Source organism: Pistacia vera, unplaced genomic scaffold, assembly GCF_008641045.1.
Source record: "Pistacia vera cultivar Batoury unplaced genomic scaffold, PisVer_v2 Contig223, whole genome shotgun sequence".
NCBI classification, from domain to species: Eukaryota; Viridiplantae; Streptophyta; class Magnoliopsida; order Sapindales; family Anacardiaceae; genus Pistacia; species Pistacia vera.
Genome location: NW_022196028.1, coordinates 760,137 through 821,084, shown reverse-complemented (window position 1 = coordinate 821,084; position 60,948 = coordinate 760,137). Strand labels below are relative to the sequence as shown.

General features: G+C 34.6%; 1 protein-coding gene and 2 pseudogenes across 1 annotated transcript; 2 read left to right on the top strand and 1 right to left on the bottom strand.

Moving 5' to 3' along the window:
* The first annotated feature begins 4,095 nt into the window (after nucleotides 1–4,095).
* Nucleotides 4,096–5,537, top strand: LOC116130653 (annotated as a pseudogene).
* Nucleotides 5,538–19,843: 14,306 nt separating this feature from the next.
* On the top strand, nucleotides 19,844–22,281 carry LOC116130652 (SUN domain-containing protein 4-like). The gene is given in 3 exon segments (XM_031416383.1): nucleotides 19,844–20,009; nucleotides 20,861–22,143; nucleotides 22,209–22,281. Coding segments are annotated over 3 exon segments (1,506 nt in total). The 3' UTR covers nucleotides 22,266–22,281.
* A 9,462-nt stretch (nucleotides 22,282–31,743) lies between these two features.
* LOC116130651 lies at nucleotides 31,744–33,161 on the bottom strand (annotated as a pseudogene).
* Between the last annotated feature and the right edge of the window lie 27,787 nt (nucleotides 33,162–60,948).

Below are 60,948 nucleotides of genomic sequence, written 5' to 3'. Positions count from 1 at the left end.
ATCATAAATGATGAAAATACCCTTTCATCACAAATGACGAAAATACCCTTTCTCACAATTCATCCTTAATCTGTCTTCTATGTGTGTGACCTGAAGGCTCCTCATCATATCGACAATGAGTAGTCTCGCGATTGACACCAATCAATCATCTCACTAAACATAGACCAAGATTGGCCTCTAGTAAGGCATCATGGTCACCCGATAGATTTAGATTCAACGAAACAACTTGCCTATCAACAATATGGTTACTGTGCAATCCGATCCTTTTATCATCTGTTATCTCATCGCGGCTGAGGTATAGAAATAGTGTCAACCTTAGTTATCTTCGATATTTTTGCATTCAGTTACTAGACCAATGATCGGAATAATAAATTGGATTGAACAACAACTCAATCTCACTATGGCCACAACTTTAGTATCATTGTCATTCACTGAATTATGTCATGAGATAACTTCACCCGTACCCGGGAGTGATGAATCATTTGTTGATACACTTCTCAATGCAGCCAATCATTACCGTATTGATAGCTCTGAATATAACTATATTAGGCTGGTGTCAAACTACACCAATCGGTGCATAATGCACTCCGGTGATCCCAAGTCCAAGGATCACATGCACAACCATTTGTTAGAGGATTTATTCCATAGACACTATGGTTACCATCTATATGGAATCCTCCTGTGGGTCTATCCAGTGAACTTACCTACAGCAAGCACCTATGTGTTGCACCAGGTTGTCGACACACAACCTTGACAAGTGAGATCAGTCACTGTCTTTCGATAGGGTCGCTCAACACTATGATAGTCTTATTGTATTATATGTGTCCTTGGTCAGAATAATACTAGGGCTACAAACATTTCTAGAATGGCCACCATATGTGATTATAGGGTTCTCACTATCAAGATTTAAAACACTTGATACCCTCGTCATGGTTCTACCATCCTAAAGACATATGTCAATACACACAATTATGATTTACATGATATAGAAGAAAATTGCCTTTTATTAATTAATAAACATTATTTTAGAGAGTCAATTCTATAATAATTGATTGGCTCTAGGGCACTTACTCTAACAATAAGATTGCCTTGGGAACCATAAGGTCTCGTCTCCCGCTCAAAACATAGGTAACCCTACAGTTGACATGCCTCGCTCTCCTAATAACACCCAATCGCACTTAGACGAAGCTCGACTCGACCAAGCAAACTGACTCGTCTCCCAATCTGAGAAACAGATAAGACCTCTTTAGAGCAAAGAATGCGTAGCCACTCGGCTTGACACGCTGAATAAACTAATTCCCTATCATTCAGATCGGTTTAGCCGACTGAACGAACTTAGCTTTAAGAGATGTTTCTTGTAGTCAATCGCTCAGCTCAGTCGACCAAGTGGACGTAACTGCTAGTAAAATGCCACACACTCTAGTACTTGGCTCGACCAGCTAAGTAGACTCAATTACACAAATTTGCAAGAATATAGTCAACAATCTCCTCACAATTTCTCCAAGACAAGATGTCTCGCTCAGCCAATAGGGGTACTCGACCGACCCCACCTCTTTGTCCGGGTAACTTCCATCCGACCATCTACTCTGCAAGCTAAAGATGTTTTAACTTAGAGAGTGGGAGGCTAACATGGCGGTCTAAAATCATAAGAGGCCCAAACAAGAATGTTCCATTACATCGGCCCAAGCATTGTGATCCAATTTCAGTTGGATCAACACCAAAGCTTGTGACTTGGGCCAAACCACGACCTCCAGATCAGCTTTCTTCTAAAATGGGTGATTCCAGCGGCCCACATAAGGCCAAGCTTTCTAGACCAAGGTAAGTAACATTCTTCTTGTTTTACTTTATCCTAATTCACCCAATATTCTGTATTTTAGGCAGATTGGACTCCTTACTATTGAGTCAAGTGAATCAGTCTTTCCTATTTACGAGACCTTTATCCTTAAGGATTCAGAGTCCTATCAAGATACAAAGACCCACAAAACTATATATAAACAGAGGTCGCACCCTTGTTTAGGCATTTAGCCCAATATCACCTACCAAGACCCAAGCTCTTACTCCTAAGAGCTATCCTACCACGCTGTGCTGGTTCTAGTCTGACTCAACCGTCAATACTCTTCCTTCCCTTACCTTCACAAATTGGCTCATCAACCTTAGTGACTTGAGGTCGGGGTGCCTACGGCAGACACCACATTGGTGTCCAAGTAAGCTCCATGCTTGTTGCTCTTTGTGCAGGTACAGCGAATTGCAGTGACTTACCCTCACGGGATTCGACCCTACTTCCGAACTGTAGATTTTAGCATCTACATGTCTATTCTATTTCTTTTTAAATTTAATGTGGAGATATAATTAGTATTCATACCACCTTCCACAGGAGGGAGCCTTATAATACAAAAGAAGAAGAAAAGTAAAGTAACATTAAGTGGTTCATCTTTCTTTGTCATGGAAAATAGACCTATCAAGTCAGATAAAGAGAAAAGAAATTAGAGGTCAAAGTTATTCATTGGTGGAGAGAAAGTGAGGAAGATTCATTGAACATTATTCAATGCGACGTTTGAAAAAATTGAACATATACGCAATAAAGTAGAAAAGAATGGGAAATGAGACAATTATAAAAAGGGGAACGAAACTTCATTTCATTCTGAACCGCCCTTCTCTCTCTTTCTGTTGTGTTTTGTTATTTTCAATCTCCTACATTAAGAGACATGGAGTAATGAGGATAAACGTCACAGGATCCGAGAAACCTACAACCATCATGAGTGTGCTCAGTCCAGGGATAATGTTGGGTTTCAGAAGTACTACAGGACAACCCTCTTCTCAATGAAAGAAATGCAATTGTAAGATAATTTTTAGTATTCTTTTTATTTTTTATGAAAATTGTATCCACTTTTAGAGCATATTTTAATGAATGGTCATATAGATGATCCTCTATTAATCTAATTTCATCTAATCTTGGAAGTAGCCGTTAGATAATGAAACCATTACGTGTCATTAGATCCTTAAAAAATTACATAAAATTAATAAACATGAACTTAATAAAAGTAAAAGGATTGGAAAGAATTAAGGGGAAAAAAACAAGTTTCTTAGCAAATAAGTTAATTATATTTAAAAAAAGAGTGAGCAGCAAGTGTTTTGTTTCTAATATGTATTCTTTTTCATTTTGGTTTAAGTGCAGATATCAGAGACATCCCCTTCATGTTTCTGCTGGTAACAACATGACAGAAATAGTTAATGTCTGCTTGAATGGAAGGGGAACGATAAAGTTGACTTAGAAGCAAAGAATATGGTATGTGAAATTATGAGAATATATTTATAATTTTCGGAGAGAAACTAATCTGTGTACTGTATGAGCACTGTGAGAAGGGTCCTATTTGATTGTTTGGTCTAAGAATAGGACTTAGTGACGGATCCATAAATTTATGTGATAAATTAATATATAAAACAACATTGCATATAATATAATTCTATATTTATTACGCTATCCAATTATTATTTAAATAATTATACTATTAAAACACGAATTCTTCAATTCTTCTTTTTATTAATAATTTTAATTCAAACTTAGGGCAAGTTCAATTTAAACTAGGCATTTAAGTTGGGTGCTTGACCTCCTTCAAGAATTAGGTTTAAGCTCAACTTAACTTATCTGTTCTCAAATTTGGAGTAGGAGAAACTCCAATGCACTTGGCAGCCAAGAATGGGTGCAATGAAGCTGCACGATTACTTCTTGCTCACGGTGCTCTTGTTGAAGCCAAAACTAAGGTGTTTTCTTATTGTACCTTATGATTTCCCATTCAGTAGGATTATATTGATATATTTTGTTCAATTTTTCTCATTTTTACTTGCAGTAAGGAGCAACACCACTAAAGCTTTCTATTTGGCATCAATTCGAGCTGACGACGCTCAATTGTCGAGCATTGCTCAAGATAATGTTGTTGTAATAGTACAGATGATGTACGTATTTCAATATTATTCTGAATGATAAATTTAGTTCTTGATAATAGATGTACTAGTGATAATCGGGTCTACGAAAGTTGTGCAGTCTCATGATCCCATAACACAAAAATTAAATAAATTACTTTTAATGCAGGAGGCATGACGCCTCTAGATCTCTTTCAAAAATCCAGAAAGTGGGAAGTTGCGTGAGCTATTAAACTCTTATCAAGAAGAGCAACGGAAGAAAAAGGCACTGGAAGCATGCAGCAAGGAAAAAGAAAAGATGGATGCTCTCGAAAAAGGAGTTATCATATATTGTGGGTTTGGATGAACTGAAGATGCAACTTCGGAAATGGGCAATTGGCATGCTTTTGGATAAGAGACGCAAAGCCCTCGGACTGCAAGTTGGCACTGGAAGACTTCCTCATATGACTTTTCTTGGAAATCCTGGAACAGGTGAAATTGCTTCTTATAGTTTTATGAAATTTAAATTCCACTTGATATATTTTGTTTACTTAAATAAAATTTAAATTAATTGATTTTTTCATATCGGATAGGTAAGACTATGGTGGCTCGAATCCTTGGAAGACTACTCCATAGTGTGGGAATTTTGCCTGGTGATAAAGTGAAAGAAGTTCAACGGACAGATTTAGTGGCTAAATATATTTGGTCAAACTGGACCACAGACAAGGAAGAAGGTAAAGCACTTAGCCATTAAGAAAATAAATCATATTTTCGATTTTGTATGAGTTAATTTTCTAAAATAGCTCTTCTTCTTCTTCTTTTATACAGACAAATTTCTTTCCTTCTTCCAAGATTGTTCTTTTATAAGTTGTTTTGCTGGTTTATAGCTTTTGGCACAAGCATCTGCCTCAACTTTAATTGATAGGGACTTGCTATCTTAAGGCTCTAAGCTCTAAGTTGTTTTGCTGTTTTTTTATTAATTGACATTTATTAATAATATTTGCTTCTATTAAAGTCGTTATATAGCAAAGATACTTTCATTTGATTAATTTTGTTGGGTTAAAGAAAAGATTTACTAATAAAATGATTTGCATCACCTTCTATATATATATCAGAGGATTTAACAGCCACTTGTGCCCAATGGATATATATGGTTTATTTAAACAAAGTAATGTACATCTTAAATTTCGTGCACAGATCAAAGAAGCAGAAGGAGGAATTATTTTTGTGGATGAAGCTTATCGACTAATTCTATGGACAATGGGAAAATATCAGTCATATTTGCTGGCTACTGTGAACCAATGCAACGCGTAATATCTTCTAATGAAGGTTTCTGCAGAAGGGTCACTAACATTTTTAAGGGTCTCTATGTCAAGATGAATAATCAAGCAGAGGATAGCTGGTTACATGGGTTTAAATTACATTCTTCCTGTAGTGTAGATGTCATTGCAAAGCTAATAAAGAGACAGACAACATAATTGCAGCGTATGAAAATAAATGGAGGTTTAGTGGATATAATGCTGAATAACGCTAGAGGGAATTTAGATCTTAGGATTAGTGCTAATTGTGTGGAGACTGGTGAATTGCTTACTATCAAATTAGACGATTTTGAAGCAGCCATAAGATTTTTACCCTAATAGATGTTTGATCTTTTGATGAATAAGTGTTTTTGGGCTTCAGTATCATTTAACTTGTGTATTAGTTGAAGTTTTAATTTGTATTTGTAATAACTATTTTGAAGTATTTGGGATGTTAGAAATCTCAACTATTTCTTTGTCATTCCTATCTTTAATATGATGCCAAAAACTTGTTGAGAAAACAAAGAAGTCTAATCCTCGCAAGTGCACGAATCGCAACTGTAGTTTAGTGTGCAAAGCAAGGGTCGATCCCACAGGAAGTTGGGAGCTATTAATTAATTTAATATTGTGCAAAAATCAACTAAGATAATGAAATCAAAAGAAATAATAAAAAGGACCAGCAACCTAAATTAATCTAAAATCACAATAAAAACAGTAAAAACGCTAAAATTACCAAATATAACAAAAATGAAAGCTAAATTAAAAATCATCAAATGGGCAACGGTCTAGTGTATCCAATTTCACCGTAATCATCATATTCTATGTTATTAACCTAACCAACATTTTTTCAATCCAAATCTTAGAGTCGATACTCACCAAAATAAGGTATTATCGTGGGCATTTAGATTTAACCTAATATTTTCATCAATCAAACTAGCTAGTGACGTATAGCCTAGTCCAATTACGAAAACCCATTAAGCACAAGAGTACCCAAACGTTCACAAACCAATTTACATCTGTCGAAGGTGTCACACAAACATAAATCAATCATCCATAAGATCAATTTTGAGATTAGCTAGTGGCATATAGCCTAATCCCAAATGCATACAATTAATTAACCGAAAATTAAAGTTGATCAAACAATAATAACGATCAATCAATTCAACAAGCATAAATGAATGAAACTAAGACATATTGGATCAATTAAACAATCAATTAGAATAAAAACATAAAGTAATCAAATTGGGTTACATGGGATACACTAGAAAATGAATTAGTTACACATAATCACAAAGAAAGGAACCTTGATCTTACCCATGACCATTTGGATGACAAATCCACAACAAATGATCAAGACTTGATCCCTTCTAGCCCAAAACCCCTTCTCAAAGTTTCCCAAAATGTTTACAAATGTGTTTAGCTAAAAGCTGCCAAAAATTATGAACTAAAGTTGCCTTTTTATAGAAATTACACGTGATGGCATTTTTGTAAATATTGGCAAACAAAATTAGGATTGGAAATGCGAATATTTTGCCAAATTAGCTATTTGCGCTACGATATGGTTGAATGGCGCCGCGGCACGCTTCTAGGTGATTTATTCTTCGTCAAAAACCCAATCCATGCCACGGCACAATTGAATAGCATTGCGGTGCCATTTGGATTTTGCCAATTTGTGTTGCGGTGCTGAATGTCTTCGCTATGGCACAACCTGGATTTCATTTTCACACTGCAGCGCGACTTGAAATTTCACTCTTTTTCTTCTCGCCTTGATTTATCCATACTCGAACTGGTCCAGGATGTTCGGACACCAACACAAGCAGGAATAATCTATCTTTTTGCACCTAAATACCTGAAAATACAACAAAACTAGTGATTTTGGAAGATAACGAAACATGCAAGGAATCTCATAAAAAAATCATGCACTAAACCTCAAATTCTTTACATTTTCACCTTCAAATCACTAAATAAATCTACATTTCTAACACTTATTGAGGCTCATAGAAGCCGAAGTGAAGATTCAACCGAAATGCTAGAATTGTGAGGGTCGCAAAAGTAATTTAAATAAGTGTTTTTTTTTTCTTTCATAGTTTTAGAGTCCTACACCGATTAAGCACAATCAAGCTTACTGGTTTATAAGTAGGCATGTTCAAGCCTACTAGTTTATAATAGAGGGTAATCCTCACATTCAACAAGGTCTTATTGGGTGAGGAGTCAAGCCCACCTTAAATTCTATCATTATATCAGAGCTAGACCTAGTTGAGCTGAGTGTATGACTAGCGAATGAGGAGTTAGAGCCAGCAACTACCTCCATCAATAGGAATGACCCAACATATGGGCTTGACCGTGAGGGGGAGTGTTGGAGTCCCACACTGACTAGGCACGCTCAAGCCTACTAATTTATAAGAAGGGGTAATCATCTCATTCAACAAGGTCTTATTGGGTGAGGAGTCAAGCCCATCTTAAATTCTATCATTATATCAGAGTTAGGCCCAATTGAGCTGAGTGCATGACTAGCGAATGAGGAGTTAGAGCCAGCAACTACCTCTATCAATAGGAATGACCCAACATATGGGCTTGATCGTGAGGGGGAGTGTTGGAGTCTCACACCTATTAGGCACACTCAAGCCTACTGATTTATAAGAAGGGGTAATCATTCCATTCAACAAGGCCTTATTGGGTGTGGAGTCAGGCCCACCTCAAATTCTATCACATAGATTTATTGGCACCCATTAATGGACTAAAGAAGCTCCACTCTTTATTAAGTTTTATAATAAAATTTTTATTTCTATTAAGTTATTGAAATTAATTTTAATTTCCTATTCTTTACAACTACTTTTGACACTTCAGTATTATCTCATAGACTCTAATATATATATATATATTTTTTTTTTTAGATTGAATAATAAAAATGGGATTTGAAATATGAGATTGTTTGTAGTTACATATAAATTCATTGTTATTTTTTTCTTTAAAGTATTAGTAGCTATTTTTGTTAGAGTTGTTGACTACTTCAGCATTAATAGGTTACGCAGATACATTCGAAGGAATCCTTGTAAAAGTAGGTTTACTCTTTTAAACCTAGTATATAAACATATTTTTCTCTTGTTATGAGTGTGATAGCAATCATAGAAATTCATTCATTGTAAACGAGAAAGGTGACACAGTATTGCAATAATATTGACTTAGCTAGACGTAGCCTATATTGGGTGAACTAAGGTAAATCGCGCATATTATTTTCTCTGTTTATTGTCTGTGATTTGTTTTACTATTATATTGGTTTCGTTGTTGTCTCTATTTTGTTCAATTTTAATATATATTTTTGGTATTACTTAACTCTATTATGTTAATGGGATTATTTGTAAGGATTTTTTTTAGCTCTAATTTTTTCTTAACTTTTAATTTGATTATCTAAAAATTTGTTTTAGAAATAATTATGGTGGGATGTATAGAGCATAAGTGACGAGATTGAAATGTTTACTCCTTTGCAATATTTTAAAAAAAAAAAAAATTGAACGAAATTTATGAAATTTACGGGGTGTCATAAGAAAAAAAAAATAATTTTAAAAATTAGAAATGAACTATCTCAAGAAACAAGACTTCTTGTGTCCGTTAGTGCCAAAAATACCACTATTTTTTTTTTTTTATAATATATGAAAAGCTTATTAGGCCCAAGAAACTGAGGTAGTGGGCTTGAGTGATTATCTCGTGGATTGGGCCCAAATGCACAATCATACGATAGATGGGCTATACATACAACTCATGCTAGTGAACAAGTCCATACCAATATTTATTCAAAATTCAAGATTCTTTATAAAAAGATACAAGATTCAATAATTAAACCAATCAACAAATCAGGAGTAAGCCAGTTATCAAATACCCAAAAACTTGAGTTAAATAAAAGAGTAAATCTGGAAAAAAAAAAAAAAATTATTGATGGTTTTTTCACGTACTTGTTTCTTAAAACAGAGACCAGCTCAGCTTATATAGTTTGTAAAACAAGCTTAACTAACAATTACTCTAGTAAGTAATAGCAAACAATTTCGTTAATTACTTGCTCACATGCACAATGCACTAAAGACATATTTTAATTGCACCTAATAGAAACTTAAACTAAACTTTAAGTTTGATGGTGCTCTGTTACTATCATCATGCCCCCTTAAGTAATACTTGTCTTCAAAAAAAGTGAAACTTGTCTCTAAGCTGCATGAATCTGGACAAAGGTAGTTAGCTACTTGAAATTTAGTGGACACATCACTTTCAATTCCTTAAGCAGCCACTTTTTCTCTTATATATTGTATGTTTATCTTAATATGTTTTGTCACTGTGCCTTTCAAATGCCTTAGGATCCTTTTACAAGTTTGTCAGTGAGCTGTTTTAGAAGCATTTTGCTACTGACTAAGCATATTTATAGCAAATGAGATATACGGCCTTGTCATGGTCAGATACTGTAAGGCTTCTATAGTAATTCAATAAAAGATGGTTGATCAAAGAAGACATTATCATGTGAGGACAATCTGGGAGTGTCACAAGGTTTGGCTTGAACCATATTAGTCTTGAGCAATAAATCTTTTGTTGTGTAAGAGTTAATCCAATAGGAGATCATTTTGCGTCAAAACCAAGGAAATAACTCAGAGATCCTAAGGTTTTGAGAGCAAATTGCTGATTTAAATCTACAACAACAGCTACAATCCCAATAATAGTCAAGAAGATATACCTGCACTTCTACTCAAACTAGGAATGCTAATACTAATCAGTTAACTTATGACACTTAAGATTTCTAATAAACATGATATGCTTCATTTTGTTTCCAACAATGCCTCCTTTAAATCAAGCTCTAAGACTTAAGCTCGTGGACAAACATATTATCCATGTGTGGTTTCTTCGCCCACCCAACTTTTGTGTCAATTCTGCTTGATCCATTGGCACCACGCATCCTAATTTTCTTATCAATTGATCCATTGCCACCAAACATCCACAATCTCGGAATCCGTTTATCATCTAAGAACCTCCTAGAATCTACCACCTACGTAGATCTTAGATCTGTCATATTTGACTTAATCTAAAGTGGCTCCCATTTTTTTTTAAAGACTTACCATCTAAACTGCTCATATCGTCAAATGAACCTTTTTCCTTTTGGCCCAGACCGCCGCCTCACCAACTTTAATCGTCAACTTCCTACCGTTAGATTTTTGCCTAACTAATTGATTGTATGTGTCGAAAATCTACTTATTATTAATTCATAAGGAATAGGAATTTAGCAATCCATAAGGAATATGAATTTTGCAATCCCACTCTTAGTAGAAATAAGAATGAGATCACTTGCAATCCCACTCTTAGTAGATCAGGTAAGAATATAAATGGGTTTTGGGTTTTGGGCTATATAAAAGAGACCAAGTTCTATTGTTATTCATCCAAAAAATCAGTTTCTCTTCTACTCCTATTGTAAATGATTCTTACCCTATAGTTTAGAGTGTTTTTAGATTCCTCCTATTTTGGGTATTGGTAATATTGTCCAAAATGTTGTAATATTCTTCAAGAATAGTGAAGTTTTTCCGTAGTGCTCTAAGACGTAAGTAACAATACCAAACCTTATTAAATTCTTGGTATTCTTTATTTTTGCATTTATTGTGGCCATTTATTTCTTATCTAGTAGTGTTATTATTATATTTCAATAACTAGCGTTAGAGTTTGTGGTTCTGCTGAACAACAATATGATGATGATGTCTTTGCCTAACTAGCTTATGATTTAATTATCTGATATGAAAATATCTCTACCTAATTGGTTTATGATCAGATTGTTTGTGTGATATGACGATGCATCTACTCCTGATTTGATCGTTTGAGCCATGCTATGCTTTTGTGCTCTGTGTTTCTGCCTAATTGGCTCTAATACCACTTGTAGGAAATTTTTAATAATATAATAACAACAAAATCAAGCTAACATAAAACAGATGAAGAAAAACCTTTCGTCACATTATTTTCTTCTCTCACTTAAATTGACAACTACACTCCTTTAAAGGAGTTAAACAGTTTCTAGTAGTAGATGGAATGGTTCTCAAATCTTGGCGACAAAATTCGGCATGGTTGCTCTTCAACCTAGATGTCGTGATGGTGGAGCATTATCTTTGTTATGTTCATTGTTATAAAGGAAAACTCGTCAAGATAGAGATTTTTGGCATATTGTGATTGTTAGGGCCAAAAATCGTCTTGGGCTTGACGAGGTCCAATAAGAAATAAACATGTCACGGCCCAAGGCCTCAGCCCAATCCTGATTGGGCCTAAGCTTAAAATCACCTTGTGAAGTACCCACTCTATGAGTTGGGTTATCCTATAAGTTAAGCTAAACTAGGTTTCAGGCCACTAGCTTGCAACAGTCTATAAATAGGAAATCAGAATCTCATTTTATTTTCTCTTCTACTAAGACTCCAAATCTTACTCAAACTATCAAACTTGATCTGATAAGGTCAATAAATCATATCTCTTTCATGATAGGGATTATCTCCCAAAACAGGACTTAGTGTCCTACTAAGATTCCAAATCTTATTTAAACTATAGCTTATATAGTTTGTAAAACAAGCTTAACTAACAATTACTCTAGTAAGTAATAGCAAACAATTTCGTTAATTACTTGCTCACATGCACAATGCACTAAAGACATATTTTAATTGCACCTAATAGAAACTTAAACTAAACTTTAAGTTTGATGGTGCTCTGTTACTATCATCATGCCCCCTTAAGTAATACTTGTCTTCAAAAAAAGTGAAACTTGTCTCTAAGCTGCATGAATCTGGACAAAGGTAGTTAGCTACTTGAAATTTAGTGGACACATCACTTTCAATTCCTTAAGCAGCCACTTTTTCTCTTATATATTGTATGTTTATCTTAATATGTTTTGTCACTGTGCCTTTCAAATGCCTTAGGATCCTTTTACAAGTTTGTCAGTGAGCTGTTTTAGAAGCATTTTGCTACTGACTAAGCATATTTATAGCAAATGAGATATACGGCCTTGTCATGGTCAGATACTGTAAGGCTTCTATAGTAATTCAATAAAAGATGGTTGATCAAAGAAGACATTATCATGTGAGGACAATCTGGGAGTGTCACAAGGTTTGGCTTGAACCATATTAGTCTTGAGCAATAAATCTTTTGTTGTGTAAGAGTTAATCCAATAGGAGATCATTTTGCGTCAAAACCAAGGAAATAACTCAGAGATCCTAAGGTTTTGAGAGCAAATTGCTGATTTAAATCTACAACAACAGCTACAATCCCAATAATAGTCAAGAAGATATACCTGCACTTCTACTCAAACTAGGAATGCTAATACTAATCAGTTAACTTATGACACTTAAGATTTCTAATAAACATGATATGCTTCATTTTGTTTCCAACAATGCCTCCTTTAAATCAAGCTCTAAGACTTAAGCTCGTGGACAAACATATTATCCATGTGTGGTTTCTTCGCCCACCCAACTTTTGTGTCAATTCTGCTTGATCCATTGGCACCACGCATCCTAATTTTCTTATCAATTGATCCATTGCCACCAAACATCCACAATCTCGGAATCCGTTTATCATCTAAGAACCTCCTAGAATCTACCACCTACGTAGATCTTAGATCTGCCATATTTGACTTAATCTAAAGTGGCTCCCATTTTTTTTTAAAGACTTATCATCTAAACTGCTCATATCGTCAAATGAACCTTTTTCCTTTTTGGCCCAGACCGCCGCCTCACCAACTTTAATCGTCAACTTCCAACCGTTAGATTTTTGCCTAACTAATTGATTGTATGCGTCGAAAATCTACTTATTAGCAATTCATAAGGAATAGGAATTTAGCAATCCATAAGGAATATGAATTTTGCAATCCCACTCTTATTAGAAATAAGAATGAGATCACTTGCAATCCCACTCTTAGTAGATCAGGTAAGAATATAAATGGGTTTTGGGTTTTGGGCTATATAAAAGAGACCAAGTTCTATTGTTATTCATCCAAAAAATCAGTTTCTCTTCTACTCCTATTGTAAATGATTCTTACCCTATAGTTTAGAGTGTTTTTAGATTCCTCCTATTTTGGGTATTGGTAATATTGTCCAAAATGTTGTAATATTCTTCAAGAATAGTGAAGTTTTTCCGTAGTGCTCTAAGACGTAAGTAACAATACCAAACCTTATTAAATTCTTGGTATTCTTTATTTTTGCATTTATTGTGGCCATTTATTTCTTATCTAGTAGTGTTATTATTATATTTCAATAACTAGCGTTAGAGTTTGTGGTTCTGCTGAACAACAATATGATGATGATGTCTTTGCCTAACTAGCTTATGATTTAATCATCTGATATGAAAATATCTCTACCTAATTGGTTTATGATCAAATCGTTTGTGTGATATGACGATGCATCTACTCCTGATTTGATCGTTTGAGCTATGCTATGCTTTTGCACTCTGTGTTTCTACCTAATTGGCTCTAATACCACTTGTAGGAAATTTTTAATAATATAATAACAACAAAATTAAGCTAACATAAAACAGAGGAAGAAAAACCTTTCGTCACATTATTTTCAACAAAAGATAGAGATTTTTGGCATATTGTGATTGTTAAGGCCAAAAATCGTCTTGGGCTTGACGAGGCCCAATAAGAAATAAACATGTCACGGCCTAAGGTCTCAATCCAATTCCGATTGGGCCTAAACTTAAAATCACCTTGTGAACTACCCACTTTATGAGTTAGGTTATCCTATAAGTTAAGCTAAACTAGGTTTCAGCCCACTAGCCTACAACAGTCTATAAATAGGAAATCAGAATCTCATTTTATTTTATCTTCTACTAAAATTCCAAATCTTACTCAAACTATCAAACTTGATCTGATAAGGTCAATAAATCATATCTCTTTCATGATAGGGATTGTCTCCCAAAATAAGACTTAGTGTCCTACTAAGATTCCAAATCTTATTTAAACCATTAAACTTAATCTGATAAAGTCAAGAAATGATATTTCTTTCTTGATATGGATTATCTCCCAAAAAAGAGGACTCAATGTCCTACTAGGATTCCAATCCTTTGGGTTCACTATAAAAACAGAGGTTTGTCCTCTCATTAGGGGGCAATCTCCCATAGTCAATCTACACTACTCAAAACCATCTATTTGTTCCTAAGTTCTTACTCCCAAGAACCTGACGCATTCGTCGTAGTCTTAGCCTCTGACAAGACTTCTGGTAATTCTTCATCTCCTTAATTCTTATTAAATAAGCTCTTTCAGCTTCGCTGACTTGAGCGTCGGAGTGCCTACGATAAACACTACCCTAGTGTTTTCTGGAAGTTTTACGCTTGTCCTTTCATGTGTGCAGGTTTAGCGGATTGTCAGTGGCCTCAACCTCACGGGATCAGACCATATTTTCATGACGGTTGATTTTTTGCATCTATAGTGATTCATTTTCCTAATTGTCTCCTTGTAAATTTGTATCTCTTAGGAAAATAAATTTAAAGAGGAATATAGTTGTTATGAGGGAAGTGAGTCCTATTAGAAATATAATAACAAATGTCCTATTAGGAATCGGTATTCCTATTTGGAATATAATATCTCTTATATTACCTGTAAATATAAGGATGTGAATCAATTAAAGGTTATGAGAGAAGGATGAGTTACATAAGGTATGTGATGCAAAGGGTTGATTGAACACCATGGGTTGAGTAAAGAAATGGAGTTTGTTTTCGCTCTATTAATTAGGTACCGGGTTTATGGTGCATGTACTCTTGTATATGCGTGTTGACATTACTATAGTGAATTTCTCTCTCATCCACAAATGTGTGTGGTTCTGCTGAACCACGTACAATATCATGTATCTTTACGGTTTGTGTGATTTATGTTTTTACGAGTGTATTAATATTGACTTTTTTTTCCCGGGGGGGTGGGGTTGGGTTGTGTTGGTTGTGGGGGTGGCGCTTACAAGTGTTATCAAAGCCTCAAGGTACGAACTTGGAGATAAGTTCTTTCAAAATGGTGTATATACAAAAGAGACAGATTACAACGGGTTCTAGTTATAGGAGGAGTGGTTCTCAAATCTTGGTGACAAAATTCAACATGTTACTCTCTGACTTGGATGTTGTGATAGGGGAATGTTGTCTTCATCAATTCACCATTTTGATGGAAAACTCATCAAGGTAGACAGTGTTGAGATATTGTGACTAGTTTTCCTAATTGTTTCCTTGTAAAATCATATATTTTTAGGAAAGTTAATTTTAAGAGTACATAATTGTTATAATTTATAAAGGATGTGAATACCATTAGGAATAAGATTACTTAAGTCCTATAGATTTTTCCCCTCTCACTTGTGGTAGCTTGATCTAATTACCAACAATTAATGATAAAGGATCCATGATGAAAGTGTCATTTAATACATGCATGATTTGATTTGTATAAAATTATATATATAACTAGTTGAAAGGCCCATGCATTGCGCAGGTTACTTATAAAATTGGTTTTGACATCATGTTTGTTTGAATAATTGGATGTTTCAATTGGTTGATATCTACTGTAGAGGTACATACATTGTATAGGTAAAAAATAATCCACTGAATCTCCTTATTATGTTAGTTACAAATTACAGAATATACTGATATAATTTAAAAATTATATAATATAAATAGTATCCTAAGATTAACTAAAATAATAGATTATAAAATATTTGTGATAATATTTAATTTAATGTTCAATTAAGAATTAAAATAATAAATAATTAAGAAATTAAGAATAGTAATTTCATACAAATATTACATGTCAATGTATACTCATTTAATCCAAATAAGTAATATTAAATTGTAATGTTTTGTGAACTAGACAATTAATGTTGAACCAATGGTTGGAAGTTTGCTTGAAAATTAGGTTATTATTTATTTACGGTTAATATTAAATTATAAGGTTTCGTGAATCGGGCAATTAATGTTGAACCAACCGTTCGGCCTGTTTGATTGAAAATTGGGTTATTATTTATTTAAGTTTTTTTTTTTCATTTTTCTTTCCACGTTTGCTTTCTCTTCTGGTATTGCTGCCAATTCATTTAACTATGACTGTAGTGTTTGTTTGGAGGCTTCTTTCACTACGGAAACAACATCTCTGTAAATAATCTTTCTTTTAATCTTTTCTTTCATTTTTTCTATCAGTTTCAGTTCTTAAACTGTGGTTTATGTGATACGGTAAGTTTTGTTTGATTGACATTGCATTTTGAGAGTGATGATTAAGTATGTGTTTGGGCTTTTATAGTTTTGGAAAATTGATTGTAGTTTTTCATATTTAGTAGTTGATAAAAGTTATGTGTTTTCTATGGATTGAAATTATACCAATCAAGATTTTTAAGTTTTTAACCCTTTAATGGGTTTTCGTATTTTATATTTTTTGAAGAATGCTTGAATGTGAAAAATATTTTTTTTTTCTTTGCAAGTGTTTGTTTGCAGTGTCATGATGTCAGTCGGGTCGTCATATGTTGCATGGCAACTAAAGGCTCCCTACGTCGTAGAGAATGATGATGTCCCTTCTAATAGCCAGTGTTTAACAAGAGTAATGTTAGCTTTACTCATTCTGTTTACTCACTTCTCTCATTCATCTTTGTTAAAATATTAGTTTTATCCATTTTTTCACTTTTTTAATAAAGATGAGTAAAAAAAGTGAATAAAAAGAATGAATAAGACTAGCATTACTAAAAAATGAATAAAAGGGTGTGAATACATTTTATATATATATATATATATATATATTTTTTTTTTTTTCACGTAATTTTATAATGTAAGTGTCGACCAGAAAAAGACAAATAGTGATGCATGTACTGTGACGTTTGAGCCGACTTGACGGCTGCCGACGTGTAAACGTGTCATGAAATGAGTAAAACTACTAGATTTGCGGGCCATTTATTTATTCAAATGTTTAAATCACACATCCAGACTTCCTTCACCTTGAGGCGAGTGCCTGACAGTTGACACTTAAAAGTCTCAGCTTATAATTGTCATCATATGAAAATGCACCAATTTCTCCATCCACCAGCCTGTCGCTTGCTGTCTCTAACATGGCGATTTCCATTTTTTTTTTAAATTAATTTTCTTTGAAAAAAATATTTTCTTGCATGCCTTCCCATTTATGTTGTATAGGAGTTTCTTATTGTTTTTATTTCATATTAATTATAATACAATTCATGAATTAAAGCTAAGAAATTTAAGATAATACTCATCAAACTCAACATAAAGAAGATAGATAGTTAAATAATATATATCTTTTTAAACAATTGTTCTTCATGTAAAATATTTTTATACCAATTGACATATTTTCATATAATTGATAAATTTAGATTCAAGATAAATTAACAGGAGATTATAATGTCAAACATACATGGATTGTCACGTTAATTTTACATAATTATTTGAACTAGTAGTTTGTATAAATAACTTTGCTCTTATTTAAAATAATAGAATTTTTTCAAATTCCTCTTATGCCTACGTGCTTCATTTTATTGTGAAATTTAAAAAAAAAAAAATGGGTTGCATGATAAAAGAGAAAATAACAAATGTCATAATTCAAATACATAGTTAAAAATAATAATAAAAAGAAAAAGAAGAAGTTATAACACACATAAAACTCATTTCAATACTTATTAATATGTATCGATATTTAAAATACGTATGAATCACAGATGTTAATTTTAAGAAATATTTAGTTTAAAGATTGATTTGAATTCTTGGATTTTAATGTCATTAACATGTTACTTCGGATACACATTAGCACAACCATAATTTATATATATGTCAATGACATTAATTAATAAGTTATATAAGAGTTAGTAAATAATATGTCAATACAAATCATCAACCACCGGGGGATTTTTTTATTAGTAAATAAAAGAATTAATAAATAATGTAATTAAAATATTAAGCAAGAGTTATGATGTTATAATGACATTAAAATGAATTATTATTTTGGAAATAATTTTAATTTAAATAAAAAGAAACCTATTTTCACAATTGTATCTTGGTTTGATTTATTTAATAACTTGGCTTATATGAGGAGAGTGATAAAATCTACATATTTAATTAAAACCATATCCAATTTTTTTTCTTCTTTTTATTGCATTCTTTAATTCTACTTCTTTAAATGGTATTTATTGAAATTACAATTCTATCTTGACCTAATTTGACATAAAAAAGTTTATTTATATTTATCATATTTACTTGTAGTATTAGCATTACACTCATTTTCTAGATAATTATGGAAAGCATTAATATCAGTTTGTTATTTAGTAAAAAATTAATGAAAAACATTATTAAAAACTATAATACAAAATTTTGCATTTTGGGCACTTCCTTTTATTATTTTATTTATTAATTTTACTTAAATTTTCACTCATCGTAATGTTTATACCAAATCCCATACGATTTGCTTTCAAACTCAATACTTCTTCATCATCTCAAAACCCACCAAAAGTATTTCATTTTAAATTTTATTTTTTATTCATCTTATAAAATTATGATTAAAACTTTATAAATTCCTTTTTTTTTTTTTTTTTTTTTACTCGTCACTTATTTAAGATCACTTTTGTATGATTACTACTATATTAGGCTTCGGTGACTTGACTTTCAGACCTTTGTCATCCTACGGTTACGTTTTGAGGTGATCCTTTTTTCAGACCTTCGCCATTGCTGGATGCTGACCCCCCTCACATAAATTCGTATACAAGAATTTATATTTAATATTTTTTCAAATTAAAGAATCTCTAGATCTGAACCTCTCAATTCATGAAAGTTCCTAAAAAAAAAACACCCTTTGATGTGATTTGCTTTCAACCCATAAACACTCAATTTCCTTTCATCAATTTCACTTTCTACTTCAAATAGCTCGAACACTTATTTCAAACACCAACGGCACGGAAGTTGAACCATAAAACAAACAAAAACAAAACAAAACGGTGAATTACAGAAAGAGAGAGAGAGCATAGAGAGAGAATGAATTTTAAATCGCCGAAGAAACCCATAAAGCACGGGACAAGAACCGGATACCGCCTTAAACTAGGCCGTTTTATGCTATCTCGCGTTCATTAACGTAAAAAGAAACACACTCAAACGCTACAACTTATTCCAGTTTTCGGTGATTTTTATTTTTTTTTTATACTGTTTTCTTTTTTAATATTAATTCAGTAATGGATCCAATCCTTGATTTATTGATGAAAATTGTTGAATCCCGAATGGGTCGTTTTGGATTTGCGTTTAGTTGAGTCATCTCAGCATCAAACGAGAAGGAAAAAAAAGTAGACATTGCTTTGCTGTTAAGGTGATTATTCTTTATTGAAGAACACACTTTTAGAATTTTGCAAAAAACTCCTTATCGATATTTGTTGTTTAGTTTTAAAGATTTTTGTATTGGGTTTGGCAGTGAATAAGTTGATGTGCAATGCAGAGATCATCTTAAGCTCTTTGCAGAGCACACTTTTTAAAATTTGCAAAAACACCCTTTATCATCTTTGTTTAAATTGTGTGTTTATGCAAGCTGCGATCATCTAGAGGTCTCTTGAAGAACACACTTTTAGAATTTTGCAAAAACACCCTTTATCAATCTTGGTAATTAATTTTTAAGTTTGGTGTTTTGGTGTGGCAGTGATGATTGATGTGCAATGCAGAGATCAGTAGAGCTCTTCTTGATAGGAGAGCTGGGGAAAAAGGCGAGCAGTGGAAAGAAATGGAATCGGGTTTACCAGGTTTCTTTGTCGTTGGTTTTTGTTTTGTGGGGACTTGTCTTGCTTTTGAGCTTGTGGATCAGTCGTGGTGATGGTTATAGAGGTAATAGTGTGATCAATTTTTGTGTATTTTAAGCTTTGAGTGATGAATTTTGTATTTGATTTGTGCTTTCTTGTTTGAATGAATAATTGCTTATGTAGTTGAGTGTTTGATGCATTATGCCTGCCTTTTTTTAGCTTCATATGTATAGGACGTGCATTGTCAAAGATTGGATAGCTTTTGATCGAAAGAAATTAAATATGAATTTATTTGGGGAAATCTCCTTTGCTGTGAAATTAATATGCTGATCAAGTGTTTTTGTTTGGATTACTGTTTTGTAGTTCATGCAAAGAGCTGTTTGGCTTTTAAGTTTTGATATGTATGTGTTGTGTGTATACCATTGAAGTGATTGGTGCATTATGCCTCTCTGCTTTAGCTTCATATGTATTTGTGATGCATCATTGTAAATTTGATAGCTTCCCATAAAACCAAATTCAATATGAATAAAATACATGAAATGAAGGTTATCGTTATCATATTATAAATCTTTGAAACATGGAAAGTTAAGGAATGAATTGATATAGTAATTACATTTTCTTTATGGGAGGCAGTGAACATTGATTAGATATGGGAAAGGGGAGCATTAATTAACACTTGAATTTTTTTTTTTTTTTTTCAAATGCTTAATTGGAAGAGGTTTAGTCTGCAACCAAACATGGGGAAACTGTGAAGATAATTGTCATTTACATGTAAAGCATTTTGTTACACAAAAATGTTTTACATTGTAAAACATCGATGGTGGTGATTCATTGTCATGGAAACAATTGAGCTTAGGTGTTTAGTTGTCTGATTGTATTTAATTTTAAAGGCATAGCCTTCTTCTTACGGTCTACTTTTTGTGTTGTTGGATTTAGATGGATCTGCAGGACTTGCAGGTGGAATATCAACTTGGCATGAACCTAAAATAGAACACAATAAACATTCTGGTATTGTGGATAAACATCCATCACAAGAAATTGGTTCTAATCATTCCAAAGAGGGGTCATGCCCAAGTGTTGCCAAGACCGAAAAACCCAGATACCAGTTTCATGCTGCTGAAGGGGACACAAATTCTGTGTCTGCTGTTATGCAACCTGAGGTGGATATGTCCAATTTGGCTCTGAAATCTGGGGACAGTTTTACAAAGACTGATTGAATTTCTTGGGCTGTTCCAGTTGGTCTTGATGAATTCAAGAGCAGAGCATTTAGCTCTAAAAGTAAATCTGGAACTGGTCATCATGGAGGAGTAAAACATAGACTGGAGCCTGGGGGTACTGAGTACAATTATGCTTCAGCTTCAAAAGGAGCGAAGGTCTTGGCTTATAACAAGGAAGCAAAAGGAGCTGCAAATATCCTAAGCAGAGATAAGGATAAGTATCTTAGGAACCCATGTTCTGCAGAAGAGAAGTTTGTTGTTATAGAACTTTCAGAAGAAACGTTAGTGGAATCATTTGAAATAGCCAATTTTGAGCACCACTCTTCTAATTTGAAAGAATTCGAGCTTCTTGGCAGTTTAGTTTATCCGACTCATACATGGATCAATCTTGGCAAAGGGAATTTTACTGCTGCAAATGTGAAGCTTGCGCGGAGATTTCCTCTTGAAGAGCCAAAATGGGTTAGATATCTGAAATTGAACCTTCTGAGCCATTATGGCTCAGAATTTTACTGTACATTGAGTGTTATTGAAGTTTATGGAGTGGATGCTATTGAACGAACACTGGAGGATTTGATCTCTGTTCAAGATGATGTGTTTGTACCTGATGAAGGGACTGCTCACCGTAAACCGCCATCCTCTCCACAAGAGTCCTTGCAGAGTGATGATCTCTATCAAAATCTATACAAAGAACTGGAATCTGACTCTTCGGGAGAAAACTTAGATGTGAAGCGTGAAATAAAGAAAAATACTGTGCCTGATCCAGTTGAAGAAATTCACCATCAAGTTGGCAGGTTGCCTGCAGATACTGTTCTTAAAATACTGATGCAGAAAGTACGTTCGCTGGACTTAAATTTATCTGTTTTGGAACGATACCTGGAAGAATTAAATTTAAGATATAGTGATATATTTAAAGAGTATGACGAAGATATAGGAGGGACAGACAGACTTTTGGAGAAGATCAGATCAGACATAAGGAATCTTTTTGAAAGCCAAGAGGCCATTGTATGTGAATTTCTTTCCTCTCTCAGTGCTTATATTTCCTTATTTTATTTTCTTGCCCTTTGCAGGCTAAACATATTGATGATCTTAGTTCTTGGAAATACCTTGTTTCCATGCAATTGTAAACTTTACTTAGAGACATGTCGTTCTCAGGTTCCTTTCATGCCTTTACGACATTTTCCCTGAATGTCTTAATAATATAATAGCATGCTGTGCACTTTAGAAATAACAAAAATTTCTGTAGTTTACTAGAGTTCAATATAAATTTTAGGCATATCTTTGGACGACTGGAGTGTGATGGGATATATGATACATGGACTTCTAATATATTCCTTCCTTTATTTTTTTTTGCTTTTTTACTCAATTGAGAAGTATTTTAATCGTGTGATGAAAGTTTCTTGTAAGCAATAAATAGATTTCTAAGGTGAAGATTCTAAACTTGGAAATCTAGTGAAAAGTGTAAATGTAGTATTCAATAAAATGTGTGATTTGCACTGTATCATAGTATTCAAAATCTACTGTTAAAAGATGAAGGTTCTTTAGATATCTTGGGAAATACACAGAAACGCCTATTTATTCCATTGGTAGTAGTTTAGAATGAATGCATAATTATAACTTTTCAACCTTAGCTATTTATCTTGGTGTGTGGCTTTAAGACGTAGTTGCTGATTATCGCTATTACTTTGCAGGTTGAAGGTTGAACAAGTTATGGAGAACAAGTATCTTTGCGAAAAAAGGGCATCATGTATTTGTTATATGCATATTTTTGGGTTCTTTGCTCTACTGAGGCTATTTGTAGATATGTTTTTGAGTGTTTTTTTGGCGTCGAGTTCAAACAACAGAGAAGTCTGGGAAATTTTGTCGGATGAACTTATCCTGGCTCTTCTTACTTGTACAGCAGTATTACCCTTTTAACAGTATCATTATAATTTGATGGCATATCAGTGAGTTACTAAGGCTTCTATTGTCCATGGAATTCGAGCTTGAAATGATTGTAGATATTTATGCTGTACAAAGTGAACAAGTTACATCTTTAGAGTTGCATACAAATAAGCAAAAAATTCAATTTTGTGCAAATGATCTTTTAAATAGATAGTTGCTTTGACCCTTGTATGAGGTCATTATGTTAAAGTTTTTACTAAGGTGGTGTTCATTGTGAGGTGCATAAGTCAGGAGCTCCTTTCAACAGTGCATGAGTTTTATTATTTTTTTTAGATTAGACCCAAAATCGATTTTTTTATTTCTTTTAACTCATCATAATTTTTTTTTTGGAAAAAACAAATTAACGGTTAAATTAACTAAGACACACGAACTAATAAAACACTATATGTATATTTTAAAAAAAAGGAAAAAAAAAAAAAAAAAAAAGAAGCTTAAAAATTTAAACACACGAAAGTGTTAGAATGTTGTCTTTGTGCTTGAAAATATTGAATGATAACTTATATATAAAACAGATTTTAATTTGTTTAGAGGTGGTGTGAAAAAAGGGAGAAGAGTTAAGTATAAATTATATAAGTATTATTATCCAAAAATCTAAGAGAAGATAGATTCAATTAGAAATTGAATTTTTTTTTCACTTTTACCCTTAATATATATATATATATCTATTAAATTTTAAAATATCAAAATATTCCTATATCATGTTCACGTTTTAAAAATAAGTTAAAATTAAAATTTCTTTTTATTTATCCATCAAATTAATCAATAATTTTTTTTATACAGCTTTATTTATATAAGACCTATTTTAATGAAATTTATTCAAAAAATTCAAAAAAAAAAAAAAATCCTCAGTAAGCAATCAACAGATTTCGAAAAGAACATCTTACCCTCACTTAAAACGCAACATCCATTTGATGCCACATGTCACTCCTCAGTTCACTCTCTCCTCTATATAAATACGATAGCCACCACAACACAAATAAAGCGGGGGAAAAAAAAAAAAGAAAAAATCTCCAGACAAATCATTGATTAATTGACCCCCTCTCCTCATCTCTTCCTCTCCACTTTAATCTAACAACTCCCAATCCGTCATCCTTTCTTCTCCAACTCCAGCAATGTCCGAGAACTCTCGCTGCAACGTCTACATAGGTACAATCTAGACTCTCTCCGTCATTTCTTCGATTCATCTTCCCTATTGGCTTAGTAACGTTACTAGCACAACTCATCCCTTTGGTTTCAAAATCCTAAGGCTAAATTTTTTTTGCCAAATATAAAATGAAACTAGAGATGGGAATTTTGGCTCGGGCCCAAAATACTGAACCTAGAACCGGTCCTCCCAAGGACTGATCCAATAAGGCCCGAGCCAAAATCTGGACCATGTCCAAGGAGGAGGGATTGGTCCTAGGGTTGGTCCCTCCTTAGACTCAGTCCCAAGCCTGGGCCCAAACCCCCCTCCCTATTTTCATTTAAACTATTGGCAAATATCCATAACCCTCTTTTTTTATAGAATTAACAATAAATATAAGGGTGAAAATTTTTTTTACAAAAAAGAATAAGAATTTATTTTCTTTCACTTCTCCTCCAAACCTAAACTATAAATAACCCCTTAAACCACCCATTTTCCTCACAACCCTCAATCTCTCATTCTCTCTACTCCAATTCTCAAACTCTCTTCAATTTATATTTATATATATTTATCTATTATTATTTATATTATTCAATTTCTTACATTTTTCAATTTCATCTATTATTCATATTATTCAATTTCTTCAATTTTAGTTATTTATTATTTTATCATAAATTCATAATGGATTCCCCAAATTATGTATTCAGAGGATCTAATGAGTATTTTCCAGTTTCTCCATCCAAAAATGGAAAGGTTTGATCCATTTTCAGACGCAACAATTCCATAACCAGAAACGGCCGGACTGCATCCAACCAAACACCTTTCCATTATCATAAATTCATAATGGATTCCCCAAATTATGTATTCAGAGGATCTAATGAGTATTTTCCAGTTTCTCCATCCAAAAATGGAAAGGTTTGATCATTTCAGACGCAACAATTCCATAACCAGAAACGGCCGGACTGCATCCAACCAAACACAACCGAGTAATGGGGGGGGGGGGAAGGTTTATTTTCTTTCACTTCCCCCCCAAACCTAAACTATAAATAACCCTTTAAACCACCCATTTTCCTCACAACTCTCAATCTCTCATTCTCTCTATTCCAATTCCCAAACTTTCTTCAATTTATATTTATATTTATTCATCTATTATTCATATTATTATTTATATCATTCAATTTCTTCCATTTTTCAATTTCATCTATTATTCATATTATTCAATTTCTTCAATTTTAGTTATTTATTATTTTATCATAAATTCATAATGGATTCCCCAAACTATGCATTCAGAGGATCTAATGAGTATTTTCTAGTTTCTCCATCCAGAAATGGAAGGGTTTGATCCATTTTCACCATTTCCAAATGCAACAATTCCACAACCAGAAACGGCCGGACTGCGTCCAACCAAACACAAGCGAGCTGTGACACCATGAGAAGACCGTCGAAGAGGGCCATGTCTAGGGTATGACAATTCTTCACCAAATCAAAATGGGCAAAGCCAAATGGGTAGGGGGAAGAGACATGTCGGGTATGTAATTTTTATCCAACCATTATCGACGCTAAGCACGAGACTTCAACGATGTGGCGACACTTGAAGAAAAAGTACCCCCAATATATGTAGTCTGATTCAACTTCAACTAGACCTGGTAAGCAAATTCAAAATCAACTTAATTTTAATTTACAATCCTCAACTCTCTCAACCTGGCAATACAATGCACTCCATGCACGAGAGGAAATAGTAAGACACATAGTTGCTACAGAGTCTCCCCTTTCTTTATCTAAAAATCATTTTTTTGTTAATATGATTAAAACTGCCTTTTGTCCACAATATAGCCTCGTTATTAGAGGTACAAGTGGAAGGGACACACAAAAACTTTATAGTAAAATAAGAGATCAACTTAAAAAAGAATTTGAAAATTTTAGGAATATATCTATTGCACTTACTTCAGACATTTGGGTTGCTAGATCAAAAATAGATTTTTTGAGCATCACAATACATTACCTAGGTCATAGTTGGCGTTTACAACAAAAATTGATAGGTTTTAAATCATTGTATGCTAAACATAGTGCTGAGACTATTTATTTTACAATTATTGAAGTTTTTCAAGATTATTTATTAACTGAGAGAGTTGTGGCACTAACGCTTGATTATGCAGCAGCTAACACCGTGGTAATTTCTTTATTTGAAAAGAGATTGGATCCGCTTCATAAAGGCAAATTTTTTCACCAGAGATGTGCTTGCCACATCGTCATTTGATTGTTAAAATAGATTTAGAAGCCATACATGCGAGGATTGAAAGGGTGTGCACAACTATTAAATTCATCGCTGGTAGCAATACAAGATTGAATGAATACGTAAAATATTGTCACCAAAGGAGTTGCCGGTTCGACCAAAGAAATTATGTTACGACATACATGTCCACTAGAACTCCACGTACTTGATGTTGCAAAGAGCTATGCCAACCGTAACAGAAATTACAAGGTTCATCAACCGGATGAGCTATCCGGACGAAGTCGTCAACAATGATGAATGGATGGTTTTCAATATATTTCATTCATTTCTTAAAGTTTTTTTTATGATTCCACTAATACATTAAGTGGTATTTATTATCCTACTACTAATTTAGCATTAGAAGTATTCAAATTTCTAAAACTTTTGCTAAACATAGATATAATCCTGACTTAATGCATATTGTTTCAGACATGGAAACAAAATACTGAAAATAGGTCTTATTGTAGATCTTAGGTTTAAATTAAATGTATTTAATTGTATGGTTACTAAGATAGGCCAACATTTAGGGCATGACTATAGTTCTTATTTGATAGACTTTAACAAAAAATTGGAAAACCTTTTTTTCCTTATATTAGACTGGCCATAGTGGAACACCTAGTTGAGACGACCAGTAGGACCCTGATGAAGACATTTATCAACAAGGATCAAGCATGTGGACGTATATGGAACTTAGTAGCGATGGTGGTGGAAATAGCAACTCCAGTTCGTACAGACATGGACCAAATGAGCTGCAGCGGTACCTACAAATGGACATGTCCTACATGACCAAGAAGGAGAAATGCGAGATGGATTTGCTTCAATGGTGGAACCAAAATGCAAGTCGATTCCCCATTGTAGACCAAATGGCATGTGACATTTTATCTGTGCCAGTTTCGACAATTACATCCGAGTCAACATTCTCAATTAATGGTCGCATTGTTGAAGACAGAAGATGCTCTTTAACCAATGAGATGGTTGAAGTCATACCATATTTACAGGATTGGATTCATGCAGAGAGAAGACCACAACAGCACCCTGAAAATCCCGAACTACTTGACCTCTTAAAGAACATAGATTTGGACGATGTAAATTAAAAATTAAATAAAAACACATTTATTTAATTGTTTATTTGCTTAAGTTTAAATTAAATTTGCACATTGTGAAGTGTGAATATTATATTTGTGTTAAAATTAAATTATCTCTTTAAATTAAAAGCATATAAATTTATAACCAATTAACCATTCATTTATATTTATTTACTAATTAATTAAAAAAATTACAAATCACCCTTTAAAAAATTACATAAATCCCCTTACATAATTTTCATTTAGCCCAAAGATAAAAATATTAGGGGGGCTAAATGTAATTTACTAGACCCATAGGACCGATCCTAGTAGGTGCTTCAAAGCGAAATGGTCGGTGTATACGATGACATTTGTACCTAGTAAATAAGAACAAAACTTGTCAATTGCAAAAACAACGACTAAAAACTCTTTCTCTGTTGTGGCATAATTTAATTGTGGTCCCGTTAATGTCCTACTAGCATAGTAAATGACATGCAATATTCTACCCTTTCATTGCCCTAATGCAACACTTATTGCATAGTCACCAGTATCATACATCAATTCAAAAGGTAATTCCCAATTAGGCACAACCATTATAGGAGCAGATATCTATTTAGCTTTTAGGCACTCAAATGCTTGTAAACACTATTTAGTAAAATTAAAAGATGCATCCTGAGCTAATAAATCACAAAGAGGTTTAGAGATTTTAGAAAAATCTTGATTACATCTCCTATAAAAATCGGCATGTCCAAGGAAACTTAGAATGACCTTCACGGAATTTGGAGGTGGTAGTTTCTCAATGGCTTCTACTTTTGCTCGATCTACCTCAATTCCCTTGCTAGATATTTTATGCCCTAGCACAATCCTTTCTTGTACCGTGAAGTGACACTTCTCCCAGTTCAAAACGAATTTGGTTTCCATACATCACTGTAAAACCAAAGAAAGGTTAGATAAACAAGTATCAAAAGAACTATCAAAAACAGAAAAATCGTCCATAAAATCTCAATGGACTTCTCCACCATATCCGAGAAGATAGACATCATGCAACATTGAAAAGTGGCTGGAGCTTTGCATAGTCCAATCGACATTCTTTGGTAGGCAAATGTTCCATATGGATATGTGACTGTAGTTTTCTCTTGATCTTCTAAGGCTATTGCAATTTGAATGTACCCTGAGTATTCGTCAAGGAAGCAATAAAATTCATGACCGACTAACTTCTCTAACATTTGATCGATGAATGGTAGTGGGAAATGATCTTTGCGAATCATGGAGTTGAGCCTTCAATAGTCTATACACACTCGCCACCCTTATGATCGTTTTTATCAGAATGAGTTCATTGTTGTCATTTTGCATCACTGTCATTCCTCCCTTCTTTGGTACGACTTGGAATGGACTTACCCACGCATTATCCGAAATTGGATAAATGATTCTCGCATCCAGCAACTTTAAAACTTATTTCTTCACCACTTCTTACATTGTTGGATTTAATCTTCCTTGTGGCTGTACTATAGGCTTGTAAATTTCTACCATCAGAATTTTGAGCATGCAAATTGAAGGACTTATGCCCTTTATGTTTGCAATTGTCCACACGATAACCGTCTTGTATTTCCGCAACACCCTTAATAGCTTTTCTTCCTATACATCACTCAAAGAAGCATTAATAATAACAGGATAAAACTTTGAATATTCTAAAAATGCATACCTTAACTGAGATGGAAGTTGTTTGAGTTCGAGTTTCGAAGGCTTTTTTGTCGATGAGTTGGAAGGGCTTTCTACCGCATTAATTTCATAGAACTTCTTGGTGTATGGCGATTCAATTGATGGTAGAGCATTTAAGAAGCGTAAAGACACTTTCAACTCTTCTCAATCCATTTCATCTTTGTTTGTCCTAGCGTTAACTAGACAATTCTCTAATAGGAAGCTTGGGTAATTTTCTTCTATCGTTTTAGCAATGATATCATCAAGGACACTAATCTCGAAACAAGTATCTCCCTCGGATGGGTACTTAATGGCATCAAACACATTAAATTCTACTTGTTCATCCTCTAGCCTTAAGATTAACTTTCCTTGGTGAACATCTATCAAAGTCTTACCCATAGCTAGAAAAGGTCTTCCTAAAATTAGAGGTACTTCCCTGATCTTCTTCCATATCAAGCAAAACAAAATCTATCGGGAAAATCAATTTATCTAATTTTATTAAGACACCCTCTACTACTCCCTTAGGATATTTTATAGACTATCTGCTAATTGAAGATGAATAGTGGTTGACTTTACTTCCCCTAGGCCTACTTTCTTATAAATTGAAAAGGGAATCAAATTTACACTAGCACCTAGATTACATAAAACCTTATCAAAATGAACATTATCTATTGTACAAGGAATTGTGAAACTCTCTGGATCTTTGAGCTTTTGTGGTAGTTTCTTCAATACCAACACACTACACTCTTCTGTAAACATCCTCATCTCATGTTCTTCAAACCTCCTCTTCTTGGTGAAAATCTCCTTTAGAAACTTCGCGTACTTCGACATTTGCTCCAACATGTCTACAAAAGGAATGTTAATGTGTAAACTTCTAAACATGTCCATGAACTTACCGAATTGCTTGTCTAATTTATGTTTCTACACTTTATGAGGATATAGAAGGGTCTTTCATCATTCGTCGTGATGTGGGGATTTTTGTCGGATTTTGTCCTTGTGTCGTGACATGCTTGCTTCTGGTTTCTTATGTGCTACGGCACTGTGCCACAACATGGTCACTCCTGTTCACTTTTTTAGCTTCTAGTTTTTGCCTTTTTTCTAATTCTTTGCTTGATTACTTCAACTCCTTACCACTTCTCAACATGATAGCATTGACTCTCTCCTTCGGATTCTTCTCCGTATCACTTGGTAATGAACCTTGAACTCTTCCTGATAATATACTATGTATTTTTCCCATTTGAGTCTCAAGGTTCCTTATGGAAGCGGATTGATTTTGCAACAAGACCTCATATTTCTGAAGTTGAGTTTCATTCTTGTCAAATCTTTTACCCGATTCCTCCATAGACTTTGTAAGCACATTCTCCATGTTGGATTTCTTGTCTTGAGGTTGGAAGCCTGGTGGTGGTTTGTGCTCATTGTTGTTGCTCCACGAAAAGTTTGGATGATTGTGCCATACTGGAGTGTATGTGTTAGAGTACGGATTCCCTTGCCGTCGTTGAAAATTGTTGACATAGTTTTCTTGTTTCGGTTGAGCAAATTGATTCCCTTCTTGACAATCCTTTGGTAAGTGATTCCCTTCGCAAAGTTCACAAGTTAGAGGAGAAGAACAATTGCATTTACCTTTAGAGCAGTACCCAATTGCTTCTGAATAGCTGAAAGTTGAGTAGCCAATGTGGTGTAGCCATCTACATCATGCACCCCTACGACTCTCCTTGGTAAATTCCATTCCAAAGACTTCAAGTAATTGTTGCTTGTCATCACTTCAATTAAATTGTAAGCTTCATCCGGTGTTTTATTATGCAAAGCTCCCATACTTGCAACAACTATCATAGATTGAAGACCAACTATGACCATAGATCTGGCCTTTTCCGGCCAGATCCACTGTGGATCTGGCCGGTAAATGATAGATTAGTGCACTACTAGCCAGATCCAGCCGGTAGTGTGCTATTATATCAGCTTTCGGCCGCCTTTCGATGGTGGTGGCCGAAATCTGGTAAATGTGGGTAGGTGGGGGTGTTTTTTTCAATTTCTAAACTTTTTTGGGGGTGTTTAGTTAAATTAATAAACTTAGGGGGTTTAAAAAGGTTGAATAAAATATAATAGTATTTTCAGAATAGGGAAACAAATATGTATTTTAGAAATAGTATTGATAGGATAGGGAAAAATAATTAAACAAACGGACCCAGTTGATTGTTTTTAATAAATAAATTAAAAATAACAGGAAAAAATCATTTTGAAAAGCTACCGTATAGATTACTAACTTGATACACACCTTCATCGTAGAATATCTCGGCCTTTTTTTCATATTTAGTTTCTGAGGATACAATTACTTGTTAGACTTAAGCTAATATGTTGAAATCTAAAATTGAATACATAAAGCACATATGCTCTAGTTAGTGCGTTCTGCAGTCTTTGCTAGCAAACATCAAACACGACAAATCAAAACAATCTTTGTATCCTAGAACATGAAATAGAAAACAATAGAAGTGAAGTTTTGGTGTTCTCTAACGAAAGTTCTTGCCCTCGAAAGTCTGGCCAAATTGCCAATTATTGGGCACAACATGCCATGAGGTTGAAGTTCTACCATCACTTGCTTTGACTCTAAAGGTTAATGACTCTCCAGTCATCTTTGCATTGCTCTCCCACTTCTAACCCCAATTTCGTTTCATAGCCGTCCATTTCAAATTTTTGTCACCCTTCACTGGCACGCTAACAACATCACCTACGCCCCCTACATTCCATACTGAGACTAAATTGAAGTAAGGATTCCCAGTAATTGTAAATCGAATTCCTCCTTTCTTTTGACACGAGACTCTGCAATAAAAGTCAAACAAGTTAGAACTTCAATTTCATGCTTCAGGATTATGTGCACTGTCTTCTTGCAGTTAGTTTCAAAAGACCTTCCTCATTCTTCTGTTAAAAAATAGACAAACAAAAGTACTTGTAAAAATAGTTAGAAACTATTTGTAATTTATAAGATTAGGTAATGTTGTAATTATTATTGTTTTATATGTAGATGATGAGATAGAAAAAATGAACCTTCTGTATTGGATTGGGACAATGCCAGCCTTGTACTCAGCGATGTAAGAGAATGCAGGGTAGGCTATGTCGAAATGTGTACGAGGTGGGTTGCACCATCCTCCGTTGTCATTTGGTAGATTTAGATTTGGTGGGCAAAGGTTGGTGGCCGTGACAAAGAGAGATGGTTGTCCAGGCTTGCACCACTGAGGGTTATTGCTACATTTAATCTCATAACAAGCACCGCAAATTTGGCCATTGTTAAACAAAGCTTTACTCAATGCTGCTGTACCCATGCCATAGCCTTGTGTAGCTACATCTCCATAACCACAAGCCCCACCTGTAATCATATATATGTTTTTACGTCATGAGGTTTATGAATAATGCAGATAGTCAAGTCAAAACTAACAACAAATGTATAACAAATTTCATATCAAACCATCAATTACTAATTATAATAGGTCTAGGAATCTAGTAATTAGACATGCTTTTCATATATGCCATTTTTTTTTGGTTTTAATTTAAAAAGAACATGATGTTATCCTAAATTGTCGTTGTGTAAAAATTAGCTTAAAGCACATAATTATTATATGATAAACGATATCACTTGTCAAAATTTCTATTTATGAACTGAAAAAAAAAAAAGAAAAGAAAAAAAGAAATGTAAGAAGGAGAAGGTTCAAATATAAATTTTAAATTTTGCATGGCTTTATTCTATTTGAGAAAGGTACTTCATGTTTCGAAGTGATGAGCTAATATGGTTAAGAAACAACCATATAAGCAGGACATGGTTAAAGAATACTGATTTACCGAATGTTCCAGAGTGTCCCTCGTAAAAGGTTGCGTGAGAGTTTTTCCAAGGACCGGGCTTAAATGTTGATCTATAATGCTTCATAGGTTCCATAGTGTACTTATGAAATCCTCCTTCTACATGTCTAGCATTAGCAAGGAAATGGGCAATGTGAAAGCCAAAGGAACAACGTAATAGAGATGGCTTTCAAAGGCAATGTCATGGTCATGATAGAAGAATTTTATACGAGCGTGTCTTTATGATTATTTTTTTGTTAATATCTTTGTTTACAATAGTTTCGCAGATATTATGATTTATAGTGCTAGTTTGTTAGATTTCAAGTATGCTGGCTTTGTGCTGTTTATAGCCTTGGAAAAGTTTTACAAGGATTAGAGCTTTGGTTTGTTAAAAACGATGTTACTGATTGTTCTTATCCTTTATTTCACAACAGAATAAATAGTTAGGTATTCTTTAATAACATGAATTCGGTCTAACAAATATTGTTGGATTTTGGAGATTCAGTTTACTCCATGAGTAAAACAAATTTATTGCATTTTGTGGTGTTGAACCCGCATTCACTGGCAAAGAGTTACGACCTTGACTTTTGCGTTAAATATGTAAATATTATTAAAATTCTCTTATTTGATCATTTATGATATATATATATATATATACTCCTTACATTTTTTTTTTTTCTTTCAAGTGCAAGTCTGTTTGCATTGCTTTAAATGTGAGTGTGTGCGTGTGTTTTTGTAAATAGGTATTATGTTTGTTTAGTTTTATTTTTAATTATAATGGACTGGAATGTATTTGTAAAGAAAAGGTGGGGATTAAGGTTTATTATCTTATTGGAAAATAGGGCTAAATAAATGATTTACCTCATTGATATAATGCGAAAATTTAACTCTTAATGTTTGATAGTGTGTTTGTTTGAAAAATTGTGTTTTCAATTCATTAATTTTACACTGATAGTCACAAACTTTATATAAGGAAGATACAATTTATGGAATCTCCTAATTATGTCAATTACAATATATTGACATAATTAGAAGATTACAGAATATTAAGAATATTATAAGTATCCTAAAACTGACAAAATTGGGAGATTACATAATATTTAGGAAATATTCAAGAAATCTCAATGCTCCCCCTCAAGTTCGTGGATAGATGTCATACATACCCAATTTGTCTAAAACTTGTGAAAAAATAAGTTTGGAGACAACCTTGGTAAGAATATCGGCCAATTAATCCTTTGATCAAATCCTGGGTAATTCAATAATCTTTTCATCTAGTTTTTCTCTAATGAAAAATCTATCTACTTCAACATGCTTCGCACGATCATGTTGAACTGGATTGTGAGCAATGTCACATGCTACTCTATTGTCACAATATAACTGGATTGGTTGATTGAGTTGATAACCCAAATCTTGCAGTAGAAATCTTAGTCACAAAGTTTCACAAATCCTAAGTGCCTTTCCCCTAAATTTTGCTTCAGCACTTGAGCGTGCCACAATATTCTGTTTCTTACTTCTCCACGTGACTAGATTAGCTCATAAAAAAGTGAAATAACCAGAAGTAGATCGTTTGTCATCCACTACTCCAGCCCAATCAGCATCAGTATATGCATTCATACTTGGTAGTCCTTGTTTTTAGAAAATAAGATTCCTTTTCTAGAAGCATGTTTTAAATATCTCAAGATACGTATAACTGCGTTCATATGCTGCTTTCCAGGATTATGCATGAACTGTCTAACTATACTCAATGCATAAGCAAGATCTGGCCTAGTGTGAGACAAGTACATCAATCTTCCCACAAGTCTCTGGTATCTCCCTTTGTCAATTGGTACTTGATCAGCCTCGACTCCTAATTTCAAACCTTTTTCAATTGGTGTATTAGTTGGTTGACATGCTGACATACTAGTTTCCTGCAGTACATCCAAGGCATACTTTCTTTGTGATAGAAAATACCTATGTTAGATCGAGACATTTTGATTCCGAGAAAATATTTCAAAGAACCTAAGTCCTTCATCTCGAATTCTTCTGATAAGTACTTTTTTAGAGCCTTCCTTTCTTTTGGATCATTTCCTGTAACCACCATATCATCCACATATACAATAAGTGCAATGATCTTCCTTTGCTATTTTTTAAGGAATAATGCGTGACCTGAATTGCTCTAATGGTAGCAAAAAAACTTCATAGCTTTCTTGAACCTCCTAAATCATGCCCTTAGAGATTGTTTTAACCCATACAGTGACTTCTTTAACTTACATACCTTTTGGCTATGCTTACCTGGAAGGATACACCCTGAAGGAGAATCCATATAGATCTCTTTAGACAATTCTCCATGTAGGAAAACATTATTCACATTGAGCTGCTATAATGGCCAATCCAAGTTTGCAGCCAAAGATAACAAGACACGTACTGTGTTGATTTTGGCTATGGGTGCAAATGTCTTTTTATAGTCTATCCCATCCGTTTGAGTGTACCCCTTTGCTATTAGTCTTGCTTTAAATCATTAAATTGTACCATCAACTTTATACTTCATAGTATAAACCTATCGACATCCAACAGTTTGCCTTCTTGGTGGACGATCAACAAGTTTCCAAGTCTCATTTTTTTGTAACTATTTCATCTTTTCATTCATAGCACCTTTCCATTTTGGATCAGATAAGGCTTCCTACACACTGTTAGAAATAGATACAACAGCTAATTGATTCACAAATGACATATTTGATTCTGACAGACAATGGTTAGACACATAATGACTCATGGGATATTTGACCTTATTAGATAGCTCAGTTTCGTATATTGGTTTAGGAATCCCTTTAGTATTACGTGGTGGTAACTGTTTCCTAGTTTGTTTAGACTCAATTGTTTCAGATTCTAAATTAGGAACATTCTCAGTAAATGATGGTTCTGACATACCAGGAATGAGAAACTCGGACTGAGAAGTTTCTATGGATGGGTTTGATACCAACTCCACATTTTCATCATCCACTTCATCTTCTTGTCGATCAACAGGTTTGGTTTGCGACTCATAGTCTCCATATCTTGAACTCTATCCACCTAAAGTAGTAACTTGTGATGGTCCCCAGACACCTGAATGTATAAGCATGAAAAGACTTGGACTTTTATTTAATGTTATTGGAAATGAGACTCAGTGGCTTTTTGATAGTTCACAAACATCACAACGAAAGTTATTGATATCGTCATTTTTTTTCAAACAAACTTGGAAAAAGTTGCTTTAAGTAACCAAACGAAGCATGTCCGAGGCACCGAGGCCATAACCAGGTGTCAGATTTCTATTTATTCCATTTAGAGTAATCAACTGTCAAAGCTTCTAAATCCAAGTAATACAACTGGGTGTAATACTGTAACAAATTGTCTGCTTTGCTTTAATGCTTTTAAACTCACAAAATTCAGGCAAAAAAATTCATCACATAAGATAAGGCTTTGGTTATTTTAGAGACGGACAAAAAGTTATAATTCAAGGATGGAACAACTAGCACAAAATCTAAGTGTAAAGTGTTTTTGAGGGTTAATGATCCTTCCCTAGTGACCTAGGTGGACTCACCATTGGCAGTAAAAACAAATTTTTGTAAGGATGTTTTAAGGTTAGAAACATGGCTAGAATCAAATGTCATATGATCGGTAGTACCAGAATCAATTATCTATGCACTATTAGAAACAAATGTACACATATGTAAACACTTACCATTATTTCTAGCAATGGCTATAATTGATGAGGATTGTTTGGCATCTTCTTCCTTTTCCACAATAGCATTAGTAGATCTTTTCTTTGACTTGTTATTTCTTTGATCACGATTGTGATCCTATCGGTCTGGATATCCAAGCAATTCAAAGCATTGGTTTTTTGTATGACCAGGTCTATTGTAGTAAGTGCACCTGTCTGTCATCAATTTTTTTTTTTACTTTGACTTTAACTTGTTTGACTTTAACTATTTTGATTTTGACTTTTCTGATTTTGAATTTTTTACTTTGACCTTTTTTGACACTTTTTTCCCTAAAAAACACAAACGAAAAGAGAGAGTTTGTAAAAAACAAACTCACTCTAAAAAATTAATTGGTGGCTCTTCTCGGCAACAGCCGCCAGATCGACGACGTTAGTTTCGGTGGCAGATCAACAGCGTACTTCACATCTTGCATCACCATTTTATTCCTTTCTGCAACGCTGTATTTAAAAAAAAAAAAAAAAAAAAAAAAATTCAATCTTCAATCTTCAATTTCCAACTCAGCAACATTTCAACCATACTTTAAAAAACCTTCAATCTTCTGCTTCAAACTTCCAAAAGAAACTCATTACAACCACATCAGACATTCCAAAAAAAAAAAAATTATAATCACATCAAACAATCCAAAGGAGATCATAGTGCGACTACATCTACAACTAACTTCAATATTAGTAGATCAACACCTGCAGCTGCAGCTAATTTTCAGTTTCCAAACAATCATCGTTTTGACTTTAACCTTCAGCAGCAAAATTACACCTTCATTGCAACTTTAACTTCCAGTATTAAATGGTCTTCAAACTACAATTTCTAGCACAAATTTGAGCAGCAATGAGAAAACTACTCTGCAAGACAACCAGAAAGGAACTACTCTTACAAGGGAACCAACAAGAAACTACTCTACAAGACAACCATAATAAACTACTCTGCAAGGCAACCAACAAGAAACTACTCTGAAACAAGCAAGAAATTACTCTACACACAAGAAACAACTCTACAAGACAACCACAATTTAATCAATATGCACCAAAACACATATACACCAGAACACTACAGAACACATATGCACCAGAACACTACAGAACACATATGCACCAGAACACTACAGAACACATATGCACCAGAACACTTCTTAGTTGAGTATCAAAACTTCAGTATCAGCTCAACTTATGATCAACTCATGAGCTTGCTTGGCTTTGGAGATAATTCAGTCTCTTCTGTAGAATTGCAAAAGTTAACATCAACTTTCACAAGAGAAGAAGTGACTATCAATTTATCTTTGAGAGTTTCAAATCTTGAAATTGACAAAGACTTGGTGAAGATGTCAACTTTTTAGTGTTCAGTAGGAACATATTGTACCTTTAAATTGTTAGCAACCACTTGTTCTCTTATGTAGTGAACATCCATCTCAATATGCTTGGTTCTATCATGAAAAACTAGATTTGAAGCAAGAGATCCAACACTCTGATTGTCACACCAAATAATTGGTATTACAGAAAGAGTTAAACCTATTTCAAAAAATAAAATTCGGAACCATGCTATTTTTGTAGCTCCTTGAGCAAATGCTCTGTACTCTGCCTCTGTAAAAGACAAGGTTGCTACCTTTTGTTTCCTAGCACTCCATTGGGGTAGATTAAAGCCAAGGAATATGCAACAACCACTAGTTGATCTTCTGTCTTAAACATTTCCTACCAATTAACATCAGTGAAACACTCTAGATTGAATTTGTGAATTCTATGAAACTGAACTCCAACGTGTGTGGTGGCTTTGAGATATCTAGGTAATCTCTTGCAAGCTTGCCAATGTAGTTGAGTAGGAGCCTTAAGAAATTGGCTCAATTTGTTTACAGAATATGCAATATTAGGTCTTGATAATGTTAAATACTGTAAGGTTCCAATTGTGCTTCTGTAAAGTGATGGTTTGTCAAACAACTCATCATCCTCAAGGGTCAACTTATTACCTACAGCCATAAGAGTAAAGCATGGCTTGGAATCCATCATTCCAGTTTTAGCTAACAGAGCTCTGGCATACTTTTCTTGACACATATGAATGTTAGAAGCATAGAAAAATATTTAAGAGATCCTAAGGTTTTCAAGGCAAAGTTATCATTTAGCTTGTGCATTATGTCTTGGACTAGTTTAGAATCACTTCCTGTCAAGGGAATGCCATCCACGTATACTATTACATAAACAACTAGATTAGTGTGCTTGTAGATGAATAGACTCGGATCAGCCACTAAGCTAGCGAACCCCCACTTGAGAAAAGTAGTTTTAAGTTTCTCAAACCAAGCCCTTGGAGCCTGTTTAAGGCCATACAATGCCTTGATCAATTTGCATACATGAAGTGGCTTCTTAGTATCAACAAAACCAATAGGTTGAGTCATATATACTATCTCACGAAGTTCCCTATTCAAAAAAGAATTGTTGACATCTACTTGTTTGATGTCCCAACCGTAGGTGATAGCTAGGCTTAGCACAACTCTAATTGTGGATGATTTGATGACAGGACTAAGGGTCTCAAGATAATCAATTCCCAGAGTTGGAAGCCTTTGGAAACTAACCTAGCTTTAAATCTTTGAATGGAACCATCTGAATTGTGTTTAATTCTGAAAACCCACTTACAACCTACCATATCATATTAGACTTAGCTGGAACAAGTTCCCAGGTGTTATTAGATAGCAGGGCAGTAAATTCACTCTTCATGGCAGCTTTCCAAGATGGATGGGAAAGTGCTTCAGATACACTTACTAGCTCATTGGTGTCAATGTGGGAACATGCATTGGTAGAGGAAACTAACATAGAGCTATGGATTTGGCTTTGGACCTAGTAATCTGGGATAAGAGTTTAAAGGTTGTATATCAATTGGTAGTTCAACTGTAAGATGAATGGCATCTGATGACGTTGGACAAGTAGAATTAGGGGACTGAGTAGGATTAGAAGAGGGAGGTTCACTAGGCTGGTCTGTTAAGTTTGGTGGTTGTGTATCAAATTGTAGTTCAACTGTAAGGGGAATAGCAGCAGGTGACTTCGAACAAGTAGAATTAGGGGACTGAGTAGGACTAGAAGAAGGAGATTCACTAATCTAATCTGCTAAGTTTGGTGAGTGTAGTAGTGTTGAGTTCGGCTGATCATTAATGGACAGGAGTGATGAGGTAACGGGGATCACAGTAACATTAGCTGAAGCAGTGAGAACTGGAAAATGCTGAGCAGTGACAACAAGAGGTACATATTTAGTAGGAGAGATAGGTACTTTTGGTGTTGGCTGAGTAGTGGTATGTAATGGAGTAGAATCATTGAACAAGTTAGAAGTAGACTTACAAGTAACATTGTCATTGTTGGAAGTAGATAAAGGGTAAGGAATCAATTGAGTTGAATGATTATCACTCAATGAGAAAGAAGAAGTAGACATTTCCTGAGGCTGAGATAATGAAGATGAAGCAAAAGGAAAACTGGACTAATCAAATTTAACACTTTGATAGATGTATATTCTGCCATTGGAATCCAAACATTTGTATCTTTGTGATGTATACTATATCCAGTAAAAGTGCACTTAGTGGTATGAAAATCAAACTTATGAGAATTGTATGCCATGATGTAAGGATAGATTATACAACCAAACACTCTAATAACTTTGTAATCTGGAATTTTATTAAACAAGACTTGAAATGGAGAGTGGTTAGGCATAACAGGGGTGGGCAATCTGTTGGTTAGGTACGTAGGTGGCAATTTGAAAGGCAAACCACCAAAATTTTAGGGGCATGTTGGCATGAGCGAGCAAAGTTGATCCTTGTTCAACTATTTGTCTATGTTTCCTTTCTACTCTCCCATTTTGTTGGTGAGTATGGGGACATGGATGCCTAAAAATAATGCCATGGTCAAGAAATTAAGAAACTAAGCTGCTATATTCTCCCCCCCCCAATATGTTTGGACACACTTTAGACTTGTATTAAACTGTCTCTTAGCTAGTTTGTGAGACTGTTTGAATATAAGTTGAGTTTCAGATTTTGCTTTCAGAGGGAAAATCCAAGTAAACCTACTATAATCGTTTAAAAACTGAATGTAATACTTAAAATATTCTAATGAAGGAATAGGGGATGGTCTGCACAAATCCAAATGAACTAATTGCAAAGGTTGGGAGGCTTTAGAGGTATATCTAGGAAACACAAACTGATGTAGTTTACCATATTGACAAGCAGTGCAAAACTCAAAGGTATTAGCAATAGCATGAGTTAGCTTTAGGGAATGCAGAATTTTTGCAAGTACAAATGCATTAGGGTGACCTAAACATTTATGCCATAATATTCCACTACTTTTTGCAACTGAAAAAGATTGAATTATGTGACTTTTATTATTAACAATAGCATCAGTACAAGGGGATACAAATGCAGGAGAGTTAGAAGTGCTACAAACGTCACTTGAACTCTTATAAGCACGAATGTTATTATCATCATTATTTTTACAAACAGTAGGAAATTGAGAAGGCAAAGACTGTGTGGATTGAGAATGAGAAAAAGCTTTAGTAGAGTTGAAAGCTAAAACTATGGAAGAGTGACCAATAGCCAAATTTGAGTTTGAGGTTGAATGTGTAGTTGGAATTTGGAGTTGATAAAGACCATCCTTAAGCCTTCCTTGAAGAAGAACAACCTTGGCTTGTTTGTCCTTAATCACACAATGGTCAGCAAAGAACTCAACTACTACACTATTATCTCCAGTAAATTTAGAAACACTTAGCAAATTTTTGGTGATATGAGGTAGACATAAAACATGTTTAAGATAAAGAGACCTAGAATGACAAGGTAATGAATTGAAACTAGTATAAGGAATGGAAAGCAACTCTCCATTTCCAACTTGAAGCTACTTATTACCATTGTAGGCAGAATTCACTGAAAGTTGTGCTAAATCTGATGTCACATGGTCTGTGGCTCTAGAGTCCATCTACCAAGATGCATACTAAACTGTTGAAGGGGCATCAATGTAATTGGCAGCAAGATTTGAGCAATGTTGTGATTGAGTTTGTGACAAAAACACTTGATTGTGGCGACTGGGTGCGGATGAGTGAGATCTAGTAGGCATTTGAGACTGGCTTAGAGCTGTATTAGATCCTGTTGTAAAGCCAATTTGGGTTGCACTTTGTGGTCCTAAGCTAGGATAACTTAGTGATGAAAAACCAGGTTGAGTTGATATTGGAATAGGATTATAAGGAAACTATGGTGAGGTCAAAGGAAAGTATTGTGAGCCTTGAAAAGCTTTTGATGTTCTAGAGTAATTAGGTCCAAATTAGCCTTTAACTAATGAGTTACTTCCTCTTGTAAAGTTTGTATCAAATCTATTATAACATTTGAGAGCAAGATGTCCACTTTTACCACAGACTTGGCAAATGAACCTGCCTTTTCCAGTTCCCTAACCTCTTCCTCTGTCACCAGTAAATTTAGGAGAATAAAAGTGATTTTGTGGTGCAAATTGATTAGGATTAGTGACAGATTGGTGAGGTGTGAATGTATGAGGTGTGAAACCAAGAGGCTAAGGCTGTATGGGTTGAAACTAATTTTGTCCAGTGTTGAACAAAGGTTGTTCATTCTAAAATTTCTTACTAAGCACATCAGTTGTAAGATTAGCAAGATGAACTGATCCTCCATGTATGAAACTCAACATTGACAACCGAATTTACTGCTAAACTAGCCTTTTCTAACCTAAGTTCATACTTTTGCAAGATAATTTGTGCTTCTTGAACAAAAAGGGGATTTAACCTAGATTCCAATCTTGTAGTAATATTAACTACAGTAGCATCATATTCAATATTCAATCCATCAAGAATATAGTTCAGCAACTCTTCATATGTAACTACTATCCCACTAGCAGATAAATTTTTTAGCAAATCCCTTCATTTTGACAAAGTAATCATGAATATTGAGATTATCTTTCTTGGTATTTTGCAACAAATTTCTAACATGCAAGGTTTTAGTTCTTGATTCAGTGAGAAATTCTTTCTCTAAAGCTATCCACATATTAGCATGCAGCAAATTGACATTTCAAAACAACGATGAATATAGATTCAGAGATGGATCCAAGAAACCAACTTACTAGTATCTTGTTAGTCTTTTTCTAGTGACTATATGCTGGATTAGGTTTCTTTTTAGTCGTTCCATCAAAACCTTGAACTTGAACTTTGATGAATGGAGCTGGGCATGAAATTAATCCAGTGAGATGTTCCTCTAGATCGTGCAAACCAACAGCAAATAGAATTTGTGATTTCCAGAATCTATAGTTATCCTTAGTTAGTCTTGGGGAGATAACTAGAAGAGCTGAAGAAGACATAGAGGAATTATTTGTGAAATTGACAAAATTAGTGATCAATTTTTTTTACCAAAATTGCTCTGATTAGGAGAAAATTGAGAGAGATCAACCATCTTTGACGTTAGTCGATGGCTTTGATACCATGTGAACTCTTAAGCTAAAATCAGAGAAAAATGAAGAAGGAAATCGAAGCTTGAAGAATCTTATATTCAGCTTGAAGTGTGAGTACAGAGAGTAGCACTTTTATAGTGTTGTGATGACTAAATAGATTTTAACGCAATTAACAACAATTGACAGCAACTAATAAGGGTAACTAACAGCAACTAACTTCCACTCCTTTACTAATAGATACCATGTGTTTTTTTGAAAAATTGTGTTTTCAATTCATTGATTTTACACTAATAGTTACAGACTTTATATAGGGGAGATGTAATTTACGGAATCTCCTAATTATGTCAATTATAATATACCGACATAATTAGGAGATTACAGGATATCAAGAATGTTATGAGTATCCTAAAATTGAGAAAATTAAGAAATTACATAATATTTACGAAATCTCAACAAGTATGTGGCTTTGAGCTATTATTGAAAGTAAAGGGGTTTATTTATATTTTTTTTAGTAAGGTAAAGTTTTCATTTTCTTTTCTTCTTAGGGGGCGTTTGGATCATATAATGTTTTATTATGGGCGTTTCGATCATATAATGTTTTATTATTGGGGGATGTTATATTAACGGAAAGATAGATCACCTTGAAAATTATTGGGAATGTTTAGAAAATGTATTTGGTTGGTTCGAATAAATTGGAGAATAATATGTTTGGTTAGGAGGATAAATGGGTGGGTATGTTATATAGATTACTAAATTGTCCTCTTTTTTAAATATTAATATAATATTATTTTTTGAATGATTTCTTTTAAACCCCTACATTTGAAATTTTGTTAAAACACCATAGCCATATAAAAATTTAATTTGTAGCAAAATCACCCCCACCCACCCCAAGTGTTAGTATATATGAAGTAGGTGCTTTGGTTGACTGAACTTGTTGACTTGTTGACCACAACCCATTTTGTATATAAAGAAAAGTGTAATACTTTGTTTAATAATGAAAAACATAACACGTCTCTTAAAGAAACTTTCTCTCAAATTTTCCCTCGCTTTCTCACACTTTCTTGTTGTTTCTTTCTACCTTTTGCTTCTCATTTGGTATTAGAGCCATTGACAAACGTCAAATAATGGCTAATCAATCAACAATGTACATCTTCTCCTTTTAACAAATCCGAAACAAATTTGAACTCTAAACCCTTTTTTGACTCAATTTACCCAGTCAATTCATCTACAATTTCCTCATCTTTACTTCCCACAATTTCACCCAAGCTAACAAGAGACAATCACAGGTTTTGGAAATCATAGATCCTCTTTGTCGTTGGCTAACATGACCTCGAGGACCATCTAATTGGCTTGAATCCTTGTCCGGTCCCATTCGTCAAAGTGCAGCTAGACAGTTCAGCTCAGAGATGGTCAAGAAACCTAATTTAGAATATGCGCTTTGGAAGAAAACAGATAAGCTTTTAGTGAGTTGGTTATTGTCTTCAATTTCAGAATTCATGTTTCCTATGATCTCAAAATGTCAATATTCTACTAAAATTTGGACTACATTAGAAAAAGAATTCCTTACTGAATCCAGAGCTAAAACATTGCATGTTAAGAGCTTGTTACAAAACACTAAGCAGGATAATCTTAGCATGCACGATTATTTCATTAAGATGAAAGGGTTTGCAGAGAGTCTGTCGGCTAATGGAGTTAGTATTACCGATGAAGAACTCTTGAATTACACTTTAGATGGACTTGATTTTGACTATGATATAACTGTAGTTAACATAACTTCTAGATTAGAATCTAGACCTGAGCCTATTTCTTTTCATGATGCTCAGATTATTCTACAGAAATTAGAATTAAGATTAGAAAAGGCAAATTTTGTTCTGAATTCAATTGTGTAGAATGAGTTTCATGGAGGGACTACAAATCTGGCTAATCTTACAATTAATGCTAGTAGTAAGAAACCTCAACATGCCCAGATTTCTCAACCTTTAGTCATGAATTCACACTATAATACAATACCTCATTCTAACCAGCAACAACATAACCTCACTACACCATACTTTCAGCCCAACCAACATCAGTCCATGTTTACATCTCCTTAGAACTCATTTTATAATCATCAGCCTTTTGGTGGATTCTCTGGTGGTAGAGGTAGAGGTAGAGGCCAAATTGGAGGAAGAAATAAGCATGTTTGCCAAGTTTGTGGAAAAACAGGGCATCTCGCGTTGAACTGTTACCATAGTTTCGATGTGCACTTTATAGGACAGCGGGCTTTAACACCTAGCTTCACTAATGTGTCTGGTTTCTCTAGGCCACTAGAGCTTAATCACAAACAATACTCACTTGTGAACACCTATTACCATCACCAAAATCCTAACTTTGGATCTCTTGGTCTAAGTTCTAGTTCCAATCTTGGCTCTCTAGCATAGCCTACTAGAGATTTTATCTCTCAACACATTACAACACCCAGCTTCTTTTCTGCCAACACTGGTTCTCAGCCATCTTCATATCTTGCTACTGGGCATAATAGTCAAGCTTTTATAGCTCAACCACATACTCAACATTCCTCTCGTGCAGCCATCAATTACATTGCAACACCATCTACTGTTTAGGAAGCAACATGATATATGGACTCTGGGGCCATAGACCATGTGACCTTAGACTTCTCTCAATTGACAACAAGCTCAAGTTGCATAGGTGGTGAGCAACTCTAGATTGGTAATGGTGAGTACTATCTATTTCTTACACTAGTTCTACTGTCTTACATTGTCCAATTAGGCCTTTATATATTAGGAATGTTTTTATGTACCTAGCATTACCAAAAAATTACTAAGTGTGTCTAAGTTGACTAGATATAATCATGTCTTTTGTTGAGTTCTACACTGATTACTGTGTGGCTAAGGATAAACTTTCCAGGGCACCTTTACTCCAAGGAGTGCTTAAAGCCGGTCTGTATCAAATTCAGATTCCAACTTCCTTATCACCTCACTTCACTGCAAAATCGGTTTCCTCCTTTACTTTTAAACCTTCCAACAAATTTGGTGCTTGTTTCCCTTGTTTTCTTAATCCGTATACTAGTAGTATTTCCAATAAATATAACTCTAATTGTAATGCTGTTGGTAGTCACTCTATTACTGATTGTACTACACCTTTAATGTCTGGCATTGTATCCTCTCTTGATGATGTAAATGTGATCAATAGAATTCATAATTTTCAGTCCTTTCCTACTCAAAAGACTGACATCATGTTATGGCATAATAGGCTAGGACATCCTAATATTTCAGTCCTTAAAGAGTTGAATCTTCCTCACTCCACAAGTGCTATACCCTTATATTCAGCTTGCCAATTTGGCAAGTTGCATCAATCAGTATACCCTAGATCCAGCTTTCAAGCCTTCAAACCTCTTGATATGATTTACTCTGACCTTTGGGGGTCCTCTCCTGTCTCCTCCCCTGAAGGATTCTGTAACGACTCCTTTCTTATAAAAACATGCATGGTAAAAGTACATGTAACAATAATATAAAAAGTTGGGCCCAAAATTTTTCTTTTATTAAACATATGCATTCTTTACACAAATATATACAAGATTTGTGACATATGCAAAACTGTCAAAATAGGGTGGACAGTGTAGCCATTTCTCTTCGTGTGCCGATGTCCATCCAACTGTGTCCTCATCTAGAACCTGCAAAATATAGGAAACAACTGGATGAGCACAAACAAGGCTCAGTAAGTAAACCCTTAAACTCAAATATCTCTGTAACTCTTTCTTTAATATAACTATCTAATTTCTCTTTCTCATAACTCCTCTATACTAACTTTCTTTCTAATAAGTCATGGCCCCATCTGACCGGAGGCACGGCTGGGACTCGCTCCCACTTCCTGTGACTTCTACTCATTCTAGCCGATCGGACTTGGTTATGCATGGATTTGGAACCTTTGGCCATGTGAGTGCATAAAATCTCTCGGGTAAACTCGGGTATAGCGCTCATCCGCATGTACACTACGGGCTACACCACTTCTCTTTCTGATACTCTGGCCGCTTTCTTGATGCGGCGTACATGCGGGAATACTCTACCCGTACTCACAGGTTCCCCATCGCACAACCTACTCTATTCTCTTATTAAGCACTACTCTAGCTTTACTCTATAGTGCTCATTCTCTCTTTCTTTCTACTCTTGGAGTAGTCTAAACTCAAAAGTCTCTACTCTTTTTCTACTCTCTTTTCTAATGCATAAGTAAAGCATAATTAATGCACATCAATGACTCATACTCATTAATGCATTTATGAAAAGTAACTATGACATGTAGCAACCATTAAGGCTTTCTATCCTTACTTATGATTCTCTTGAGCATTTCATCATACAACTCATGTGCATAAATAACTCTACTCTAACTCTAGCTTTTCTCTTTTCTTTAATCAATCAAATGAGAGAAAACTCCCTCATAAACCCTAAATTCCCTGTCAAAAGAGAAACACTTCCATAATCTTGCTCAAAACCTCCTCCAACTCCAATCAAACTCAACCCAACACCAAGCAAATACAACACTTCTCATAACTCATAACTCAATCATAATTGCTAATCTTATTCAACAATTAAAAGAAAGCACATATGTATATCAATCTACTCAAAAGAGTTCTTAAATCTCAACTTAGGTTGAGTTTACTTACCTTATAAGAAATTAGCTTCTTTAACACTTCTCCTTTCCTTTGGTAGCTTGCTTTTCCTCTACAACTTAACCAATAATCACAACATGAGACTCTAATCAAAACATAATAAAACTCTCATCTAAAGCACAAATCCTTACCTTAGGAAGCTTTAGATTAAAACCCTACTAAAAGTTACTCAAAAAGGCTCTTGGAAATCCTTGGAAGATTGAAGGAAATTTGAGAGAGTTTAGAAGAATGAAGGAGGCGGTGGAATGGGAAAATGAAGAGCTTTCAAAGACTAAACCCTTTTTAATATCTCTTAATAACTCTTTCTTCCCATTTTGCCCTTGCTCTTTCATGGAAATTCCATCCATATCCTTTGATTCCTTACTAACACACCCCCATACTAACATATTCTCCTTGAAATTTCCTTACAATTTACTCCCCACTTTTCCTACTAATTAGGGGTAGAATGGTCACAATGCCCTTAGGGAAGAGAATATCTAAAACTTAACAAACATTTTGGTCGGACTGTCGCCGCGGCGAGGAAACTTCTGTCGCCGCGGCGAAACTGTCCAGCAGCTTCCCCGTGGCTTCAACACCTCTTCGCCGCGGCGAAGATTCTTCTTCGCCCCGGCGAAGACTGAAACACTAAACTTCTTCTATTTTCCACCAAATTCAGGGCAAGTACTCGACATAACATTCAATCAAAGGTCAACCAAACAATATTACCAAGAAACCAACTCAAATAAGAGCAAAAGAAGAAACAATAACTACATACCTCAAGTGGGGCGTTACAGATTCAAATATTATATGCAGTTTTTAGATGATTATAGTCGTTTTACATGGATTTTTCCTTTAAAAACAAAATCTGAAACCTACATTATGTTCACTCAGTTTCATAAATTGGTTGAAAGACAATTTGAAACTACTCTCAAATGTGTACAAACTGATTGGGGAGGGGAATATAGAAGCCTAATACCCTACTTTAAACATCATGGTATCAATTTTAGACATCTTTGCCCTCATACTCATCAACAAAATGGGAGGGTTGAGAGAAAACATAGGCAAATTGTAGAACAAGGTTTAACACTACTTGATCAAGTTGGTATGCCTCTTAAATACTGGTGGCATGCTTTTCAAACTACTACTTACTTAACCAATAGGCTGCCCTCACCTATTTTGTCTAATCTGTCCCCTTTTTAGAAGTTATTCCATGTTATTCCTAACTATTATGCCATTAAAGTATTTGGCTATGCTGTGTATCCATTCCTTCGACCTTATAGTTCTCACAAGTTCAATTTTCATACATCAAAATGCACTTTCATTGGTTATAGCTTACATCATAAAGGATACAAAGGCTTAGATGTTAATGAAAGAGTTTATATATGTCAAAGTGTCACTTTTGATGGGTCAGGTTTTCCTTTCAGAAATTCTAGAATTAATAATACTTCCCAGCCACCTAACATATCTTCCACACACACTACTCATTATTCTTGGCATATTCCTACTCTCTCTACACCTCAGGGCACTGTTCCTGCTCCATCTACCACTCCTACCACAGGTAATCAGTTAGGCTCACAAAACAAGCCCTCATTCTTCCAGAATAACACTATACAATCAGCCTTAAACACTCCAACTGAAACTTCCAGCTCGAGTCACTCACCATCCACCAATAAATTATCACCTTCACCATATGCACCTGATGTCTCTACAGTACCTTCTTCACCTATAACATCCTAGTCTAGTCCTATCCTTTCACCAATGTCTCTTCCCTCAGATGTCTTATTTCCAAGCATTCCATTGGTTGTACAATTGCCATGTGTCTCAACTCTACCTCCAACATTAAACACTCACCCTATGATCACAAGATCTAAAGCAAAGGCATATAATACCGTTTTAGTGTCTTCCTCTTCACTCAACACTAAAACACTAGCTACAGCAGCAAAGACACTTTCTCATCCATCCTGGAAGGCAACCATGCAGGCTGAGTTTGATGCCTTATTAGCCAACCACACATGGGAATTGGTTCCAGCCACCTCTGATGTCTATGCAGTGGGGTGTAAATAGGTGTTTAAGGTTAAACATAATCCTGATGGCTCCATACAAAGATTCAAAGCTAGGTTAGTGGCTAAGGGGTTCTAGTAGACCCCTGGTATAGATTATCTGGAAACTTTTAGTCAAGTGGTGAAGTCGCCAATAATTCGAGTGATAATGAGCCTTGCTGTGTGTTATGGCTGGGATATTCAACAAGTCGACATTAATAATGCATTCTTGAATGGGGATTTAACTGAAAAAGTTTACATGGTTTAGCTCGAAGGGTTTGTTACTACTCAGTATCCTCATCATGTGTGTTGACTGACTAAGGTTCTCTATGGCCTCAAATAGGCTCATAGGGCTTGGTTTAAGAAGCTGAAAAAGGCTTTTATTATATGGGGTTTTGTGCATTCAGTGGCAGATCCTAGCTTATTCATTTACAAAAGTCAAGAGAAAATAATATATGTCTTAGTATATGTAGATGACATACTCCTTACAGGTAATGATTCTGAGTTAGTTCAGGAGACTGTTAAGCAACTTAATACTCACATTTTTTTTTGAAAACATTAGGCTCTTTGAAATACTTCCTTGGTTTTGAGGTCACCCGAGATGAATTAGGTCTTCATATGAGTTAGGCCAAGTATGATAAGGATCTCTTAGAGCAAACCAAATGCAGAATTGCAAACCTTGCCCTACACCTGTGTGTGTTGGTACCAAGTTGTACTTGGAAGATAGTGCACCCTACGACAATCCGGCCCTTTATAGGAGCACAATTGGGGCTCAACAATATCTCACTTTATCTAGGCCTGATATTTCATATTCGGTAAAGAAATTAAGTCAGTTTTTGAAACCCCTACTCAACTTCATTAGCAAGCTTGCAAAAGGCTACTTAGATAGATCAAAGGGACATCCAATTTTGGTATGTTTTTCAGCAAAAGCCAAAGGTTTAACCTGGAGTGTTTTACTGATGCTGATTGGGCCAGCAATTTGCATGACAAGATGTTAACCAGTGGGTGTTATGTTTTTCTTGGTTCCAATTTACTTTAACGGACATCTAGAAAACAAAAAGTTGTTGCATTATCCTCCACCGAAGCTAAATATAGGGTACTAGTACAAGGGGCAACTGAGCTGACTTGGTTCTGTAGTTTGCTCACAGAAATTGGGCTAACACTTAGTGAAATTCCTGTTATTTGGTGTGACAACCAAAGTATAGGATCTTCAAATCCTGTCTTTCATGGTAGGACTAAGCACATTGAATTGGATGCTCACTATGTGAGGGAGTAGGGCACAGCTAACAAACTTAAAGTTCAGTATGTTTCTACTAAGTTTCAGAAAGCCGATGTATTCACTAAAGCTCTCCTAGTCTCTAGGTTTGAGACTCTAAGAGAAAAACTGATAGTAAGAGATTCTCCAAAGGGACAGTTTGATCTTCATACAGATTATCAGAGAAAATAATTTTTTAAGTCTACTGCTGTTTTCAGATGTATGTTGGGGCCTGCTATTTTTAGGTGTATTCAAGTGTATGTTGGGGTGTCTCATCGAAAGAAGTTTGCATTTTGGGACATTTTTTTTCAGACTGCATTCTTCTGATCTCTCATATTGACTACATATATTTTTCAGAGTTATTTAACAAATCTAGAGCATTTCATGGTTCTTACATTATCTGATGTCACATTTTCAGGTGTAAAACAATACAGTTGAGCACTTCATAGTATGAGTAGGAGTGGCGCCACTTATAGAATAGGCTTTTACACTTTCAGAACAGAATTTTACAAATTCAATAAGTGCTAACTAACATAGTGCAACATATTAGAGGAAGCTAGTCTGAACTGTGATTTTTCTTTTATTCCTATAGGAAGTCTAGTTTATAGGGGAATGTAAGTAAATAACTTGTTGGCTAAATACTAAGGAGGTTTAGTTTATAAGAGGTTTAGTTTATAGGAGGATGTTAGGACATATGAAGTAGGTGCTTTGGTTGACTGAACTTGTTGGCTGAAAGCTAAGGAGGTTTAGTCTACGGGAGGATGTTCGGATATATGATGTAGGTGCTTTAGTTGACTGAACTTGTTGACTTATTGACCACATCACATTCTTTATATAAAGAAAAGTGTAATACTTTGTTTAGTAATGAAAAACAGAACATGTCTCTTAAAGAAACTTTCTCTCAAATTTTCACTTGCTTTCTCACACTTTCTTGTTGTTTCTTTCTACCTTTTACTTCTTATTACCACTATCGATAGCCAACCACCACCGTTGGCCACTGCTGACACTCGATAGAATGGCACACGATTGGCCGTATATGTCAGTCGTGCGTCGGGCAAAGCCATTTTTAGCCATGGATCACAAATCCATGGCTATGAAAAGGCTAGATCTTTGGTCATGAAAATGTCAGATATTTGGCCACGAAACGGTCAGATCTGGTCATTACAGATCCATGGCTAGAAAAGGCCTTACTGGTGCACGACCGGCCATATCCTACCAGTCGTGCACCATTACGGCAACTAACACAGCGGCTAGCAATGGTGAGTAATTGTCGGTGGTGGTTTTGGTTGGCTGGGGGTATTTTGTTAACTTTTAAATTTTTTTTTGTGGCTTGGGTGTTTTAGCTAATCTTTTAAATGTAGGGGTGTTGGGTTATGGTTATTTGGTAGACATTTGAGGGCAATTGTGTCCAAAATGGTATTTAATTAAGGGCAAAATATGTATAAAAATCAGATTACCTGGTAATGTTATAAACCCAAGGGTAGGGGAGGGTATCGGATTACCCCCCACATTACCAACGGTAAACACTATTTGCAATAAAAGATTCTCGTAATATTTTATTATTTGCAAACCAAACTCCGAAATTTTGCAAAAATAAATGAAGATTACCTCCGTTATCTTATATGCCCCGAATCCAAATGCACCCTTAGAGTAATAGGCTTTACCTAGTAGCGATTTTATATGAGGACGGATGGCAATTAGGGGATTACAATGCTATCCAAATTACTTTAAAAGGGTCGCAATGACCTAGATTAAGTAGGCTTGAAAATATAAAACAAGACTAATGTTAAATACGCATTATTAATTTTTTAATAACCGTCTGCTCAACATAACATATAACCTGTTGTTTAGGTATGATTAGTAAATAAGGAAAAAAAAATATACATTAGGATGTTAGTAGAGCTAGTAGCCTTGACTTATTGGGAGAATGGGTTGTTGGAAGATTTTAACCTAATGAAAAAGTTTTTTGTAAAAGAACCCGAGCTAATGATCCAAGAATAAACTTCCTGAATAACTAAGATAACTTCATGGAACTAATTTTAGATCAAACAACTGCTTAATAAAGCAAGTTTTGAAATTTACAATGAGTTTTGCTTTGCGCTCATAGCAATCACCAAACAACTTTCATTACATAAAATAATACTATAGATTTCATGTGGTATCCCAAATTTTATAACTTTGTTATTGTTATTCTAAATTTTTTGCTCCTTAACCTTTTGTGTTCAAACAATCTCTTACATATGTTTTAAATACTTCTTATCTATTAAAATATATAAAAGCTTTAGCTTTTATATTTTGTTGATTATTTTAAATTATATGTTTACTTTCCCTCTTTATTTTTAGTTGTAGCTTTGTCTTTGGACACAAATTGTTTTCAATGATTTTATCTCACGAAAAGAAGATCGAAATGGAGTTTAAGAATGTGAAATCTTAGGGTTAGAGAGAGAATGAGCTGAAATGTTCTAGAAATACTTTGATTGATAAAATGAGAGTGAGTACAGTAACTGTCTTATAACCTCTTTTTTAGATTGTGAAACGACAACATATGAATATTTATCGACATAGATAAAATGGTAGCATATGGTAGGTAGCTTAACACTTTTGTCTAGCACCCCCCTCAAAAAAAACTGGGTGTAGTTTCAGCTTGACATTCCTTTTTGCAAACTATCATCTTGTAACTTGACAATAGCAACATCTTGTAACTTTAACAAAAACTTCAATAAGACTTAATCAACACATTAATTGCCAGCAACAATAGCATGTTGTACTTTTAGCAACAACAAAATTGACTTCAGTGCATTTTGATAGCTTACAGTAAACAAACTGATGCAGCAACAATAGCATCTTGTACTTTGATAGCTTACAGCAAACAAATTTGACTCTGGAATTTTGCACTTTGAGCAACAACAGCAAACTAACTTCATCGTTCTGATTCACTTTGATAGCAACAAAAGAAAAATAATTTCATCAATTCGATTCACTTTGATAGCAACAACAGTAAACTAACTTCATCAGTTTTGATTCACTTTGATAGCAACAACAGCAAATAACTTCATTAGTTTTGATTACTTTGATAGCAACAACAGCAAACTAACTTTATTAACTTCAAACTCAGTCAATAGTATTTTCACTTTTCTCATTGGCTGCTATCACATTTAGCTTTTGTGATGTATGAAACTGAGCTGTTGACAGTGCCTTGGTAAGAATATTAGCAATTTGTAATTTGGAAGGGACATACCGCATTGTAATTCTTAGCAAGAACTTGCTCTCTGATGTAGTGGAATCTATCTCTATAGGTTTTGTTCTGGCATGGTTGATTGTACTAAAAATCACAAATGAATAGCTATTTTAATGTAAGATATATGTCAGGAAATACTTGTTCTAAAACCCTAATTGCCAACTTGAAATGAGCACATAAAATTTTGAAATAGGTGAACCATATTTTAAATATTAAGTTTGATCTAGGATTAATATTATGAGATTTCTGGAAACCCTTCTCTAAATCATATGATGATTCAGTGGACCTTAGTTGAAAAAAGTGACATGTAGGTAAAATTTATGCCATGATGTAAGGATTTAAGGATTGGTTATAGTAGCTTCCTATTATTAATTTATTATGATTAATGCATTATGAACTTACATATTGTAACATACTCAATTCTAGTTTTTAAATAATGTATTAGTAGTTGAAATTATTATGTAGATTTTTTTTTAATTTAGTGATAAAAATTACCAAACAACTATTAATATTATTTAACTGGAAAAAAAGTTTCAAAATCAAATAATAATATTTTTAGAAGATGTACCAAACCACTGTTTTGTCTTAAAACCCTTTTCAAAAAATGTACAGGACAAACTATTCAGCATTTTATCAAACTTTAATTACTTTTTAGATATTTTACCAAAACATTTTCAAAATCTGATCTAATTCGATTTGATTCAACTCAACTCCACTTAAAATACTTTTTTAGATAACATTTTAAAATAGTCTAACAAAGAGGCCCTAAAGAACACTATATAAGCAAGTCTTCAAATGTGTAATGCCCCATTGAGTACGTAGCTAAGTTATGATGTATTGCTGAATGTTTATTGTTTTGCTTTATTTGGGTTGATATTGTTAATATTGGTTTGGTTGGCCCTAGTTGAATTTTGTTTTAAAGTATTTTGAGAAAAATGTGAAGAAAATCCCTTAAACTTTCATTAGGGGTAAAATGGTATTTCACTCAAAAATTAGTTAAATCGTGGGGAGTGAAAAGATATAGAATTTCATAGAGAATGCATTAAAAAAGAGGGCATTATGATCATTGACTAAGGGATATAGATGGAATTTCTAAGAAAGAATAGGGCATAATGGGAAAGTGTGGTTATAAACTAAAGTGTTAAGGGTTTGAAACCTTTATTTTCTTCATTCCACCGCCACACTCTTCCCCCATTTTCTCTTAAATTTTCATTCAATCCTCCAAGGATTTTGAGGGCTTTTAAGTGGTTTTTCATAGGGTTGATTCTAGGCATTAAAAGGTAAGGATTCATGCTCTTTACTATGATTTATTTGTGTAAAGGTGAGTCTATGAAGTTTATGCTTAGGGTTAAGAGAAGATTGGAATCCAATAAGAGTAGAGAGTTTTGGAGAGACTACTCAAGCACAAGGTAAATAATTCCACCAAAATCCAACTCAACTAAAATTTAAGAATCAAGGAGTAGATATTTCTTTTTAATAGCATATGTTGTGATTATTGAGAAATTGAGATGAGATGTATGATGAATATGCTTATTATTGGATATATTTGAATATAAGAAGTATATGTGATGATTTGATGATGGGTTGAAATTGGAAGAATTGGAGAATTTTTTGGGAGTGTGTTTGCATGTAGGTATGTGATGCTACAAGAGAGTTTCTCTCTCATTTTGGATGGTTTGAGAAATAAATAGAATGATAATTGAATTAGGGTTGTTAAGCACAACTAATGTTTGATGAAATGCCTAAGTGAAAACTGCCCTGTCACAGTGTGACCTTCTGAGTGATTTTTGGGCATCTTATAGATTGAACTGGGTTGAGAACAAATTGAAAGGTTGTAGCCCTGTCTCTAAGCTTTAAAACGAGATAAAAATCGTAACAATCCGATGTGTATAACTCAAGTTATGCCTTCTTGAGTGTGACCTGCGCAGAATGTGTCTTTGATGAACATTGATTTGTGCATTTCATAAGTGCATTAAGTAAGAAATTTTAAGCATGAATCATCCTTATGCATTAATTGTGCATTGAGAAGTAGTTTGAGAAAGAGTAGAGACTTTGTGAAGAGCTACTCTAAAAGTAAAGAGAATGAGAAAAATTAAGAATGGGTTGGTGCTTTGTGAACTCCCACCGGACGTATGAAGAATGGGTTGGTGCTTTGTGAACTCCACTTGGAAGTCACGAAGAGTGGGTTGTTGCTTTGTGAACTCCCCGGCCGTGCCTCGGTAAGATGATGTCGTGACATTCAAGTGAGAAAGATGAGCAAACATGAGAAAGAATAAAGAGAGAGCATGAGTAGAAGTCACGAAGAGTGGGTTGGTGCTTTGTGAACTCCACCTGGCCGTGCCTCCAGTGGATGAGGCCGTGACACAACAGAAAGTTAATAAAAGAGAGTTGTGTGAAAGAGAAAAAGAAAGAGAAAATAAATGAGATGAAAAGAGTGTAAGGAAAGAATTAAGAGAAAGAGTTAAGGGATAGACGAGTAGAGGATTACTACTGAGCATTATTTGTGCTCATCCCGTTGTTTTCTTTGTGTTTGCAAGATCTAGGTGAGGACGCGGTCGGATGGGCGTCGGCAAGCGAGGAGCAATAGCTACACTGTCCACTGTTTTTGATAACTTGTACAAATGATACCTTATTTTGTATAAGGAATGATTATATGTAAAAAAAAAAAAAATGGGCCCATTTACTTGCTAATATAAATGTATTTTACTGATATAGTTCTATGAGTATCCTAGTATGAAGCAGTTATTACAAAATGCGTAAAGATCAAGCATTGTGAGAAAGTGTTTCAAAGGGAAAGTTTTGTGAGAAGAAGTTTCAAGAGCAGCTCTCGAGAGAGAGTTACATGGGCGAATCTTAGAAAGAGATTTATGAGAGGCGACATAGAGGTCAATTTTGAGAGTAAACTAAGGAATCCTCAAGCTTTTAGGTTTGAGTTTGTGAGCACACAAATACAGAGGTTTTTAATCACAAGGATAAGGTTTGGGAGAGAATAGAAAGAGGTTCTTCTTTGAGTGAAAGAAACGTGTTAGAGTAGATGCCTAGAGCCAATCAATTATTGTAGAATTGACTCTTTGTAATATGTTCATTAACAATAAAAGGCATTTTATTCTATATCGCGTAAATCATTATATTGCAATATATATGATATATGTCTTTAGAATGGTAGAACCATGACGAGGGTATCAAGTGTTTCAAATTTGATAGTGAGAACCCTATGAGCACATATGGTGGACATTCTAGAAACGTCCGTAGCCCCAGTATTATTCTGAAGTAAGGGCACAGATAATACGGTAAGGCTATCATAGTGTTGAACGACCCTGTCGAAAGGCAGTGACTGATCTCACTTGTCAAGGTTGTTTGGTGACAACCTGGTGCAACACATGGGTGCTTGCTGTAGGCGATTACACTGCAGCAAGTTCATTGGACTGACCCACCAGAGGATTCCATATGGATGGTAACCCCAGTGTCTATGGAACAAATCCCTACGAATGGTGGTGCATGTGATCTTAGACTTGAGATCACCGGAGTGCTTGTGCACCGATTGGTGTAGTTTGACACTAGCCTAACGCAGTTCTTCAGAGCTATCAATACGGTGGTGATTGGCTGCATCAAGGAGTGTATCAAGACTATGGTGGATTGACAGAGGATTCATCACTCCCGGGTATGGGAGAAAGTTATCTCAGGCGTAATTCAGTATATGGCAATGACACTAAAACTGTGGCCACAGTGGGATTGAGTTGTTGCTCTATCCAGTTTATAATACGTGTCATTGGTCCAGAAACTGAATACATAGATCGAGAGTAACCGAAGGTTGACACTATTTCTATGCCTTCGTCTCGTCGAGATAACGTATGATGAAAGGATCGAATTGCACGGTAACCATATCGTTGATAGATAGCTACTTTGCTGAATCTGAATCTATCGGGTGGCCATGATGCCTTGCTAGGGGCCAATCTTGGTCTGTGTATTAGTGAGACGATTAATTAGTGTTAATCGCGATACTATACACTGCCGATATGATGAGGAGCCTATGGGTCACACACATAGAAGATAATTTAAGATCCAAGAAGAAAGAATGACGTTTTCGTCTTTTAAGGCGAAAAAGTATTTTGGTAATTTCACAGTGCAATTAAATTTGCTGAGGTCATAGCCTTTATTTAATTTGTTAGAAAAATTAAATAAGTGAAATTACATTTTAAATGTGTGTTCGCACATATTTAAATATATTATCATTATTGTTAAATGTTAATATATATTAATTGATTTTAATTGAGATAACGATGGAAAATAAAATAAAATAAAATATTAAATTGGGAGTGTTTGGCAACATGGGGCGTTTAGGTTAGAGCCCAAGCCTATTCTGTATGGGATTAGGGCAAATTGATTAACTATAAAAAGAAAAGTGTGTGTGTGTTAATGAGGTGATTAATAGATTTTTCTTTGGAAAAACAAAACACAGCCCCTCTCTTCCACTCCCACGGCAGTAACACCCATTGCCCAAAATCAATTTCAATTGATTTGTTTTTCTTCTTAATCTTGAAGCCAAAGAGGATCTAGCAAATCCCTATTTGGTTCTTTTAAGATTGTCTTCATGTGGACTACGCAGGTTCGATCCTACAATTGGATCGGTAGCAAAACATTCGTCGACAAATTTGGAGGAGCCTCTAATGTGCGTTTGTTTCTCTTAACTCATGTTTAATATTTCTGCAGATTCTTATGATGATAAAATTGTAAAATTATACCCTTGATCTTGGCACATGTAAACGATCCCTGAGTTTTATTATTTCTGTTTCCGCTGCGTATATGGGACCGTTTACTAACAAAACGTGTGTGAGAGAAATCAAGTGTAACTAGGTCAAGAGTTCATGTATTATGTAGACCTGACAAAACAGGTCCATACCCAAAAAAAATATAAGGTATGAGTCCATATGTATGGACCTCTTTTTTTCTACCTGTACCCAGCCCTACCCTTTTTTTGGCAGGTGGACCGGGTATAACCACGAGTACTTGTAAAAATTAGAAAAAAAATTGCCTTAAGACACTTCTAAACTTTCTCTTCTCCTCATTCTCACATCACATACCCGCGGGCGGGGGCAAATGATTAAAAAGCCATGTTGGCCTTGAATTTAACTAAAAGGCTATGTAGTGTTTTAGTCTTTCCTAAATGGCCTTATTTTTTATTAAGACAAACTAATAACAATTAAACACAAATCATGGCTTAATTAGGATTAATGAAGTATTGTGTAATCTTTTAAAAATTAAAATATGTCCCAAAAAACCTAAAATTCTTGCAAACAAACCCAAACATAGCATCTTCTTCTTCTTCCTCCCGCCATTAACACATCCCTCCCCTGGTTGCTATTTATTCTAAGCTTTGTCTACATCTTTTTCTTCGTCTACATCTTCTTCTTCCTCTGCATCTTCTTCTTCCTCTACATCTTCTTCTTCCTCCTTCTTATACATCTTCTTTTTCCTGCCATTAACACTATATTCTTCCTCCGCCATTAACATCTTCTCTGCCACAGATCCTCCTTCTCCTACTCCTCCTCCTCGTCCTTGTCCTCGTCCTCTTCTTCCTCCTGAAATTTTGTCTAGGTATGTGTATCTCCCCTTTCCATTTTATATTTCGATTTACAAAGATTTAATGATGGATTAGGTTTGGGTTATGATTTTGATTTAGTTGTTTACATTGTTGGGTTGTGTTTGATGTAATGCAAGTTGAAAGGAGTGAAATTTGTTGAATATTTTCTTACATTGTGGGTAGTTGGGGGTGGTAGCACCGATTGTAGGTGGAGATGATTGAAAATGTGTTCTGGATATGATGGATCGCTTCAGCGATCTAGTATGTCTGGTATAATGCAGCAGATCATAGATTGCTTAAGCGATCTAATATGTCTGGTATAATGCAGCAGATCATAGATTGCTTAAACAATCAAGTATATGGCAGAAGATCGCTTAAGCGATTTGCTATAAGTCTGGTATATGGTAACAAATCACTTAAGCGATCAAGTAAATGGCAAAAGATTGCTTAAGTGACCAGACTTATTTATACCAGATCGCTTAAGTGATCCAGTAAGTGATCTACCAGATCACTTAAGCGATACACCAGATCGCTCAAGCGACTCTGCAGATACTTTTTAAAATCTGTCAACCCTTAATACATAAGTTAATAATTTTTTTTTCTTGCATTATAGGTACTTGACTATTATTAGACATAGGACAAGTTGTTTTGGGTGTTGAATATTTTGGTGAATGGGTGGAGGAAGAAAGTTGTTAGAAGTGGATTGGGAAGAGCCAAGAAGTTATACCAATTACTGTGAACACAGAGGTTAGTTTTGATGAGTTGATTGATGAAATAATTAGAAAAGGTGATTTGAGTTGCTCACGTAGTGATATAGTTGTGAAGTATGTTTTAAGTATAGTTTCTAAGCATTATATGGTACCTCCTACTATATTAAAGTCGGATGAAGGTATGAAGTTATATATGATTGATGTGGCCGATAATGGTTCAAGGCCGATTTTAAAGGTTTTTTTTGTAGATAAATCGTTGGAAGTTGGTTCAAAGGAAGGCG